The sequence below is a fragment of the Mirounga leonina genome, unplaced genomic scaffold (genome assembly GCF_011800145.1).
Source record: "Mirounga leonina isolate KUSES-001 unplaced genomic scaffold, KU_Mleo_1.0 Mir_178, whole genome shotgun sequence".
NCBI classification, from domain to species: Eukaryota; Metazoa; Chordata; class Mammalia; order Carnivora; family Phocidae; genus Mirounga; species Mirounga leonina.
Window position 1 is genome coordinate 19,412,246 of NW_023270464.1, and position 71,266 is coordinate 19,483,511.

At 51.7% G+C, this 71,266-nt stretch overlaps 1 protein-coding gene across 2 annotated transcripts; it reads right to left on the reverse strand.

Annotated features, from left to right (window-relative positions):
• Window positions 1-8,161: 8,161 nt before the first annotated feature.
• Window positions 8,162-42,045, reverse strand: KLHL25 (kelch like family member 25). 2 transcript variants are annotated; one of them, XM_035024090.1, is made up of 3 exons: window positions 42,006-42,045; window positions 17,115-18,918; window positions 8,162-10,186 (listed from the first exon to the last, which is right to left on the reverse strand). In XM_035024090.1, the coding sequence occupies exon 2, from the start codon at window positions 18,906-18,908 to the stop codon at window positions 17,139-17,141; it is 1,770 nt and encodes a 589-aa protein (XP_034879981.1). In that variant the 5' UTR covers window positions 18,909-18,918; window positions 42,006-42,045; the 3' UTR covers window positions 8,162-10,186; window positions 17,115-17,138. The 2 variants fall into 2 exon arrangements, with proteins under 2 accessions (XP_034879981.1, XP_034879982.1); XM_035024091.1 differs by lacking the exon at window positions 42,006-42,045 and adding an exon at window positions 19,917-21,740.
• Between the last annotated feature and the right edge of the window lie 29,221 nt (window positions 42,046-71,266).

Below are 71,266 nucleotides of genomic sequence, written 5' to 3' on the forward strand. Positions count from 1 at the left end.
TCAGTAATGTAGTTAACGTGTTCCAAACAGGGATATCTACAGTGAGACCACTGAGCCTTCAGGGTGCGGGGCCCCCCTTTCTACCAGAAGTGGTATAGACTTCCAGGCCCGTCCTTCCGCAGCCTGGCCTCCTCTGGAAGGAGCCTTCAGAAGGTCAGGCTTCTGCCCGGCAGGGAGCCCGTGGGAACAAGCCCCTGGCCAGCAGCTCATTCCTGGTAATCCTGCCTCCTCTTACTGGCCCAGGTTGGCACTCGGTGCTGAGTAGGTCTTAGGCGGTGGTGTCCTGCCCCCTCCCCCACAGGGCAGCTTGGGCCTCACACAGGCCCAAACTGACACCCTAGTCCCAGCCCAGTGTTGGCCAGGCCCTGGTAGTGGTCATCAAACTTCTCAGTCATGTGTCCCCTAAAATAATTTTACATGCTCAGCTCTTTGGTTTTTGCTTTTCTTTTTAAGTAAGCTCTACGCCCAACACAGGGCTTGAACTCATGACCCCAAGATCAAGAGTCTTCATACTTCACAGACTGAGCCAGCCAGGTGCTGTCCCCCAGCCACCACCCCCCAGAATAATTTTGAACATTCATCTACCTTTTGCATTTTTTAAAAAAGATTTTATTTTTAAGTCATCTCTGCACCCAACGTGGGGCTCGAACTCACAACCCTGAGATCAAGAGTTGCACGCTCTTCCGACTGAGCCAGCCGGGCACCCCCTACCTCTTGCATTTTTGAACTGATCTCCAAAATGGTATCACAAACTTAATAGGTACGAAGTGTTTGATTTGGGACATATTATTTACATGCCTTAAATAGATTTGGGGATGAGGATTTAAGTTGTTCAATGTATAGAAAATGTCTACTGTGGAACCCAATTAGCCAAGCCAGTCCTTGTTGGCAAACTGGCCAATTCAGAATTCATTTCCATCAGGGAAAAAAAAACAAAAAAACAAAACGATTTTGTTTTTTAATTTAAGTAAAACGGTCGGCCTGGGGACAACTCTTGGTTTTGAATTATGATTCAAGCTAAGAGCTGGACAGAGAAGTAGGCAGGGAGGTAAGTAGGACGGATGGACGGAAGGACAGGTGGACACACAGACACGGAGCCGTGATGCGTGTGTCAGTGGAATTCCTCCTTGGTGGCCTTAGGCTTTGCTGTCAACCTCTCCCTCAGTGCTGCCCGTCCTTAGCACATCCCTCTGTGGCCAGGAAGTGTCTGCACTGTGGGTGGTGGGACAGAATGGGTCTCAGGACAGGACAGGGGTGTCTCTTTTGTGCGGTGCAGGGGCGATCCATCATGGAGGGTGGGGAAGATTGGAGAGAGCGATGCACGGGAGCCGCCCCGTGACTGTCCCAGCGCGGCCACTGCAGGCCTCCCCGGGTTTGAACCCTGTGCAGCGGGCACTGCTCCCAGCGGAGACTTGCGCCCTTCCTCGGTCACCACTAGGCTGCAGAGAGAAAAACCCCTCCTCAGTGGCCTGCCCTGACCCCTGCTCCGACAGGCCTGGAGAGCTTGCTCACACCCAGCGACAGCCTCAGTCTCCTGGGGGAAGGCCTACCCACCCCCCCGCCACCGCCCACCCCCAGCGACCGGCCGGCCCCTCGATGCTTGGCATGCACTGCGCAAAGCGGTGTCAGACCCGAACACACCTCTTCTAGCCAGACACAGGCCTGGACCTGGAGGGGGTCATCCCTGCCATCCCTGGGGTCATCCCCAGCCCAGGAGATCACTCTTCCTGGATGCGGTCAGCTGCCCAGGGAGGAAAGTCTCAAAATCCAGCAGCCCAAGCAAGTCTCTCAGGACTCTGTGCACTTTCTAATTGGAAGCGGAGGTCCTGTGATGGTGCTAAACATTTCCACAGGGGGCTCGTGAACTGGACATCCGGGGGGGAAGGAGGAGGAAGTGTGGGGCCCGGAGGAGAGAGATCGTGGTCTCAGTGCTGGAACGGGCAGTGGGCCCTGGGTTTCCCGGCAGCCAGGGCTGAAAGGGAAATGTGTCTTTCTCATGGACTTTCCCGTGACTCTCCAGGGAATCTGGCGTGCTTTGTCTTTCTAGTGAATTTTTCTTCTGACATGCACACGTTCCTCCGTGGCAACCTTATATGAGCAAAGGAAATGACCACTGTGGAAGGAAGCCCAGCAACCTCTTCATCTACCAGATTCAGTTTAAACCTTACGCCAGCCAATATTATCTGCCCCCGCCCCCTCTAGATGCAGATGAGGAATTGAATTGCAGAAGCAAAGCGACATTCCCCAGGGAGAACACCCCCTACCCCCACCGGGTTCGAGCAGGGCTGGAATCTGGGCCTCAGTGGGCCTGACTCCCAGTGCGTCCGCACCACCCCACCCTGGGCAACCTGCAGGCTCAGCTCGTGGGGACACGGCGTGCGGTCCGAGGCCCATCGCGGCCCGACCTGACCTCGAGCACGGCTCAGACTCCCAGGCAGGGACAGCGAGGGCTAGTCAGAAAAAGCCGCCGCCGCCAGCACACCCAGCTTGGTGAGCAGAAGGGAGCTGGAGCCCCGAGCGGTCCCTACGACAGGGACCTCACAGCCCAACTCAGCAGCTTGGGCTGCAGGGTATCGTCTCAGCTCTCATGTTAAAGTTTCATTTCTTGGGGGGCCTGGGTGACTGGGTCGGTTGAGAGCCTGACTCTTGGTTTTGGCTCAGGTCATGATCTCGGGGTTGTGGGATTAAGTCCCTCACTGGGCCCCGCACTCAGCACAGAGTCTGCTTGTCCCTCTCCCTCTGCTCCTCCCCCTGCTCGCTCGCTCTCTCTAATTAAAACAAAGAAACAAAAAAATCCCAAAACAAACAAAAAAACCTCATTTCTCTCCCTGAGAAGCGGGGAGAGGAGAGCAAGGGAGACCAAACCTAGTGTCCCTAGTGTGTGACAAGGCCTAGCAGGAGCTCAGAGATGTGACACAGAGCACCAGTGTCTGCTCTACAAAGCGGACAGAAGGCAGAGTTATCTTTTTAAAGTTCACAGGCAGTGGGACTGAGCTCCCGCCGGCATGGAATCTCGGAGCGTGCTTTGTCCTCAGAGCTGGCTCTGCGCGAGGCTCACCCCAGGGGACAGGGGCAGCAGAGTGCCTCCCGATCCCACCTCCCCGGTTCCCTGCCCTGGCCCGGGGGGCTGGGGGTGCTTGGGAGGCCGCTGCCGAGCACGGGGGGCCTCGGCACCCACAGGGAGGGCTGGGTCGCTGGACCCTGGGGGGATGGCGGCCACCAGCAAGGAGCTCAGTGCTTGGCACCTAGTTGGCGCTCCAGAAATTAGATGAAGTAATTGGCGGGGAATACAGTCCAGCCCGACCCAGTTCGACTCAATGCAGGGGACCGCCTGCAGACAGCCTGTGTAATGAACCCCACCAGAGGGTGACCAGCCTTCCCGACAGAGGCGAGATCTGAAAGGCTCTGGGGTTTGCCCACAGCACACTGCTGGTAGGGAGTGGGCCCGGCCTGGCGGGGGGGCTAGCCACTGCTCCCTCCCCTGCTGCTCACCTCCAGCTCCAGCCAACCCCAGCGCAAGGCCCCTCGGCTTTGGGGGCTAGCAGAGGGCACGCGGGTGGGGCGAGCCCGCGTCCTGGTCTGCATGACTCTCTCCCCCATCCCGGGAACCGCTCGCTCAGGCCCGGGCCAACCGGGGCGCTGGTCCCTGGGCTCTCTTAACCCACCCCCAGGGCCCGTGGGGGAACTTAGGTCCGGCTCCTCGCTTGGCGCAGAGGCTCTCGGTCCCCGCCCAGGTGGCTCACCACCGATGTGCCCCGCTCCGCTTCCCCCCGAAGGCCACCCTGGCCTCCGCGGGCCAGCGTCCCAGGCCTACCCCAGCAACAAAACATGTCCACCAGAGAGGGCGGGGAGGGCTGTCTGGTCCCAGGGGCCAAGGATGCTCCCTGACGGCTGCGTCCATGGGGCTTCCCAAGTGCCCCTCAGAGCCTGAGGCTGAGACGGCTCTGGACGGGGGGCCCCCGGCTCACGCCACCCTCCTCACCCTCAGAGCTCTCTCATCCTCATTTCAGCCCCTCGACTGCGCTTCCAGGGAGGCGGCCCAGGTGAGCACGCCTCCCTCACTCCAGGCCAGATGGTAACCTGGATCTGCTTGGCTCTGAAACTGCAGTCATCTGGTAAAGACCCTGCCCGTTGACCTTGAGCCCGTGTCTTTTCCAGGACAACTACCCTGCCCTCTGACCTCAACAACCACTTTGGGGTGTAACATGGCTCAAAGCGTTGACCCAAGAAGGAAAACACGACATGAACTAGGACGTTCTGGGTGATGGACCGGTAAGCACAGACAGGCACCGGCCCGCTGGTTCCGCCTGGGGCAGCGGCTGGGCCGGAGTGCGGTCTCTGCACATGGAAGTTTCTCCGGGGGCCACCAAGGAGAACCACGTGGCGATGATATTTGCCGGGTGTTTCCTGAGGGCCAGGGCTGCTCAGCACCTCACACCAGACACTCATGTGTCCTTACCTTGTTCAGTTCTCCTGGGGACCCGCTGACATGGCCCCTTGTGATGTCTCCTTTACACACATGGCCGCTGAAGCATGGATACCCGAGGGGCCTGGCGTCAGGCGGGTAGCTGGAGGGATGAGAAGTGAGCTGGGTGTACACGAGCTTCCCCCACCCCTCCGCTCCACCTACAGATTTTACAACCATTTCTCACAAAGGTAGCCGGGAAGTCCTGGCTTGGGTGCCCACCTGGCAGCCAGGCGCGTGGATACAAAAGGATGGGCCTCAGCGGGTGCAGAACAATGCCCCCCGCTGCTCGGTTCTGGCCACCTGTCGGAGGGAGGGGCTTGTGGCCCTAGTGTCCCCGTTGTCTGGATCCGGGAAATGGGATCCTGGCCTCTGGGGACGTGCATCACAAATGTGTGCCTGGCATTCAGGGCTCTGCCAGGCTCAGGCAGCCCTTCTCCGACCCAGGGCCCTTGGCCAGCCTCCTATCATTGGGGAGGAGAAGGTCGGAAGTGAACCCCAGGGGCAGCTCTCCACAGCCATCCGGGGGCTCTGCGGGGCTTCCGCTGGGGAAGACTCCGTTGGGGAGTGTGGCTCTGAGGCCCGGCCCGAGTGGCTGGTGCCCCGGAGTCATGTGACCGCAGCTGGGGGGCCAGATGGCAACCCCCCTGCCAGTGAGGCCTGGCTGAGAGCTTCCCCAGGGGAGTCCCCCGCCCCTACTCTTGCCCTGACCTGCCCTGGATCGGGACCCCAGGAAGGTGCGGGGTTGCCGTGCTCAGCTAGGGTCCCAGGCCGGGGGTCCCTTGCTGGCCTGCAGCCGCAGGGGGAGCTCCAGAGAGCAGAGAGCCTCGGCACCCTGTCTGCGTGGTGGGTCAGGCCCTCTAACCTTTTCAGGGTTCTGGTCCCTCTGGTCAGCTGGGGAAGGCTGTGGACCCCGCAGGGGAATGGTTTTATTTTATTTATGTCCCCCTCCCCCTTGTTTTCAATACGTAAGCTACAACATGCAGGCTAGCGGAGGAAACCCACTGCATCAGCAGGCAGGGGCTGCCCTACACAGTGCACCACCCGGCTGGAACCCCAGCCCTGGAGGCAAGTCCAAGATGGGCAGGATGCTGCTCTTGTCACACTGGGGCCGGCTCTGTCCCGGGCCTGTCTCCTGATAGAGCCCTGGCCTGTGCAGCAAAGCTCCAGTCTCCACGTGCGTTCCCGGGTGCGTGTCTGCGTCCACATTTCCCCTCTAAGGACACTGGTCAGGTTGGGTTAGGGGCCCAGCCTGCTCTGCTATGACCTCACCTGAACTGACTACATCGGCAAAGGGCCTGTTTCCCAAAAGGCCACACTGGGGCACTGGGGGTTGGTCAGGACTTCAACATAGGAGTTGGGGACAGAGTTCCTGTACACCCACAGAATATTTTAGAAACCGAATTTATGTCTTGTAACGTCCACGCTTCTGTATTAGTGACGTGATTGGTGGCCAGTCTGAGAATGATTGTAATTTGGACACAGTAACGAGTTTGTGGTATTTCAAGATACGGACGACTATAATGCCACGAGAACATCCGGAGTCAGTCACAGAGGCTGATACCAGTGGGGTGGTTGCCTACATTCCCAGTTGAAGAAAATGCTGTCAGAGGTTCTTGAAGAGAAGGGTGCAATGCTTTCCCATTCAAGGGCACAGACCCCTGAATTCAATCCTGAATCCCAGGTTAAGTACACCTGCCCAAGCCCAAGCCCAAGGTGGCGGCAAAACAGGTGAGGACAGCTGTGCGTCCCTGCTGGAAAGGGACCCCAACCACACCTGCCTACAGGCAGGGCCCGACGCTGACAGGTGCTGCGAGCCCGGAGGCTGGGAGGTCAGGTGGGGCCCGTTCTGGCCCAGATGCCTGACGGGCAGGGAAGCAGGGGGAGGCCGGCCACCTCTAAGTGGCAGAACGTTCGTTCCCCCCTCCCATAGGCAAGAGGCTCGTGGAGACACTGGGGCTGGGATGAGGCAGTTCGTTTCTCACTGCACGAAATACCCACCCACCGATGACCCAGAAGAACCAAAGGCTCTTTCTGAGCCGCCTCCTTAAAGACAATTAATGGCTGCTTACAAGGCTCCTTCTCTCCCCCGGCCCCAGGATTTATAGCCTTGGGTGCTGAGCAGGGATGGTGACCACAGGCCACTGGGGTGGATGGTCTGGGCTGGCCCCTCACCACCTCCTACACCAGGGAAGGGCCTTTGGACACAGGCAGACCTGGCTGAGGAGCAGTGAGGAGGGACGATCGGACCCCCTTCCTGGCCTTGGGAAATGCAGGCCCCCAGGTGGGCTCACGGGGGTGCTGAAGGCTCCAAGTGGCCCGAGCTTCGGGAGCTATAACCCATGAGAGCTCTGTGGGCCCCCTTGGGACAAGGTCCCCAGGGATTTCTTACCCCAGCGCTTCCGGGGCTCCCTTCCCAAAGCCCCACCCCAGACACGGCCTGGCCCCTGGGGGTCCAGGAAGCGTGGAAGTGGGCGTGCTGGCCAGTGACTGGGCATGCACCCCTCCCTCCCTCCTCCAGCTCCGCAATGATGGCGGCCCTTCTCGTCACCGCAAGGCTCTCTGGGTGCCCGGCCTGGCGTTCAGCACTGCACAGAACCCAACCTCACTTCCTCGTGAACCCTGCTGCCCCTGAGTCAGACGCACACCAGCCCCAGTTCCTTCTGGCCGGTGTGACCAGTGCGGGGCGGGTGGGGCAGAGCTTTATCCTCCAGGCCTGTTTCCTCAGCAGCAGGGGGAGGACGAGAAGGCCCACCTCCTGGGGTCACCGTGCAGACCACGGGGGCAACCAGGCAAAGCGCTGGTCGGTGGCAGCACGGGCGGGCCTCCCCAATGTTGGCGCGCACACAGGGCCAGGCTCTTGAAGAGGCCTGAGGCTCTCTGCGCGCCCCACTTGACCAGCTCCAGAGAAGGGGAGGCAGGCCAGGGTGGACAGGCTCCTTTCGACTCCAGGTCAGGCGGGCCGGTGCCGAGGTTGCTCCTTGTCCTCCAATACCCACCTCCCCTTTATTCAGTGATCGGCTGGAGCTGTGGCTGCCATGCCCAGCCTCGCATGGGAGTGTGCCCAAGTGATGTGTGCAAGTTGGGGGGCATGCCCTTAAAGAGGTTTGCTGGTCGTGTCCTTTCCTCTTCCCAACGGCTGGGATGCAGACGAGATGGCAGGAACGGGGTGGCCACATTGGGCCAGGAGACAGAAGCCTTGCATGGAAGCTGCCAGAGTAACAAGATAGGAGGCTGGGGCCCAATCCTACTCCGGCCTTGGCTCGCTTACACTCACATCCAGGCTGCATAAGGAGAAACACGCCTCTGCTTACCATCTGTGCTGCTTCTACTGCAGCCTAGTAGGAGGCCGCCCCCACTTCTGGTGGCCAGTGTCCAGGCCTGCGAGGGGGGTGCTTGCCTGTCACTCCCAGCACCAGGGGCAGAACAAGCAGCGCGAGGGGCTGTGCCTGGCGGTTTGTGGAGGGAGCTGGGAGGGCGTCCCTGCTTGGCAGTTCTGAGCGCATCACACTTTCGAGATCGACTCACTCGTTCAGATGATGCTCCTTCGAGGTGTTGAGAAATGAGCCGTATCACGCCGTCAGCATCTGAACCACTTGTTCACATGGTTCAAGGCCAGTTTGGGTTCGGGGGGCCTGCGCACCGTGGAGCTTCAGAGCACACGGGCGGCGGGGGCCACGCTGGGCCGCCCGCTCTGAGGGGCGCCCTGAGCCCACGCTCCCGAATTGGGAGTTGCTTTGGCTGTGGAGGGCGTGAAGGGACAGCAGGGGACACGAGCATCTGAGGCCACACGGTGCTAATGCTGGCCCCTGGGGGCGACTGCGCCACCTGGCCCGCCTCCCTCTGGTCACACAAATGAGTGTCAGCCGGGGCTCCCGCACAGACGAGCACATTGAACTTCGAGCTTCCCCAGCAGGGGCTTTTCAGGAAAGCCATCTGGATTCTACGAGGGTCAAGGGTCAATTTCAAGGCTTCGCTGCTGGGACAGTCTGAGGAAAGGAAGCCATCTCATCTGGGTGCCGGGGGGTCCTTGGGGAGGAGGTCTCCCCGCCCCCCAACTCAGCGGAGGGGCAGAGGTCAGGGGGCAGACCCCGGCCCTGGCTGGTGGCGCGAACTCCAAGGCTGCCCAACACGGGTCCCCAGCCCCAAGGGAAGCACGGTTTTTCTCAGCTCTTTATTAAGTTAGAAACAGAAGGAACACAACTCGTGGGGGAAGCACCACTGCGAGGCCCGTGATGCTGCGTGACAATTGTGTGTGCCCCACCTCGGCCGTCCAGAAGCCTGGGCCTCGGGGTGAGCGGCTTCCTCCGCCGCCCCCGCCGCCCCCTCCCCCGGGACCAGAGCCCACCCCAAGAGACGCCCACGGGGCCAGCGGCAGCACGAGGTCCTGCGAGGGGGCGCCGCGGAAGGATGACAGCGGCGGGTCTGTGACGCGGCCCCACCACAGGGCAGCCCACAGGGGCGCCCCAGCCCCGGACCAGCCGAGCAGCATCAAGCAAATGGCAGGTAGCTGGCAGGCGGCCAGGGAAGCCACCGGTTTGGCCCCGGCCCCGTCCCCCACAGCGGTGCCCGCAGGTGGCAAGGGCTGCACTGCAAACCCGAAAACTAGGTGTGAGCTGACCCCTCCAGAACCCCAGACACTGGGGATACACTGATGAGGGACCCACTGACTTCGGGGGTGGAGAAAATGAGCCAAGAACTGGCAGTTCTGGGGACTATTCTTGCTTCTGGGGCCCAGGGAGCGACCGGGCCAGCTGGAAGGCCCAGGTGCCAGAGGACAGCTGGTGCTGGTTGGGGGCCGGGGTCACAGGCCTTGTTGCTGTCCTCCATGCTGAGGCGGCCAGGCCTGCTGGGATCTCGATGGGTGCCCGGAGTAACCCTGCGGTCGTCAGCTCTTACCTGCCCCTAGGCTTGGGGGGCAGGGCCACATCCCGAGGGCCAGTATGGTCCTGTCAGGAGATGGGATCACTGCCACCTCTTGGGGTGTGGGCCCTGAGGAGATGGGCAGCCCCCAAGTCCTGCTGTGACAGGGCATGAGTGTCCGTGTGCACCCGGGCCCAGCGGGCCTGACTCTGGGGAGGGGCCCACAAGAGTTTCCTCTTTAACCCCGGGGGTCTTGGTGTCATTTGCTAATGAAGTTTTGTGGGTGCCACTGAGGTCACCCGATGGGTTTCTGCCCGTGACGCAACGTGTCCTCGATTTCCTCCCAGGCAACTTGTGCTCTCAGGCCCGGTGGACCCCGTTTCCCTGAGGCCCGGGACACCCTCTGGTGGGTGACATCACAATGACAACAGGGAGGGGCGAGGCCAAGGCGGTGCTGTCGGCGTTGCGTGACCCGAAGGCCTCCCAGTACCGCCCACCCCAACCCACGGGGGCTCCTCCCTGCCCCCAAACAGGACTTGCTGCAACAGGCCACCTCAAGGCTCTGCAATGTGTCTTCTCCCCGAGGCTGAGGGACTCCTGAGGTCGGTCTGTGCGCCTCCGGAAGGTCTTCTCCCCTACAAACCACCGCAAAGCGGAAAAGGCCTCGGGCGGACACACAGGGCACTCCAGACAGCTTCTCTCCTCTTGTCTGAAGCTCAGGACAGCCCCCGAGACCGCTGCTCCCACCGCGAGTGCTGCCCTGGGGCCGGGCTGAGCTTCCTGCGGCGGCCGGCGGGGTCAGGGCCACTCTGGGACAGTGAGGGCTGCAGCCGCAGGGGTGGGAGAGACACACAGAGTCTGCAGGGGAAGAGAGAGGGAGGGGGAGAGAGCATGAGTCACATCCACATGGCTCTGTCCTAACCTGGAGGGAAGCGAGAATCAGGAGGCCACACTAAGGGGCTGGAAGTCAGGCCCCGAGAGCAGAAGCCCGGGGCGTGAGAAGGTGGCTTGTCCATTTACCAGCAGTGCAGCCGCTTCCCTGGGCCCTGCTTCCCTCACCCGGAACGCGGCAACCCCCCCGTCCCTCCAGCCACTCCAGCTACATGGCCTGAGGCCCCGCAACCCAGCAGGCGCCGCGCTAGGCGCTCGGGAGACAGGAGGGCAAACAGACACAGCGACTGTCCCCTGGATCGTCCCCCGGTGGGAGACCCCAAATGCTCGTACCAGTAACTGCATACAGCAATCACCTGCTGTCAGAGGTGCTATGCGTGAAAAATAAAAAAGTAGAAGAACCAGGACTTTTTATTTTGGTGGAGGGTGTGGGAAGATGGTAATATTTAACCTGAGACCTGAAGGAGGGACAGGAGTTTGCTAGAGGGGCCAAGAGCAGTGCAGGCAGGAGGAACAGCATGTGCAAAGGTCCGGAGGTGGGAAGCTGGTGCGTCTGAAAATCGAAAATGAGGCCGGTGAGGTGGAAACAGGACAGGCGTAGACACAGAGAGCAGGGAGGCAGGGGGGGACGCCAGCCAGCCATTCGTCCGTATCCTCCACAGATATTTGCTGGGCCCTGACACAGGCTCTGGGGGCTGACGGTGGTGAAGGAGGGAGCACAAGCCCGCGGTCAGCGAGCTCACACTCCAGCCTGGCTTCTCCATCACTGCAGCGTCCGCCCTCTCTGAGCTTCCTGCTGTCCGGGGAAGAGGAGGGAAGGATCTCAGCCTCCCAGCGGAGGACGGAGTGGTCCACCGCATGGGAGAGGTTTCGCGCAGGATGTCCCTGAAGCACCTGACCTAACCCAACTGGGCCAGCACGGTCGATTTTAAAGCCTGACCCACCGCGACAGCTCAGCATAGCGCTGCCTGAGTCCACGTGGAGATGTGGCTGTGGACGTGTGTCAGGGTCAGGGGGCGACAGCCATGGCTGGAACCACGGGGACAAAGGACCTGGGACGGGGGTGGTGCGCAGGAAGGGCCTGGCTGGGCAGGAAAGAGGAAGCACTCAGGACAGCATGGCAGGGACTGAGCACTTGGCCTCCACATGGAGCCGAACCCTGGGGGCGGGGGCAGCGCTGTAAGAATTCTCGGGAGTTCTCCCAGAGGATTTCCAGGTACCCGGCTCGTGGGGCACACTCTGGCCAGCACTGGAAGCGCCGTGGGCTCCGGGGTGGCCTTAACCATGGAGACGCTTGTGTGCCAGGGGACACGGAGGATGTCCTCCCAGCACGCTGAGCTGCCCGAAGGAGTCTCCCGGTGGCTGCAGAGGGGCAGGGAAGTGGGCCCTCGGCACGGGCGGGCAGAGCGCTCCAGGAAACCTGCGGGTCCGCCAAGATGCCAACAGGCCAGACCGTCTCCGCAGGACAATTAATGACGATGCCGTTCTTGGGGTCCCAGCTTTGGTTAGAGTCCCCCTGAGTGCTCGTGTCCGCGTACAACACCTCCACACGTGGTGGCTTAGAACCACTTGTAGGTCTGCACGTATTCAAGTAACATTTAAAAATTCAAGCCAGCACTGCAATCTGTGGGACTTTCTTCCTTCAAGTCGGGTACGCCCCTCACTCCCTCACTGCCAGGGCTTCTGGAAGGTTGGCTTGAACACAGGGGGAAGTTCCCAGGGGGTCAGCAGCCCCCAGATGCAAGGCAGGGCAGCCACTTTGTCCTCAGGGGGGTCGGTGAAGGCCCCTCACAAGGTAGAAGCTGGGTCACAAAGCCCCGAACATCCTGAGACGCTCCAAGGTAGCCAACCCAAACCTCCGGGGCCCATCTCTGCTCACACCCTCCCACCACACTAGGCAGACAAGGGGCTCCCCCCCGAGACAAGGCCCCGCCGCTGCCCCAAACCAAACCTCAAAGCCACCCATGGCAGCGGTGAGGGGCTGTGGGACCCTGACCTGTCCCGAGTCACTGAAGGCACTCTTAAGACGGAGAAACTGGGGAGCCCACTGCCCGGCTCCTGAACTCCCTCCCAGCTCACAGCCACCCTCAGGCTCAGCCCACGGCTGTCCCGGTCTGGGCCACCGCAATTTGGGGCAGGTGCCTGTCTGAGGCCCAGGCTCCCCATCTGTGAGATGGGACACCCCTCCACCTTGCAGAGTGGTGTGGGGCCTGCGGTCACCCCACGCTGCCCGCGTGCAGCTGGCCCTGGCAAGCCCCTTACTGCTCTCACAGTCCTGTGGGTTGGGTGAGGGGTCTGCCCCGCAGGACTGCCGCAAGGGAAGGCAGCTGGCACCTGATCCCCGGCCTGGCACGTGGCCAACCCTGGTGAACACCGCCGAGCACAAGACTGTGGGTGCACGACGGATGGACAGAGCTGGGGTGTTCCAAGAGGCCTGAACTCCCGCCTGGGCACCTTTCTCATGACACCAGGCCCATCGTGTAGATCTGTGCTCTGGGATTTCCTCTCGGTGGCAATGTCTTTTAAGGCAGGATAGGATGTGCTGAGTCGCCCGTCCTGCGGCAGTGACTGAACCCCTTGCAGGGCCCCGCGGGGGAATAACGGGCTCAGCCTTTCCCAGAGCTGGGACTGGAGGCCCCTCCACCCCCACATCCCAAGTGGCTGGGTCCCAACAATGACTGTGGAGAGATGAGCTCCTGGTGGCCTGGATGCTTGCCCAGCATGCTGGGTGGGGGTCCAGGGAGGAGAGGCGAGGGCGCTGGGCCTTTACAGAGCTTGATGGGGGGCAGGGGGGCTCAGTGGGAGAGAAAAAGAGAAAAGAACATTCATGGCTAGTCTGCACTTCGCGGGTAACCCAGGGTAACCCAGCTCCAATGGCCTCCCAGCTGCCGCTGGCTGCCATCACCCAGCTACGTGGGTCTGGCTGTGACACTGGGGCTCAGGGGCTGGTCCTGGAGCTCCTGCTGGCCTTGAGCTTCCGACACAGCAATCAGCCCTACCACTCGTGCCCATCCCATGCTCGGTGCCAGGGTACAGACAGAGGAGACCCGGGGCCTGGCTCCCCAGATGCCCACAGGCGTGGGGCACGGCTGGGGCTCGAACCCCGCTCCAACCCTTCCTAGCTGTTTATCTGATGCCAACGACGTAGCCTCTGTCTCAGCTGCCCCCTTTGCAACAGTGGGACCTAGGACAACTTGTTCTGAGGAGTCAATGAGATCCGATCACTCTGCTGTAGACACAGGCACCCACCAAGAGCTCAAGGCTGGGGGCCGAGACAGGACGTCACCTGGCGTGATGCTGAGGGGCTGCAGAGGGCAGGTGACCTCTGGTTGCTGGCTCCTGGAGTCGGAGTCTCATAGGCCGGACAGAGGGGCACTCCAGGCACGGGGCAGGAAGGTCCCCGAGCCAGCAGGGACAGCGAGGTGAACGTGGGAATCCGGAAGCCATGCTCTGGCCCCGGCACCGGGCTGGAGATTCCCAGCTGGCAGCCAGGCTCAGTGGAAAGCGCCACAGTCCACTGCGGATGCCCACGCAGGTGGAAGGGGAGGCAGCCGGCATGGACACCTCTGCTCTTCCCGTCCTCCCTCCCTGTGGACGGTGCTCGGCCTGGGCTCCTTTTGCGCCTCGTTCGGGTGCCATGGCTCAGCTCCCCCTACTCCCCCACACTGCTGCTGTCCCAGCCCCGCTCCCACCGCCCCCATCTGCTGCCCCTGACTCAGGGCCACCCCTCCAGCCCGGGGCCTGCAGCACTGCGGGGGGGCCGGCAGCCAGCAGCCACCCCGGAGGGCCACCTGCCTGCCGCTGCAGCCCCATTTCCTACACGATGCCGGGTCACGGGCCCCTCCCCAGAGAGCCCCGTTTACGCCCCGGCCTTTGAAGAGATCTGGAGAACTCCAAGCCGTCCTGGGCCGGCAAAGCTGGAGGGAAGCAGGGCTGTGCAGAGCGTGGGAACAACCCCGGGTCAACCTGTGGGACGGAGCCACGGGAGCGCCGGTTTCCCAGGCGGAATGGGGGCCGCAGGGAGGGGGCTGCTTGGCTGCGGGGGCCTGCGAGAAGGAAATGGCTGGGATACAGGGCAACAGCTGAAGGACCCTCTGCCTCTGCTGCAGGTGGTGCTGGTGCTGGTGCAGGAGCTGGGGAAACCCGCGCTGGGGACGCTCACACTCACGTGCGGGCATGGCTCTGGGACGGCGGGGCCCAGGCATGGCTTTCCCTGGGGATGCGGGACTGGCTCCATCTTGCGTCCCTTTGCACCTGCTTCCTCCTCCCTGAGATGGGGCTGACAACGGCACCCCCACCATGGACTGGGCCCGGCTGGAGGGCCAAGGCCCCGGCAGCACTCAGACGGGCACACCCCACTGCCTCCTGTGGGTGATGGACCCTTCTAGAAGGAGGGGCTGGCCCAGGGACGTGGAGCGGCCCCCACCGCCCAAAGCAACCCGAAGCCATTACTGCCACCATCCTTCCGCATCACCACCTCATATAAAAACCTACCCTGAACCCGCTCCTCACTTGACCTATACAAGCACTAGGGATCATACAATCTTCACTCCTGTATTCGAGATGTCAACGCTGGGCTCAGGGGAGCGCCATAAGAGGGTCAAGCAGCCAGTGAGAGCCAGAATCAAAGAGTGACGCATGCTCCACCTCCCCGTCCCTGGAATGGGGGAAAATTCCTGAAAAAGTACAGGGCTCATGAGGTCCGCTGGCCTGCCCCCACCCCTCCCACGTGGGGTTGAACTACTGTCCAGGGTCATGGGGAGGGGCGAGCACCAGCGAAGGAGCCCTCAGGCCCCACATGTGACCACCCCTGAGTGCAGGAAGAGGCCATGAGGAGGTGCGACTATCTCTTAAAGCTTATGCCCCAGGGGACCAACAACTTGGGCTACACAGACTTTTCTCCCAAAGAGGGAAAGAGCAGATTAAAACAAAACAGGGCAACCTCAGAAAGGGACAAAGCCCCCTCCTACCTAGATTGGCCTTTAGGAGCCTGAACACCCTGGACGTAGGAGGGGCTGCGGCCTGGATGGCCTCACGGGCCGGCCCAGCCGACCGGATCATCGGTCGGAGCACGTGCTTGCCTGGAGGGGCAGTCCCAGCAGCCACCACGTCAGCGAGGAAATCAGGTTTTCAACCCAGGCTGGCTCCTGAGGGGGCTTCTGTGACCTGAAGGGCCTGGCCTGAGGGCCGGTTTCTCAGAGCTGGGGCTGGTCACCAGCCCTCCCGGGTGGGAAGGTTAGCTGCATGGCCTCTTCTTGTGCTGGAGACAGAGCCTGGGATCTCTCGCCCCATGCCGCAGCTTCTCAGAGTCCCTGGGACCCATGCCTCCCTCCCTCCCACCCACCCTGGCATCCCCAGAACTCAGTCCTAATGGCTGAGGACTTGCTGCCCCTGCCCCAGGTGTGATGGGCCCAGGAGGAGGGCTAAGGGTGGGGACACACAGCCTGGCTTCCCCAGGGCCTGACCAAGGAGGGTGGGACCAGAACACAAACCCTTCCCTGGTGCCTACAGATCTACCATCCCTTTTTCCAGCCCCTACTCCTGAGCTCCCTGCTGGGCCGGCTCAGGACACCCTGATCCAACCGCAGTTCTGGCGCTGTTCCTGCCCCAGAGGGGCTGCAGGAGAGACCCCACCCCACCCTCAGAAGAGGCCTGTCTGGATAAGCTGGTTTTTCCCTCCAGCTGACTCTGCACCTGCCCTCAGGCCTTGGGCAAGTCCCTCCTCTGCCTCCCCATCCCTCCATCACCCCAAAGAGCACCTAACGGTGTCCCTTAACTCCCTGCATCCACTGTCACCTTCCCCTTCTGGGTAAGGACCTCACATCATAACGGCCCCAAGAACAATGAGCAGGAGCAGTAACTTGGGCAGTCCTCTGCCGCAGTCCCTGCCCGGCCCGGGGGCCCCCCGTTCACCAGGACGCCCGCTCTGAGGAAGGCCTGCTCGCCACCTGGCGGGACGGGAGCAGCACCCCGCTGCCTCCACAGGGTGCCTACCCTGCGGCTCCAGCAGCCCGCTTGCCCCTTGAGCTCTCCCATCCACCGTCCCTGTTTCTCATCCAGATGCACCCTGGACTCACCTGGTCCTGGGTGTGGTGTGGGCTTTAGCACAAGTGTCGTAAAGAAGTCTGGCCTTTGCCCTTGGCTTCTGGGAGATGATCGGTCCTTCCCAATAGACTGTCCTTGTTTAGGGCGGGGGTGGGCACATCCGTGTGACTTGGGGTAGGGGCTTTGGCTCACGCTGTACCAGCTGACCTGGACTTGCAGAGGAACCCCGTGGGTAATCCATCGAGCCTGCGTGATGGGGCCCCGAGAGAAACTCCGGCCCCCAGAGCTTGTGTGAGCGTCCCCCCGGTCACTCACTGACGGAGGGACAGTAACACTGTCTGGACTGCACGGGCAGAGGGCTCTGCCCCAGTCATCTGTACTTGGCTGATCTTAACCTGTATCCCTTCCTCTAACAGACCATGACCGTGACCACAGCAGCCTGCAGTGCATTCTGTGAGTCCCTCCAGTGAATACTCGCATCTGAGAGTAACTTGGGGAAGCCCTAACTTGCCGCGGCGTCAGACGTGAGGATACTCTTGTGGGCAGACTGCTGCTCGACTTGGCCGGCAGGCCTAACCCCCACGTAGTGCTGTCAGAAGACCCTCAGTGATTCTGCTGGGCAGCTGCGTCTGGGACACACTGCACCCATCAGGTGGTTGTTCCCATTTGGCAGAGGGCTTACACTCTGCTCAAGGTCAACTGCAAGTAACGGGCAGAGCCAGGCTTTAGCGTCAGATCTGGAAAAGGCTCCCAGAGCACCCAGCCACCTGCTGCCCCATCCAACCCTCCCTGGAGGACACAGTGACCCTGACCCTGAGTGGGAACAGGCCCCGGGCTGCTGGGGACTCACCTGGCTGGGCTCTGCTGGTGCTCCTCACGAGGGCAGGTGCTTCCAGGTGCTGACAAAGGCAGTGGGGATGAGCGAGTAGGGCACGGTGGTGATGCAGTTCCACGTGTCCGAGGTGGGGTCATAGCAGTCCAGGGTCTTACACCTCTGGGTCCCGAAGTAGCCCCCCACCACATAGAGCTTGTTGCCCGAGGCCAGGGCGTGGCAGGACATGCGTTTGGCGGTCATGTCCCCGATCCGCGTCCACTGGTTGGTCTCACAGTCGAAGCGGTAGGCTGAGGCGGCCGTGAACTCCGTGTCACCTCCCATGATGAAGATCTGGCTGCCCAGCACGGCAGCTGCCGTGTACCGCCAAGGCTGGGGGCACTCAGCCTTGATGGTCCACCGGTTCTCCGAGGGGTCGTAGCACTGGACCTTGGACACCATGTCTCGGTGGATGCTGGTCCCTCCGAAAACAAAGAGCTTCAGCTTGGCGCTCACCACTGCGGCATTGCTGACGCCGTCCCTCAACGGGGCCACCATTGTCCACTTGTTAGCCCCGGGGTCGTACTTCTCCACCTGCTTCAGGGAGACCGAAGGGGAGGCAGGGAAGACACCTGCCAGGGACGTGTGCCCCCCGACCACATAGAGACAGTTCTCCAGCTCCGCTGAGCCGTGACCGAAGCGGGCGATCAGCATGGGCGCCGCCTTGGACCACTCCTCGTGGACGGTGTCATACACCCACACGTCCTTAGAGACCCCGTTCTCAGAGCCCCGGCCCCCGGTCACGTAGACCTTGCAGCCGATGGCCGAGGCGCTGAACTCCTTCCGGGGGCTGGGCAGGTCCGCCTTGGGGATGATCTCCTTGGCCTTGTGGTCCACCTGGTAGATCTTGTCGCACATGAAGGTCTGGCCCCCCAGGATGAGCAGCGTGTGGCCCGCCTTGCGCGGCCGGGCGCAGGGGCTGGTGACCACCCCGTCGTTCTGCAGGATCTTGGTCTTGCAACGGAGCGCCTCGTCTATGATGAGCCTGGTGCGCTCGTCGGCCATGAGGAGGGCCTCGCCGGAGACGGCCTCCTTCAAGCAGTCCGCCGGCAGCAGGGCCAGCCGCACGCTCCGGAGGAGCTCGGGCAGGTGGGCCTTTCTCTGCTCCAGGTCATGCTTCACCCACTGGAGGATGGCCTCGAAGACCACGCGCTCGTCCTCCGTCTCCAGCTCGTCGCTGGATATGAGGTCCAGCAGGGTGTCCTTGGACAGGCTGTTGAAGTCCTCGCTCTGCCGCACGGTCTCGAAGTGCACGAGGCACATGCGCCAGGAGAACTCGTACAGCCGGCGGCACTGGTGCGCGTCTGACAGCAGCATCATGCCCAGGCAGTTGGACGGGAAGAGGTTCTTCTCCAGGAACTCGGCGGCGGCGTCGCGCACGTCGTGGAACTGCAGCATGTCGCCGGCCTCCAGCAGCGACTCGGCGTTCTCCTCGTTGATGACGATGCGGGACGAGTAGGCGAAGTCCAGCAGCAGCTCCAGCACCTCGGGATGCAGGTTGTCCTGGAAGTTGACCGTGTCGTCCCGGCTCTCCCGCAGGCCGTGGCTGAACATGGCCTCGAAGTAGCAGCTGGACGCGGCCAGCACGGCGCGGTGGCAGGGGAAGGCGCGGTCGCCCGCCCACAGCGTGACGTCCGTGAACATGCGGTGCTTGCGCAGCGTGTTGAGGTGCGCCAGCACGCAGTCGGGGTGGGAGGCCTTGTGGAAGAGGCTGATGTTCATGGACCCCGTGCTGCTCCGCGACTTCCGGGTCTCATGGACGCTGACCGACATGCTGAGCCACCTGCGGGAGGCAGGGCAAGGCCACAGGTGAGAGGGGCCAGGCCCTGGCTCCCGCACGCGGCCCCGCGGCAGCTCCCCTTCACCCCGCCCCTCCCCTCGGCCACGTGGTCAGGGACGGTGTGGGCGGTAGTGGCTGGTTTTTTACCTCCGCCCTTCAGAAACTGGCTTTTTTTAAATTTCAGGCCAGCTTTGGAAGCAAACGTCTTTGGCCTGGAAATGAGCCCCCTCGGAGTGAGTCTGAGCTGCAGCTGCCTCCCACGGTCAAGGGAACACGTATATGGTGGCCTCGGGACACTAAGCGCACTTCAGGTCACAGCAGGGCTAAGTAGCATGTGCCCTGGGCCACATCCCGTTCTCAAGCTGTCCTCTGGGGACACGGCTCAGGTGGCCTGATTCTACAGCTGGGGAAGCTCAGAGAAGCAAAGCGGCTGCCCCAAAGTGCCGGAGCCAGGATTCCCACATGGGCTCTCCAGTTCCAGGCCCAATTTCTATTCTCCACGGGCCCAACGAGACTGATTCTTTCAGGGTTTTCTGTGGCAGGCTGGATACACAATGAGCCCAAGGAGCCACAGACCCCAAGCAGAGCCTTACGCCCTCCCCGTGCTCCCAGTGGGACCTGTCCTGAGCTGGGCTCCAAGCAGCACTGGCCGAAGTCCCTCATCTCCCGTGCCCTTGGAAAATTCCCAAGAGCTGCCGCTACAACCCAAGGGCTCAGTGTAGACATGTTCTCCAAAATCCAGGGTCTTCCGAGGCTTCCTGACCCAGCGGGGATGAGCAAAGGTTTGGAGGCAAAGCTGGCTGATCAATGAGTGGCTCACCTACAAGACACCTGCTTGATTCTGAGGTCCCAAACAAGAGAGCCACAAGAAGAGCCGGGTACAGACCACTAAAGCAGTCCAGATTTGCCTCGGCCGAAGCAACTGGAAAACCCGCAACCAAAGGAGCCTCCTTAGTCCCTACAGGCGACTCCAGGATCTTGGGCCACAGCGAGAACCTTACCTGCCTCCCCTCTGTGCCCTTCAATGCCAGGCCAGGACTCAGGGCTCAGAGGGCTGCTCTGCATTAGCATCCTGACCCCCCAAAGCCTGTGCTAAGTTCTTCCTGCTGGTAATGAGCCCTCCCTCAAAAAACCCCACACCTCTTCTTCTTCCTTTTTAATTTTCAAAAGTATGTAACTCCCCCAACCCCAACTCCAAGTCAATTTTCTGCTTAAGTAATAATCTGGTAAAGGAAGGAAACGATTTCATGCTTCAGTGACACTGTAAATTAGCATCCAAGTGCTCTGCTCTTTCACTTACTCCTCCCCTGGCAAAGAACCAGAGAAACCACAAACTGACGTGATCTGAGCTGCCTGGGCAAGGCCCCTGCTCCCGGGCCCGGGCAGGAAAGGCACAGGGGCTGGGGCTGGCCCTGCTGCTCCTGGCCCCCAAGCCCCAGGCGGCTGACCCACCAGGGACGTGGCTATGCACACGTACTACTGTAGGCCACCAGGCTCTCGGTTATGAGGTTAGCCCACGGGAGTGGGAGGTGCAGCCGGCATGAGGGTAAGAGACTTGGGCCCAGGTCCAGGCTGGACCGGGTGGTGCCCGTTCAACCACCACCCTGGGCACCTCTTCCCCGAACCCCCATTTTCTCTTCTGGAGAAACAAAGTCCCTGTCCTGCTGGGACCTCAGAGTTACTCAGTTGTTGGCAGTTATTTACCGAGCACGACCTCTGAGCCTGGCCCTGGGACCAAGAGGCCCAGAGGTCGAGAAGCTCCAGTGGCCTAGCCCACAGAGGCTTTCCTGGCAGCTCCGTACTTGGCCCAGATCCGAATTCCAGACACTGCAACACGTTTCCCCAAATCTTGCTCACAGACACTTTCCCAAATGTGGCCATTCATCGAGTGACTCCATCCATCCCGTCCCCACTGTGCCTGGGCTGAAGAGGAGCTATGGCCTTTGACCTATGCTCCAAGGACTCCGATTCAGGGAACCGGGTGGAGACTCCCTATGGAGGGGGCTAAGGGCGGGACCAAGCAGGACTCAAAGAATAAGAAAGCGTCAAAAAGCAGGGCAAACCCAAGCGGAGCAGCCGAGTCTGCCCTGAGAATGAGGTCAAGTGGTGACCTCTCCAAGGCCAATGCTGAGTGAGCAGCCCAGGGCTCCAGAGCTGGCTGACGTCTTGCTCAGCACCAAGATGCCTGCCCACTGACGCAAATCCCCTGCACAGGCGAAGAGCCAGGCATGGGCGCACACACCCAAGCAGGTTCCCGCCCCGGAGAGCCGCCTGTCCGGGCATCTCCGTGCCGAGGGCAGAGGCACCTGCCTGGCTGTTTCCCCAGATTGTACCACCTCCTTTTGGACAGTGCCTGTTCTGAGCCAGTCTGCCGGTGACAGCAACCACCAGGCATGCATTGACTTGCCCTGGACCCTGGGGCAAGGTGATCTTGTCCCAGAAGCATCATGACTCCAGGAGGTGGAGGGTCTCGTTACCCCAGTTTACAGATGAGGATGCTGAGGCCCAGACACAAGAAGGGAATCACAAGAGCTGCAAGTCTCCGGCCGGGCCCACAGGTCCCCAGGGCTGTGCTTCTGCTCTGGGCTGGCCGGCACAGGAGGACAGGCCTCAGAGCCTGGGGGGGGTGAGGGGGGGGGGCGTGCTACATGCCCTGTGGCAGGCTCCTCACCTCAACCACAAAACATCTGGAAGCTGGTCGCCTCCACCATAACATGTCCAGGACAGTGCTCAGCGTTTCCTCCGAACCTGCTGCCCCCAGCCCGGGAAAAGGGGCAATGGCACCAACATGCTCCTTCTTATCTGGGCCCAATCTCCAGGCTCCCCCCATCCCTCCCACCAGCAACATCTAGCCCTCACAAGTCCTGTGGTTCTGCCTCCTAAGTGAGTCCTGAGTCTGACCCTTCTCCCCGCCTCCATCCCTCCCCTGGACTACTGGAACCCCCCCACCCGGTTCTGCTTCTGCCCTCGGTGATCTGGGCTCCCTCCAAAGGGCTCCAAAAGTATCACCTGGACCCCATCACCCCCAGTCACAACCCACCAGGGGGTGGTCCCAGCACCCTCAGTGAAATCCCAAGTTGTCACTGTGGCTGCCAGGCCCCACGTGAGTTGACCCTTCCTCACTGGCTGCCTTCTGTCCTCATATCCTGCCACTTCCCACCCTGCTTGCCCCCTCAGGCCACACTGGACTTCTTACTGGCCGCAGGACCTTTTCACACACTGGTCCTCTGGCTGGAAGGCTCCCCTGCCTGTCACTTTTTTTTTCTGCATGGCTCACTCTGTCACCTCCTCAGAGGGTGACCTGACCACCTTGTGGAGATCAGCTCCTCCCCACCCCTCACCCACTTCTGCCCTCATCACAGCACCCGCCGCTATGTAACATGCGTTTGTCTCCTGTCTCCCCAACCTGCTGAAGGTGGGGACCACGTGTGGGGCTGAGGTGACCCCAACATGCAGTGGAACCTGGCACAGAGCAGCCGCTCGATTTGACTGAATGACGAAGACTGGAGACATGTACAATGCACAAAACTCACTCCACTTGACGTCTCATGAAGTGCTCGTTCAGCTTGCTCAGCCCAGACGCAGAGAAGCTGGAGGCTGGGACGGTGAAGGCTGTGCCTCTCCCCTTCCTTTTTGTCTGACAGGGGTTTCTGTCACTGGCCACCTAGAGTCCCCACCAGGACAAGCGCTAACATCAGTTCCCTGGATCGGTGACAAGGCGCTGTGCTCCTTGCTCGGGCGTCTCCACTGTGTGGGTCCCTCAGCCCTTTCCACCTACAGGGAGGCCACCCCAGACACCGAGCATGGGTTTTAGGAGACGGTTTTCTGTGTTCACTAGCAGTTACACACGCAGCCCTATGCGGGGCGGGGGATACAGAGAGTGCGGGACACAGGCTCCCGTCCAGTGGCAGGAGGGGCCAGCGTTCGAGAGGGTGTGTTCAAGGGCCGTCTCCTCAGCTCCCTGCCTTGGGGGCCATAATAAATCAGATGCTCTCATGCTGTGTGTATCACAGAACTATTTTGATTACCTAAGCGCCATCCTGGGCTTTGATGGATTTAAGGCACATGAAGTAACAGCCATGCTCCGGACTAGCAATTTATCATCCTGCTAAGAGGTATTGATCCACCTCCGCTCCCCACACTGCAATCCTCACCTGCACAGAAGCATTTAAAATGCACCAAATAACAATGTGCCCAGCTCATTTCTCCCATCATCCTTGGAGAGTTAACTAAAGTAGCCAAGGCAGTAAGATCTCCAGAAGAACCTCGCCATGCTCTCTAAAGATCCCAGCCCCAGAAAACTAAAGGTCTCCGTTCTCCAAGAAAAAATGCACCACAGACGATCAAAGCTACTGTCAGGAGGCGCCTGGGTGGCTCAGTCAGTTAAGTGTCTGGCTTCTGATTTTGGCTCAGGTCATGATCTCAGGGTCATGGGATGGAGTTCTGTGTCGGGCTCTGTGCTCAGCACGGGGTCTGCTGGAGATTCTCTCTCCCTCTGCCTCTGCCCCTGCCCCTCCCCACATGCTCTCTCTCGCTCTAAAATATATAAATAAATCTTAAAAAACAACAAACAAACAAAAACAACAACCAGCTGTTGGTACCCCTGCCCAGAAGGCCTGACTGCATCTGGCTGCAGCACTAACCCCCTCCCCACCTCCCTCCACCAGCCAGCAGTCTGCGCTCCTCAAAATGAGGATGTCAACGCTACTGATCTTCACCGGAGGCCAGAGGGAGTGGGAAAGCCCAGGGCCCTGCTGCTGGGTTGCAGGTAATGTGGCTCTGACTCACTCATCAACCATAAGCTTCCTGAGCAATTTCCATGTGCCACGTACTGGGCGTGGGAGGAGGTGATGGACAGAGACAGGTTCCTGCCCCCACGGGGCTGCAGCTCTGGGGTCAGTGGTGTGTGTGTGTGGGGGGGGCAGACCAGCAATGAGGAAATAGGTCAGTGAATGAGGAAAATAGGAGTGGGCCACGGTGACAAGACGGTGGGGTCACTTAGGCCCCTGTGAAGAGGGGACATGTGAGTTGAAGCTTCACTGATGAGCCAGAGCCAGGGTGTGATGACAGGAAAAGGAAGGTTCTAGGTGTAGGAACTGCAAACACAAAGGTTGGGCAGAAACAAGGCTGGCCCCACTCAGGGAAGAGAAAGGCCAGGGGCACAGTCACGTGGGGCTGGTGGGGACCAAAGATGCCCACGAACTGTGACACAGCTCCCACCGACAGGTGGGGTCCATGTCCCCTTCCTTTCTGTCTGAGCGGGTTCTGTGGCTGCCTGTGACGGACCAAACGGAGCCAAAGGGAGCCTGGGCCCAGCGAGGCTTCCGCTCCCTGTCTCTCGCGGTGCTCACTCGAGGGGAAGCCAGATGACGTGAGCAGCCCGGCCACTCCCCGTCCATCTGGCCGCCATCTGAACGCCAGTGCCAGACACGTGAGTGAGGCATTCACCTCGCACAGCCCAGCAAGTCCGAACTGGGGCGACAGACACAGGACCTCAGTGACTGCAAAGGTCACACATCACCCAATCTCAAAACCCGAGACAAATCCTGACTGAGCACCTGCTGGATCCCAGGCGATGCCGAAGGCCCAAAACCAAGATGGCGAGGTCTTAGCTCTTGGGCCACGCAACACACGCCACACAAAGGCAATCATGCGAGCAGGATGGGAGAGGGCCAGGGTGGGCAGAGGCAGCAAGGACTCTGAAGACGCTTCTCCGGTGGGATTCTGCCTCAGCCATACTGAGAACTGTGACAAAGAGGAGGAGGGACCAAAGCTCATCCAGGCCACTGGTTAGACCATGCAGCCCTTACTGTGTGCCTTTGGGAAAGTTAATTCGTCTCTCTGGGTGCTTTTTTTTTTCAACCACAGATGAGAACAAGTGAGAGACAAACGAGACAGTAAATGATGCGCACTTCGAGTGGCCTGGTCCGCTCTCTCCGTGGGCTGTTTCAGTATCGTTGCTCCATTACCACGGTCACCAAACAAAGAACAGAGCAGACACCCCTGCGCCTTACTCCATCCCTACCATTTTTCTGCTTTTCTTTTAAGTAAGCTCTATGCCCAACATGGGACTTGAACTCACGACCCCGAGATCAAGAGTCGCACACTCCACCTACAGGGCCAGCCAGGTGCCCCTGCCCTCTGCTTTGATTAAGGCAATTTTCACTGTCTATTCATTTATAAGTTGTTTGATTTTTTTAATGATTATGCCATATTTTTGCGATCAGAAAAAACACCGAAGGTGTATGTCATCTGGGTGTCTCCGGGAACCGTAAAAACGAAGGAGTTAAATGCTATTAAACACCACATATGTGCTGGGATGTATGATGCAATACACTTCCCAGGCCAGGATCTCGGGGTGGCCACGTGATGCAGCAGCTCAAGTGCCTGCCCTGCCCCGTCCCACCCCCACGTCTGGGGACCCAAGCACCTCAGGGAGCCCGCAGGGCGCAGGGCTATCCGTTCTTCCATCTTCAAGTGGAAAGCAAACTAAGCACCTTACAAAGCACACAGATCTAATTGTTAATTGAAAGCAAAATCACTATGACCACAGTAACTGAATCAGAGGCAAAGATCATTTCTAGATACAAGTGCATCATCAGACAAAGGGTCCTTTCCCTAAATGCCTCCGCCTTTCGAGAGCCCTTTAAAAAAATAAAACTTTATACACATTCAAAAACTTGTACGTATCCTGTTTTTAATTTAAAACGCAAAGGACTAGAACTATTTGTATTTTTTGCTGTCTCTATTTTGATTTTGCTTTCCATCTCTATTGTGAAAGATCTCAAACCTGCAGTAAAGTCACAAGAATTGTGTAATACACACCTTCTGCTCAATGTGGTTAGTCGGCTGGATGCAACTTTGCCCCACCCCAGGCCACAGCCTCACTCCCGTCCCTCCTACAGGGGAATGGCTTGGCTACAAGGACAGTTCTAGAACGGAGCATGGCCCAGGGAAGGGGTGAGGGTGTTGCTTCATACAGCGCTGGGTTACAAATGAAGTTCCTCTTTAGGCAGTACCAACATGACCCTGCATCCGATGGCTCCCCATGAAAGGGAGACAGCAGGTCAGCCTGCCCCTGAGCTCATCTCCCCACAGGGCAGAATCCCAGCCACCCTGGAGATCTCCGGCAGACCACACTATGAGACAAACTGGTTCTCTCGTCTGTGGTTCCGAGATCATGATCACCACTGCCACTGTACCCTCTCAAACGTGCCCAGCTCCCCCCTACAGTGTGTGCCCTGCTGGGTAGTGAGTCCTCAGGCTTCCCTACACATGGCCCACCTGTCCCCCTGCAGCCAAAGCCTGGAAGGGGAAGGGAGGTCCTGGTAGGCCAAGAGGGGTGGGCAAAGGCTTCAGTGCCTTCTCCACCTGTTACAGCCTTTTTACTTAATGCCCGCAAATGTTAAGCACACTTGAGGAAGGCCAGCCTTTTTGGCCTCCATGACTGATAGCCAAGTTCCAGGCTGTTGCAGCCTCTGCTGGCCAGGAAGCCAGGGGGCTATTATTACTAGTTGATAGATGCATTTGAAATGGACGCCAACTCCACTGGTGTGGAAACACTGCCTGGGGAAGGGCTCGGGGGTTGTGCTGTGTTGGCTTACCCAGGGCCAAGGCTCTGCTTTCCCAGAGGAGGCACAGGACAGGCGGTAAGGGGTCAAGGCTGTGCAGCCCTGCTGAGAGATGAAGCAACACTTGTTGCAAAGCCTCAGCAGGGAATTCTGGCCAGGAGGGGAGCCAGACCAGACGCAAGGCTACGGTGGGCCTCTGCTGTGCTGGGCATCTCACACAGAAGGTGCGATCCCCACAACCAAGCCTGACACGATCAGGACCATCCGCTTTAATCAGGACGGGCTAGGTTACACTGCATCAACAAATAGCCCCAAATGTAAGCAGCTTCGGAGGACGGAGGTTTCTCTCTTGCTCATACTACATGCATCGTGGTTCAGTGGTGGTGGGGAGGGGAGTGTGGGAGTGTTCTTGTCATCACCGTCAGCCCCAGGGACCCCCGAGGACAGAGCAGCACCATGTCATCAGTCGGTAGTGCCAATGGGAAGAGGGAGAGCGCTCTGGACCGTGAGCACCGACCACCCTGTGCTTGGCCTGGAAGACACACAGCACTTCTGCTCCCATCTCACTGGCCAAAACCAGGCCCACAGCTTCACTCACCCACGAGTACCAGAAGTACAGTCCCGCCATATGCCCCACTAGTTCTGTCATCTGGACGTAAGAACAGGAGCTCTGGGATTCAGGGCAGGAACAGTACTATGAGTACTGAACCGCAGTCCTCGAGTACTTGCTACGTAGTAGGCACTGTTCCGCGTGCTTTCTGTGCTAACTCATCCACCTCCCCGCAGCCTTGGGTACCTCCCCTGCTGGACACTGGGCGATGAGCTCCCACCACTGTCCTCTGTGCGCCCGACGTCACAAGGCTGCTGGGGTGCAGATCCCTGTCACTCTTTCCCATGCACCAAAGGACAGAAGAGATCTAGGGGCCACAGCCCGGGTTCCAGCCACCGGGCACTCTCGTCTCCGTCTACCCCTTGTCAACCAGCTTCCGTGCGCCTGGGGCAGTGCCATCGTGAGGAGAACGAAGCCTCCGTGCCCCAAGATATCCAATGTGGGCAACGAACTAACTTCTCTGCTATGTGCTGCAAAGGGTCCAAGTGAGAAAACAGCCTCTAGGGTCATTTTGTGGGTCCTGTTCAGGTGAGGACACCCAGCTGAGCAAGGCTGCCTCAGGGAAAGGATCCAGGAGTCTCCCATGCCTTGCCCAGCTACTCCAAGACAATGTAAGGATTTTGCCAGCTCCGCACCAGCAAGGGTCTGCATTTTAGGAGAAGCCATCTTGCTCAGGAGAGCAGCAGACCCTCAGGAGAGACCGTCTGGGTGACATGTGCAGCCCACAGAAGCTACCGCCCTGGGCAGTCGGCACCCAGTTCTCTGCCCAGAGCCCTGTCTTCCCACGGTGTGAGCTCCACGGACCAAGTGAGACAGGCCAAGAGGCACACCCAGGAGCTCAGTCATTTTTACTGAAAAGACAAGGTAAGAGTGAAGCACAAGATACAAAAGATGTAAATCCCCCGGAATTACAACCCTGAACACTGGCGTTTTCCTGAGGGTGGGAGATAGGGAGGTTGTGGCTGAGGACACTGCCCTAAGGGGCAAAAATTGGTTCTTGGATAAAAATCTCGTGTTGTTGTTGTTAAGATTTTATTTATTTGAGGGGCGCCTGGGTGGCTCAGTTGGTTAAGCGACTGCCTTCGGCTCAGGTCATGATCCTGGAGTCCCGGGATCGAGTCCCACATCGGGCTCCCTGCTCAGCAGGGAGTCTGCTTCTCCCTCTGACCCTCTTCCCTCTCATGCTCTCTGTCTCTCATTCTCTCTCTCACAAATAAATAAAATCTTAAAAAAAAAAAAAAGATTTTGAGAGAGAGAGAGAGAGAACGAGCAGGGGGAGGGGCAGAGGAAGAAGCAGACTCCCACTGAGCAGGGGGCCCAACGTAGGGCTTGATCTCAGGACCCCAGGATCATGACCTAAGCTGAGGTTAGACACTCAGCCGACTGAGCCACCCAGGCGCCCCTCTTGTTCTTTTTATATACAAGGCACAGATACACACACAGTACATTGACTTACAGTACATCTGGTATTAACATTTATGGGAGGGGGTAAGCACAATTGGGGAAAAAAGGTCTAAAAAGGTTTTGAGGGAAGGCCATAAGGTTAAGAAACACTGGGAACTATTTTCACTTTGGCTTATTTTCCCCTTTTATCCCCAAACAGTTTACATTGTTGCAGTTATGGAATCCTATTTTACACTGTTTTTACCTATTTACATAGTTTCCAAATTCCTATCCTTCACTCACTATTGAGCAAAGGTTAATTAAGTGCCTGCTCCCTACAGGCACTGGGACCCACAGCCTTCTGGCATCCTCATCAAATAGCCCAGGGTCTCTCTGTGGTTGCCAAATGTAACTTTCAATGTCTGTGAAACATACAAGGACTGTCTAGGTCATTCATCCAGTTTTAAAAATTTTTACCCAAAGAATAACATTTTTGCTTATGTTGAATTACTGTATCCTCTAGGGATAAAATCTATGGAGAAGAATCACAGATGTTTGATGTCCTATTGTCCTAAAAGTTCTGTTTACCACGCTTAAACTGCCTCTGCAACAAAGCGCCTTCTTACAGCTAAGGGGGGTAGTGGTGCAGAGAGCACCAAATTCATCAGGGCCGGACAGACAGAAGTTACCACATCCTGCTCCCCCTCAGCTCACTGGGGGCCGCCTGGACCGTCTCTGGCCCCCGAAGCTGGGAGTCTGCAAGCCCAGCTGTTGCTGCAGCTGGGAGCAGGGCCAATGAAATGGACACCACTGCTCTAATCAGACAAGGGCCAGAGAACAGCGCACTCAGGCTCACCCATCTGTTGAAATAACTTGTTTCCTTTCACTGATGCAGAGTGAGACAGAGAGAAACAAAGAGGGGCAGAGAGAACAGTCCCCTCCAAAGCAAACATTGCATCATGGTCTTGGGTTCCTCCCTCTTCAGAAGGACTGGCCTGGCCTTTGGCAAACAGAGGGGGGCTGGGGACCCGGAGCAAGGCGGTCTCTTTTCCTGTCTGGTCCCTTAAAAGATTCGCAGAGCCCCATAGATGGAGCCATTAAAAGCACTCTGGCCTAGATCTCACTTTCAATGAGCCACCTGGAGCAACAGTCTTGGAGGAAAATGAATATGCAGAATAGAAGGGGGGGGGGGGGAACCAACAAAACACCAAGAGTAAAGCACTGGCCATTTCCTCGTAGTGGGTCTTTCTCCCTGTTCATTTTTCTCCAGGCTGTCAGCGTGAGTGTTGAACTGGAATCAGAATGCTCCTCAATTCCTAAAGCCCAAGATATAAGCTGTCTTTTCTCTTCCCACTGAGGGCCGAGAGCAGGGGAGTGTAGATGGAGAGCAACTCAGAGTATCTTTCAAAATGACAAATGCAGGTGCCCTCTGCCCCAGCATTTCCACGCCTGGGAACCTTGCCCTCAGTCCCATTTGCACATGAGCTTTTGGCTGCAAGCAAAAGGCTGGAAAACAACCTCAATGTTCATAACTAAGAGTCCTAGTCAAATAAACCTTGGTTCATTCACAGTGCAATGCGATGCAGCCAAATATATATATATATACGCGTATATATAAAGCCAAATATATATATATACACGTATATATAAAGCAGGTGGCTTTCCATGCTGCCATAAGAAATGCTGTGAATTGGAGGCTTTTATGTCTGCTGGAAACCAGACTACCTATGCACACGCCCGTGGGTATGTGCACAGACTTCCTCTGGGAGGCTGTGTTGAAACTGGTTGACAGCAGTACCACTGACAACAGGGGAGACCCCCACCCCTCTGAACTGAATTCTGTGCCAGATACAGTATCACTTTTTCAAAACCCTGCACGAACCTTTGTGCCAGGTGCTTTTAAATGCATTCTCTCAGTTAATCCTTCAGACACCTCTTCAAGGTCCCAATTGTACAGATGGGCCAACTGAGGCTCAGAGAAGATTAAGAAACTATGTGCAGGGCGCCTGGGTGGCTCAGTCGTTAAGCGTCTGCCTTTGGCTCAGGTCATGATCCCAGCGTCCTGGGATCGAGCCCCGCATTGGGCTCCCTGCTCTGAGGGAAGCCTGCTTCTCCCTCTCCCACTCCCCCTGCTTGTGTTCCCTCTCTCGCTGTGTCTCTCTCTGTCAAATAAATAAATAAAATAAAATAAAAAAAGAAACTATGTGCACACATCTTCAGTATTCAAAGCTGTTTTGCTCCCAAGTCCCTGCTCAAATAGCACAAGGTGGGTTATTTATGAAGACAAAGAACCTTCCTGGCCACAAATACTGTGTGCAGCTGAACAGGAGATGGTATTTTAAATGAAAACCCTTGATTTCTCGAGCACCCCCCGTTCCACTTAGCAAACCTGCATCTTCCCTCCTGGGCATCAGGAAAGGAGGAAGCGTGCGCAGGTGTGTCTCCCTGCCAGGCTTAGTACTGCCAGGAAGAGTGCCTGCTACAGAGGACAGCGGATGACCTGGGGACAGACCAGACCTGCGATACAGGCCTTCTGTCAGGCACCTGCTTCCCCCCTGCCTGGAGAACAGCCACCATCAGTCTGCGACCTCCCCTCTGGCTGCTACTGCCTTGTCTGTGATGTGAGACCCGTGCTGGTATTCAAATGCTCGGTGCCCTTGTTTCCACATTTGTCAAATGGGCGTGCAAATCATCACACCCACCTCACCTGCCTGCTGAGGGACTAAAGGGGGAATTAATGTAGAGAGCTAGGCTCAGGTTCCAGGTTCCCAGGTTCTCTGGGCAGCACCGTGCACTCAAAATGTTTGTTGTAAAATGTTTTCATTGAAGAATGTGAAGAAAATCCAGCCTCACAGGGATGACCTGTCGGAAAAGGAAGGAAACTGTAAGAGCCTTTTCAGATAATTTAGGGTATTCTTCTTTGATATCTCACCGAGACCTGACAAGCAGGAGCCTGTTAAAGATTAACTGCACTGTGGAACCTGAGCCTGAATCTGTGAACTTTTGTACACTGTGACATTCCGATCAGTCCTGGTCTATCTCGCACTCTGAATGGAGTTTTCACCCATGCATGCTTTGGTAACACCGTGCAATGGTCATTTGGAAAACATCAGCTCACTAAGCCATGCACTTGGAGAGATTAGTGAAAAAGGCAAATAACACCTTGGTATTGTCATGAAAACAGTTTTGACCTTGGGGACCCCTAAAAGAAACTCAGGGATCCTCCTAACCACACTTTGAGAACACCAGGTTAGCAGAAGAACTCCCTTACCCTCCACATTAGCCATGTTTTTGTTAAGAAGTCAGAGGAAAACTTCTATGGGAAGCACAGGGTGGGTGACGGCAGGATCACCTGACCCTGCGGGTCTAGGTCCCCTCCCCAGCTTGCAGTCACGGTGGGCAGTGATGGAGGTGCGGTCACAGGGGCCAGCACCTTCTACCCTGCGGCTGGCTGGCCTCCCCACCTGCCCTGGCACCTCCCTTCTGGCCTGCCCTGCCCCTCCCCTCATTACTAGCCACTTTCTTCTTCCCACAGGACCCCCTCATTCTCCCCCAAAATAACAGATCTGGGTACTTTGTACTGGGCAGGGCCTCAGACAGCAAACTACAGGGGCCATGCATGGGCTGCTGCCTTTGGGCTTTGCAGCTGATAATTCTTGGTCTCTTGAAATTACATATGTGTGTATATTTATAGCCAAATACATCGGTGCCCAGAAATTGTGATTCATTCATATATACATTTTTAGCACATCGCTTGGCCACCAAGTTCCATTAAATCTTCCTTCCTCTGGGTTCCTTGTGTCACCAGTCCTATGCTGGAGACAAGGTGAGGCCTTCCCCACTGCACGCTGGACTGTGAGGGGCCCCTGTCCCCAGTGTGTCCCCCCCAACAATCTGAGGCCAAATGCTTTGCTCCGGACCACCAGTCTCTCCTGCTCAGAAAGCCTTCAATGAGGCTTGGCCATCCAAGCCTTATTTAGTCTGTCCCCGGCTCCAGCTTCATGGCCCACCCCAGCCCCTCTCCCCGCCACCAAGCGCACAGACACAGCCTGGCCTTTCCAGCTCTCCCTTCTCCCCTTTCTGCCCTCAAGTCTCAACTCCTCCATGAGACCTTCACCTCACCATCACACCCCCTCTGGACTTGGCAGCTGGTGTGCAGAGGGCCCTGCACACACAAGATACTCAAAAAATTACCCAGATAAGGAATCTGAGCATCTACTATGTGCAGGGCTCTGTGCTATGTACCAGGGACACGGCAGTGAGTAAATGCACATTTTTGTGTTGTTTCCTGAAGTTAACATTCTGATACCCGTTGATTCTTTGCTATAGCATTCTGGTGTTTCTTGTCTGGCACTCTTTATTCCTTCAGGTCATTGTATATCGTGCCCTTATTTTAATTTCCAACTCCTAGAGGACAGTAATCTGTGTCACTTTTGTTGCCTAGAGTATATGCAAAGCTAGTAAATATGGCCGAAGGGGAATGGATTAACCACAACATCCACTGGAATAAGAATCAGAAAGATCCAGACATCTGTCAAACCCACGTGAGAGGTTCCTGCTGTCTGCTGAATTAACTTGCAATATGACTGACATGTTTCATATTTAAATATTTCAAGTGCTAGATGGGAAAGAGCAACCCTCAACCCTGCCCTGGACGGTGTTCCATAAATCGCAGGAATCAAACTGGAGATGCCAACGAACGAGGCGGCTAGGCTCTAAGCCCCTGGTTCCAAATCCCAGTACTGCTGTTTGTACCTGTATGACTGGCCCCAGATACATCCATTCCCTGAGCCTCAGTCTTCTCATCTCGAAAAGGGGGGCGAAAATAACTGTCCCGACGTCAAAGGACTATCGTGGGAATGAAAGGAGAGAATCCAGGTAAAGAGCTTAGCACAACGGGGCACACAAAATTCACTCTGTTCGTGAGAGCTGCTGTTCTTCATACTGTTGGTGCAGCCCCTGGAGGCATAAGCCCCGTGGTGGGAACATGCAGATAGCCGGTCCCCTGAGCTCCACCCTGGCCTTACTCCTGTGACCCACATGGTATGCTTGCCACGTTACCCACGTGGCAAAGGAATCTGCAGATATAAGTAATGATGTTGCAGACTCCTCAGGTGACCTAGAAACAGAGAGGTTATCTGGGTGGGCCTGACCTAATCACAGGAACTCTTTACAGCAGAGTTTTCTCCATCGGATCATAGAAGTGGATGCCAGAGATTTCTAGCAGGAGAGGATTTGATATCCCCACTTCGGGTCTGGAGATGGAGGGGGCCATGTGGTACAAAATGTGGCAGCTTCTAGGAGCCAAGATCAGCATCCAGATGACAGCCAGAGAGGACAGGGGGACTTGAGTCCTACAACCACCAGGAACTCAACTCTGCCAACAACCTGAATGGCCAGGAAGCAGACTCTCCCCCAAGGGCCTCAGGGTAAGAACTCAGTCAATACACTGACCTTGGACTTCTGGTCCAAGACCCTAAGCAGAGAACCCAGTCCAGCCAGCTCATGCTTCTGCCCTACAGCACTATGAGCTAATAAATAGGTACAGCTTAAGCCACTAAGTTTGTGGTGATTTGTTACGCAGCAACAGGATCTAATATAAGCCCTGCCTGGCCTCAAACCATAATGCATATGGAGGAAAAACATACCAGGTGCTTGTCCAAAGGGTCTGGGGACCATCTTACCCATGTCTACTCCTAGCACTTAGTAGTGCAGGTATCATATAGAAGGTTCACCGAAAATACGTTCACCGAAAATAATGTCAACTTCCGGGACACTCAGGAACGGAATGGCTTAGCTGGTTAGCTTCAGTCCCATGACCAGCCAGTTACAAGGTGTTCAGGTGCAATTATCTGGGCAAAACCGAGCACAGGCCTCTTCTTGGCCTAGAGGAGAACTCCAGACACTGCAATGGGTCAGAGGAAGCCACTCAGCAACCAGGGGAGGTAGGCGTCCACGTGTAAAGGGTCTTGCTTTACACACCACCCGACCGTGCCGTGGCCCCTGCCTCAGCCTGTGGCAGCCTCCCACAGCCTGACTGGCCAACCAAACCTTGACATTTTGCTTGTAATTGTACCTTCCAGTAAAAAGTCCTGGTTGGAGTGGTAAAAATAGCAGTGGAGACTTCCTACAGCACAGATACACCAGTCTGTCTCAGGGCCTGAAAGGAAACCTGGTGATCTGGTCTCACGCTAGCTCCGGGAAATGCCTGCGAGCTGGGCTCAGGCTGACAGCAGGTGGCACCCAGCGAGGGCAGCCCACTCGTGCTGCTGCCCCCGGTGGACCACCCTCAAATCAGCTCCCAAGATGCTCCCCTCACTCCCTTCATGAAAATCCCAACCTTCAGCATCAGGGGATGTCTGAGAAATGTACAAACTTGCCAGCAGCCAGGCTCCCCAGCCTCCTTCCCTCCTGCTCACTAGCTGCAGAAGTACAGAGAGGGGAGGCCCCCTACCAAGGCCCTTTGGGGGGTCCCACGGTCCCCTTGTGCATCTGCTCTTTATTACCCTCTCCCATGTCTGTCTACCTCCCTCTCTGTGGCCTCCTGTCCCCTACAGCTGCCCTAACCAGGTCGAGTACTGGGGGGATAGTCGAAGTCTCCACCAGGGCTTATGTCATCCCTGGGGCAGCAGGGCTCAGGCCAGCCTGGATGCTGCCCCTTGAGCAGAGGAGGTGAGGTATTACAGCCCACTTGGGGAATGACAGGAGAGCCTGGCTAAAGTGTCCCCAGGTACCGGAATCCCGGCAGTCATGAATTCCTCCAGGGGCCCAGGATATAGGGCTGCCAGCCTCCTGGGTCCCCCAACATAGGGCCTGATGCCACCCAGGAACCACATGGGAGTGGTTTTCCCTGGCCCCAGACTCCTCCTTTCCTTTTCTACCAATCTCCAGAGCTTCCCCATCCTTCTGTCTCCGAATCAAGTACAAGGGCCCTTTTGTCGATCTTTTGCTTGTTTTAAAGCCTCCTGTTAAAGGAAAACAGACAAGGACCCCCAAAGTAATAAACGTGGGAATCCATAAAGTTCTAAGAGCTCTAGCTTTTGGTCTAACCAGCAGCTAAATAGAGGGATAGCCTGTGGTGACCAATGCCCCTCTCAGAGCCTTTTTATGGATGGGGTAGAGATCTTTCTCTACCCTCCTGGCTCACTCCTTCATTCCTGCAGGTGAGACAGGGAGGAACATACCTACTCGGCTAGCCCTCTGACTTCTCTCTCAGGCCAGGTGAGGGATGCCAGGCAGACATCCCACCTAATGCCACCCCAGCCCCTTCCCTAGACACACTGGCCGTTCAGAAATACTCGGATTCACTCACATGTTCTGAGCTTCAAATATCGGGCTCTCACTAGTAAAACCCATGATGTTTGCAGAACTTTTCAGCATCAAATGAACTTTCAGGAATGTTTTCCCATGCACCACAAGCAATGCACAGCAGCCTGGCAGGGGGCAGGGCAGGGATTAAAAGGGCCTCATTTTACAGATGAAGCTTCGCTGGAGGTCAGGAGACCAGTTAGAGACAGAGCCAGCAACTGCTAAACCTCGATATTCTGGAAAAAAAACAAAGATGAATGAAAACAAAAAGAGGAAGCCTGGATCACTTTTTTTGTTTGTTTGTTTGCTTGTTTTAAAGGAATAATGAGATCTTTACCCCCTTCCCCCCCATCACATGAGCTAAGAGTGACAATGTGGAAAATATCAAGTATTATCATTATGGGTGAGGGTGTGGGCAAATGAGCTCCCAGACACCATCGGTGCGTGAGTGAGCTGCCTGTCTTTGGGAAAGGCATTCGGCTTTGACAGTGAACATTTAAAAATCAGAAAGATGCACAATCCAGCACATACACGACTTTTTGGATTGTATGAAGGGGGATGGATCAGATAGGACCTAACGGTCTCCCCCAGGGGGCTGAGATGAAAGCTGGTGACCGGGCCACACGGGAGTGTCATGCAGCTGTAAGATGGGCAGGAGCGCCACCACACATTGGGCCACAAACCCAGAAAGAGGGCGGCCAGAGGGTATGCACCAAACCATCGACAGATACCAAGGACGAGGGGGACTTCCAGGCCATGTTGCATTTTCTCTCACGTTGTCTGTTTATAAAGGAATCTACTGATGTGTTATTGAAGTTAAAGGAAACAATTAAACAACTTAAAGGAACGTGTTTTCCTTGGCCTCCCTGGGAACCAGAAGATTACAGCGGGTGATGGCTGCCGCTATCTCTGGCTAGATCCCCCTCCGCGGCCCATGCTGTTCCCAGACTGTCCACTTGCTTGCTCCCTGCCCTGCATGCCCTTCCTCAGATCTTCCCATGGGAGCCCCAGTCCAGTCTTGCAGGTCTTGGCTCAAAGGTCACCAGCCCAGAGAGGCCTTCTTTAGGCCCCCTCAGTCCCCCACCTTGACCTTTTCCTCCTCATCCACTAATGGCAGTTGTATTTATTTTGTCTATCTGGCCCCCGTGGAATAGGGGCTCCAGGAGGGTGGGGACCTTGCCTCGTTTTCTGCTTCATCCCAGAGCCTGGTAGAGAACAGATGGCAAAAAATATTCATTGGGCTCATTTGGAATGGAGATGCTAGAAACGGTCTACTTCCTCATCCCTCCAATGGGGAAACTGAGGCAGACTCTTGACATGCCACTCACTCTTTAGCAGTGTGCCACAATGACCCAACTACCTGTCTGCCTCACACATCAGAGGCCAAACTTCCAAGAAAGGACTCTCTTTGAACGTGACTTCTTTTTCCCAGTTTCTAGTCCAGGATGAGCCATTCAGAAGGTGCTAAATAAAAGCTTGCTGCATGAATGGAGCTGTGCTGCTCTCTCCCTTGGATTTTCAAAGCTGTGAACAAGAAGAGGCATTCACAGGTTAAGGGACTCGCGGCCCAGGGTCTCACAAACCTGGCTAGCATGCAGCAGAACTTGAACTCTGGATGCTGGATTTAATGGCTTTCTAGAAAAAGAGCTCCTGTGTCTCTTGGCCCTCGCTCCTGCCCACACAAATCTGGCCTGGCCAACTGTAAACCTGGCAGGCAGCTCATCCTGGAACTGAGTGAGCAAAGCTCCTCTTATCGTAATTAGGGAATTAATTACATTCACCCTAGATTGATCTGTGGTCAGCCTCTCCTTGGGGGCCCAACGAGAACAGGCAGAAAATAAGCAAGGCTTTTTGTTTCTATCCTATCCCTGCATCCTACTCTGATGGACTGGCTGACAGAAGGTATCTTCTTGGCAGGCAGAGGTGGGTGGGAAGTGACACCCAAGGCGAACGTGATCCTCCCTCTGGCAACAAAGACACGGTTCTCCCACGGCCCTGCTCAGCCCCCGCCTTCTTGCGGGAGGAGCGATCCAACTGGTCTTGCAGGCACCTCCTTGGCAAAGTCTGGTGTGTAGGAGGCTCGCGTCCTCCTGTCTCCCTGGGCTCCCTCACGATCCCTACCAATCTTGGCAGATTTGTGCCCATCTCTCTTCTTGGAAGTGGCCCTGGGGACACCTGTGGGCTAGGTCCCACCCTATCCATTTTGGGATTGGGGCGGGGGTGTCAGCTTAGGCTGCCTCGGACCAACCAGAGCAACCTTGGGAAGTAAGTCATCCACATGCCACCTTCCTTTGGGCCCAGCTTTGTTCTTCTTTGACCCAGTCCTCTGCCGTCACTAGCCCCTCATCCATGGGCACCAGTGCCTGCAGGCCCTTTACACCTGGGCCCTGGACTCCAAGGCAGTGGGCGGAGGCAGGGAGCCGAGGGAGGCCTGAGAAACTGGAAAGTCTGACTCAGTTTCCACTCACCAAGAAAGGAAAGAAAATTTGGAGCTTGCCTACTGTATACTTTTCTCGTTCTACAGGAGGGAAAATCAGGGCCAAGAGAGGGAAAGCGACCTACCCAGAGCCCCACAGCACACATCAGAGGCAGAGCAGGAAGTCTAGACTCCTCACTTCCAATTTGCCCCTCCACACTCCACTGGCTGCTCTCTCTCTCTTCCTGCCCAAGAGGGCTAGGCAAATAACTCAAGCCTATAAGACTACATGACATCAGAGGCTGCAAGGACTTCTGGGATTTTATAGCAAAACATCTACTAGAAGCATAGTACAGAAGAGCATCCACACATGTTAGAGAAGAGCAAGTTGAGGCCCATAAAGGTAAGGGGACCTACATGGCATCGCACACACAGAGGCACAGCAGGACTTTCAGACCCCCTACTTAAGCGCTCTTTCTGCCAACAGGTTCCAGATGTGAGCGCTCCACCTGTTGTAGGATGGTGAAGAGGTGGAGTTGGCCTTGGGCCTCAGTCACATTGTAACAAAGTATGGCCCGGAGAGCCGCTTCCAGACTCCGTATGCATCGCAGGGTGCAAGAGACCATTGTGAGGAAATATGGTGAAATCTGCCAACTAAACTGGATTTCTCAGGTCGCAGAGCCAGCACTTCAAAGAACAGGTCAATGAGCCACACATGCCTACCTCTGTTCCTCCAAAGGGCAAGGACAGGGCTTAGAAGGAAAGGTCCAGCAATGAGAAAGAACAGAGTCTCCTGGCACCAGAGGGAGGGGAAAGGGGTGGATGGAGGTGGCTGAGGCCCAAGAGATCACAGACACACGAGCAGCATCTGAATTCAAGTCTGGTTCCCGAGGCCATGCTCTTTTCCCCAATCTTGTGCTTGAAGAGACTTAATAGGAAGCCCTCCCATCTTTGAGCTCTCTCTCTGCTCCCACCATCCCCATCCTCACAGCCTAGGGACCTGGAGTCAGTCTCGCAAGGCAAGTGCCTGCAGGTGACAGGTATCGGCTTTCGCGAATTTTCGATGCTCAGGGGCCAGGTGGTCCAGGAACAAGGCTGGAACCTGCTGTGGAGGCTGGGCTGGATTCAATCACCTGGGGAAAGACCCAGATTACTAAGGGGGAAAGCCCTACTGGGATGAGGTGAGTAAAAGCTGTGGATGCACATGTGGCGCCCCCCCCCCCCAAGCTGTCCCAACTAAGTGTTTTCTGGCTGGGAAAATGCTTCAATAGCTCTGGTTGCCTGAGGCAATTCAATTACGAAATTTACCACATCAGATGAAAACCATCAGCTCAATCAGCCAATTCATTTTCGTCTGGCCACTCTGTTTCCTCCTCCCAGTTCTGTCTGCCCCTCCCTGGCCAGGCCACATGCACACTGCAGGCTGCTCCAGATGGATGAGGGCTTAGACGATGGGTTGGTCTTCGGGGCCGGTGGGGTGGCTTTTCCCAGGACCCCCTGAGCAGAGAGGCTGCAACCAGAAGCTATCCCTCTTCCTGGAGACTCGGGGGCTGCTGACTCCACAGTCTCAGATGAACCCTTCCATCACCTCCCATCTGCATGCTCCCTGACCTCAACCTGCACCTGGCTTCTGGGAGAAGTGCAGGTGGGTGGTGGGAGAAGGCCGCTGCCTGGGGCTCGGAATCAGTGCTCCGCCATGCCACTCTCATCTTTACTTTGTCAAGGCATCATGGCTCCAAAAAGCCTTTGCCACCCGTTCCCCTCAGCTCCCCTTGCTGCCTCTATCACTGGGGTTCTGTGTACACACCTGTGTGTCCATGTGGCAGGGCCCCTATCCACGTGCCAGCACACCCCTGGCTAGGAGCTCCCAGAAGACAGGGCCCTGATCAAGACCCTTCAAAGACTCAGTTAGTCAACTAACAAATGAATGAACAGACCACTCACTAAATAACACTCCTTCCCCAGCCCCCCTGTGCATCAGAGCGGCAGAAGGGAAGAAGCCAGCCGGCTTTTGCTGCAGGCCACCAAGTCCCAGGCCTGGGTAATCTTCCTCGTCTTCCTGCTCTCCTCTGCCCACACTGGGTGCCCAGAGGTTTGAGAGGCTTTTAAGGAGCATCAGGCTGCAGAAGCTGCCTCGGATGCTGAGTGTGCAGCTCACCCACAGCTCCTCTCTCTGCACCACAAACATAAATCCAGCTGCAGCCCCAGCCCCAGGATGAAGGTTTCTACCATTTCTCTCTCTACCTTCCTTTTAACAACCTCCCTGGAGTCACTTCCTGACAAATGGAATGACTCAAACCAAGAGAGCTGCCAGACCCAGAGGTCTGACTCCATCACCCTCCTCAGGCACAGCATGGGGACCCCAGGACCCCTGGTCTCAGAAGGATACCAAATCGGCCCCCGGTCGGGTGGACCTTATGTCCTACTCCCCACTCGCCCCCAGCCGCCAAATGCAAGTCTTTACCAACAGCCCCTAGGAACCCTAAGAGCACACCCGGGCCCACTGAGCATCAGTCCCACCGATGCAGGGGGAGACACAGGTCCAGGGTCCCAAAGGGCCTGACCCCACATCACTGTCGCCATAGCCTGGTCTATGATAAGAACGGGGGGTTCCTGCCTCCTCCCCCAGTGCCACCCGCAACTTCACTCTTCACATGGCCAGAGTGAAACCAAAAGGCCCAGACACCTGGTGTTCTCCGCCCTGACTCACCAGGAAGGGCCAAAGCTCAGGGAGCCTTTCCCCTGCTCAAAGCAAGTGGGCAGGAACCAAGAGTGCCCAGCTTAAACCTGCAGGGGCCTGGGTTGCCCTCCACCCCAATCCCTTTGATCAGGTCTCTAGAAAGACTTGTCTTCGCACAAAGAGAGTGATCCTGCCCCCTGGGGACTTGGAAGCGGCGGTACAAAAAAATGTACGTTGCCCCTGGGGGTACAGTCTCTCAAAGGAAAAGCTTCTCAAGCAACAGAGGAGGACAAGAAGGAGGGGAGGGCGTGCCCAAATGCGGTCGAGGAGCCAGGGCAGGATGTGCGGAAGGGGACTGTGGGGCTGGAGAAGGCTCGCTCGGGACCTGCTGCGGTGGGCGGGGCCTAACAGCGTGTGACCACTGCTCCGCTGCTCCACAGCTTTCTCAGCAGAGACGAGGGGCCCGGCCAGGCGGGACGTGGACGGCCGGGGGCACCGGGGCGGCGGACGCGGGCCGGGCTCGCGGGGACGACACCGCCCCGGTGAACCCCCGGCCCTCGCTCCGCACGAGACAGGCGGCCATCTGGCCCTCGGCGTCAAGGGCGCGGGGACTTCGCCCAACCCGGGCGCAGAGCCCGGCCGCTCACATCCTCCAACCCAGCAGCTCCTCTTTCCAGGATCGATAGCGATTTTTTAAAGAGAGTCTGCGGACTCCATGAATCAACCACTCCCGAGGGAAAAGAGTTGTAGCTCCGCGCGCAACATCCATTTGCAAAAGCAATTCATTCCCTCGCCCGGAGCTCTCTGCAAATACCCTCGCCGGGTCCCCAGGCACGCGCGGGGCGGGAGCAGGCGCGCGGACTGCAGAGGAGGTGGCCGACTCCAGTCCCCTCCCTCCGCACCATTGTCCCCGACTCCAGCCCCCAAGACCCCGCGGCGGTCGGGGCGGTCCGGGGACCCGCGCACCGCGGCGCTGCTCCCGGGACACGCGCCCCCGCGGGGGCTCTCTCGGCCGTGGGCTCCCACGGCGGGGCGCGCAGGTCCCCCCCCGGGGGGGTGACAAGTGCCAGCCCAGAGGTCGGGGCGCGCGCGCGGCCAGCCCGGCCCGGCTTCACCACTCACCGCTCGGGGCGCCGCCGCCCGCCGCGCCAGTCGCCCCGCGTCCGCCGCCGCGCTCAGAGGCCCCGCGCAAGGCTCCACAGCCCGGGCCGCCGCCGCCCCTGCCGCCGCTCCCCTCCCCCGGCTCGCCACAGCCGGAGCGCGCTGCCGCTGCGGTACAGCCCGGGCGCCACCGACAAACTAGTTTCTCAGGCCTTCCCGCCCCGCCTCCCGGCGCGACGCCAATCAGAAGCGGCGCCTCTGTGACGGATGGGCGGCCGAACCCGTAGTTCAGCCCGCAGCGGGAGAAGGGGGTGGGCGCCCAGGCGCGCCGGCTCCGCGAGGGGGCGGGGCGGGAGAGGGAAAAGACTTTGACCAGATTCTTAAAGGGACAGGCGCCTGCCCGCCCTACCCCCCCCCCCCCCACCCCGCGGCCGAAGTTTAGGAACAAAACCCTCCGGGGTTCTAGAGCTTTCCGAGGGAGGGAACTTTGTAGATCGCAAATGCCTCTTCTCTACCGAGTGTGCGGAGCTACACTTTTCCTTGTGGAAGTGTTAGGGAAACTCTTTCGTTTTACTCTGGGCTTATTTCAATGTTTGGGATTTTCTGCAGCCACTAAACCCCATTGGGTACTTGGAATATGTATTTCTCAGGGACTTCAGCTCTCCAACCCATACCATTTCTCACTAAGTTCTTTATGCAAGCCAGGCTTCAAATACATTCATTCATTCATTCATTCATCCACCCATTTATTAATTCATTCCACAAACGTTTGCTTCACGCCTGTTCGATATGCTTGTTTCTGAACGGGAGAAATGACCTATAATTTCTATGTCTTGTCTTTTAGTTTTGCATTTCATTCCACGACTTCAGGTTGCTGTGCGTCTAATTTCTTCATCTGTAACGCGGTGGGTAAAAAAGTCCTATTTCCGGAATTAAAGAACACGAACTCCTATGACAAGGTAAGTGTGCAATAAATGTCATTTCTCTCTTCTACTGAAAATTGATAATAAGATAGGTTACTTAAGGATACGAAAAGCCCCGGTAAAGTGGAAGTCCCAACTGCTGTAGGAGCCCATTATGGGGCGGGGAGAATTCCCAGGAGGCTGAGGTCACACCTGACGGGAGGTCTGAGGAAGGTTTATAGAGGGGGAGGGGAGCACACGGAAGATTTGGAAGAGGGGTGGGATTTTGACTGGCGGAAGCTGGGAAGGAGAGCCCCTGCCTAGAGAGCTGTTTGGACAAAAGAGATTTCGGGGTGCAAGGTAGCACCAGGGAAGACATCTGGGGGAAACTATATGTTGCAGACAGAGAGGACAGCAGAGGAAACCTGATCTGGATTTGGATCCTGACTCTACCCTCAGGAGCTGGAGAGGGCTGGAGGCAGATTGCTCAGGCTCCGATTCTTACTGGTGAAAGGGGGATTCTAGAACTTATGACAGGGTTACTGTAAAGATTAAATAAGAGGGCGCCTGGGTGGCTCAGATGGTTAAGCGTCTGCCTTCGGCTCAGGTCATGATCTCAGGGTCCTGGGATCGAGTCCCGCATCGGGCTCCCTGCTCCTTGGAAGCCTGCTTCTCCCTCTGCCTCTCTCTCTCTCTGTCTCTAATGAATAAATAAATGAAATCTTTAAAAAAAAAAAAAAAGATTAAATAAGAGAGCATATGTAATGGGTCTGGCATCTAGTCAGTGCTCAGTAGAGGTTTGTGTCTCTGTTTGGCCTAGATCTGGAGAGGGTTAAGACAGGAGGGTTCTGGTATTTAAGAGCAGTGTTGGCCAGAGGTAAGAAGTTGGCCAAGTGTACTGTTAAGGTGCCTCCAAGGGAAAAAGGAGGCATCAAAATAATTGGCCCATTAGAGAAATGACACAGATCACATTTGTAGTTTTAGCATCCCACCAATTTTCTAGAGCTAGAGTATTTATATAATTGTTGGTTGGATGAAGCTCCACATACAAAATGGATTCCTAGCAAGCTCATAACCATTGTTTATTATTCCGTTCGCGTTCTCTGAGAGTTTATAAGTGCCAAGCATCTAAAATCGAGTCTGCTGACGTGGGTGGAACTAGAGGGTATTATGCTAAGCGAAATAAGTCAATCAGAGAAAGACAATTATCATATGATCTCACTGATATAGAGGAATTTGAGAAACAAGACAGAGGATCATAAGGGAAAGGGAGGGAAAAATGAAACAAGATGAAACCAGAGAGGGAGACAAACAATAAGAAACTCTTAATCTCAGGAAACAAACTGAGGGTTGCTGGAGTGGAGGGGGGTAGGAGGGATAGGGTGGCTGGGTGATGGACATTGGGGAGGGTATGTGCTATGATGAGCGCTGTGAATTGTGTAAGACTGATGAATCACAGACCTGTACCCTTGAAACAGATAATACACTATATGTTAATTAAAAAGAAAAAGAAATACAAAAAATAAAATTGAATTTGCATTATCATTCGCCCCCTCCTCAACTCCACAGCTTAAATTAGGTACTGGAATATATTAAAATCAAATGCCGGCATTGGAACAAAATCAGACCAAGAACACGTGTTGAGTTATTGAATTTAGATATGATTTGAGAGGAAAAGAGGAGATGAAGCTTGCTTTGCCATCTGTCTCAGTCCTCACTCTGGACCCAGGAGCATAACCACCTTCAAGCACCACCATCAGTGAGGTGGGGAGGGGGGCCTGGTTCTGATGTCCAGCCGGTGTGTGGCTGCTGACGTATTTATTCCGGATAGCCATCTTTGAAGTGGATGTCTCTGCCTTCAAAGCGAGAAAAGAGAAAACCCAACTGTCAGGGCTGACACTACAGCTGACCCTACCCCCGTGTTGTAATGACCCACTTATGACCTGTTAGTCCACCCCACCGCACAGGGAGTTCTGGGAGAGCAGGGAGCATGACTTCTCTGAATCCTTGCTTCCTCTCACAAGTTGTCTACACAGTTTTGAAATCCTATGAACAAATCTCATATCAGTTAGAATTAGCTTTTGGTACATGTGGCAGAAAACCCAAAATAACTGTGAATTTTAAAAAGACGGAAATTTGTTTCTTGCTCATGCAAAATAAATCTGAAGTTAAGTAATCCGGAACTGGTAGGCAACTCCACATTATCAAGCACATGAGTTATATTTCCACCCCGCCAACCTTAATGCTTCATTTTCCAGTTGCCTCATGTTCCAAGATGGATGCTGGAAATCCAGCCATAACATCCACATTTCAGAGGCAAGAGGGGATAGAGTAGAAGAGCAGATGTGTACCTCCCAACCATGTTAGCTCCATTTAAGCAGAAGTCCCACAAGCACTTCCATTTACATTTGAGCGTATTGCCTCTCAAAACAGAGTCAGGGGTCTTTTACCAAGAAAGAAAAGAGGGAATAGGTTCTTCGTGTCAAGGGACAGTTCCAGCCAACACCTTTTTCTTTTTCTCCTGTCGTTGTCATCTGTCCAGTCTTCTGGTGGCTCAGAATCTAAAGTCTTAGAAATTCTGAGATGATGTGCAGAATGCAATGCAAACTTGTTAATAGGCAATTGAACTCTTGGTTCTTCTGTCTTTGGGATGTTCCTTTTCAGTTTCCTCTGCTGACTCCCCCTTACTTCCCAGATGACTAGGTATTGGAGTCACCTCCAGAAGATAAGACCTCTTCTCTACCTACATTCACACTCTAGGTGATTTCATGTGCCTTCTGTTCGTGTGAACTCTGGGATCTTCCAAATCTGTACTCCCTCCCCAACTTCTCCATAACTCCTGGCCCACAGGTACAACTGCTTACTCGATGTCTCGGCTTGGATGTCTAGGGGCACCTCACCCTAACATGCCCCCGCTGAGCTCCCACTACACTACCTTGCAAAACATACCCTGCTCCTCCTGTCAATTTCCAATGTTATGGTTGGAATGGCCCTTGTGGCAAGATACCCTTCAGCCACAACCATCAGGAAACTTTGAAAACCTAAGTTTATTACTTGCAAAACATGGAAATTACACAGCACCCTTGGGGCCACACAGAGAGGTTGCAGGTAGAGAGTGTGAGTGCAAGCAAGCATAGGGGTTCTGTGTTTATTGGGGTCCAGGGTGGCGGCCTGGGGTTTCATGGGCTCGCTCTTTATTGGTAAGTTCCAAACATAAAAGCTGGAATTTAAAGAGCGGGAAGAGAAAAAAGAAGTGGCCCAAATGGTCAGTTACTGAAACCAACCAAGATCTCCAAAACAAAGGAGCCTCAGTGAGGTGGGGAGGGGGGCCTGGTTCTGATGTCCAGCCGGTGTGTGGCTGCTGACGTATTTATTCCGGATAGCCATCTTTGAAGTGGATGTCTCTGCCTTCAAAGCGAGAAAAGAGAAAACCCAACTGTCAGGGCTGACAGTACAGCAACTCAGTCTTTTGCTCAAATAAAAAGTCTTGGCACCATCCTCCCTTACCCACCTCCAATCCTTGTCCAGTTTGGGCGAGACGGTCTCACCACGTTCACGGCCACCACCAGGCTGCTCCGAACTGTTATCTCTTCCCTGGATCGTCAGAACCACCACCTGGCTCTCTGCTTCCCTTCTGGCCTCCTAGAGTCCATTCTCAGCACCGCAGCCAGAGGGAGCTTAACGACAGGGTGGATGTGTTGTGATTGTCCTCCCCTCACCATCCTCGTGTCTCAGAGTGAAGGCCAGAGTCCTTATGTTGGCCTGACCTGATCTGGCCTGGACCACCTCTCCCACGTCATCTTCCACCTCCCTGTCCTCACTTGCTCTGCCCTGGAACCCCTGACCCCATGACCAGGCCTCAGACAAGCCAAACCCATTCCCACTGCGGGGCCACTGCCTTTGCTGGCTCTACCCGGAAAGCTCTCCCCCACCCCGATGGCCACACGGTTCACCCCCTTGTTTCTTTAAGTTTCTGCTCAGATTAGTTACCTGACCGCATAGGCCGCCCTGGCCACCTCTATAACGTCACCATATTCCCCACCCTGGGGATCCCTGGCCTTACTCCCCAGTACTTATTTCTACCTGAAATTTTATTTATATATTTATATATTTAGGAGGGTAGGGGAAAAGCAGGAAGCATCCCTGACATCTAGAAGCTGACCCTGCAGGTACAGTTAGGCCTCGGTGTTCTCCTGTTGAACATAAAGAATTTCACAGAACATCGGCATCAGACAAGGGCCACTCTTGACCATGGTCGGTCAAGACAAAAGCAAGACCACTCCATAATCATGTCTGAACACAGCAAATAATAAGCATTGTCCCAAGTCACAAAATCCCAACCATCCACCTGTCCTAGCTAATATGAGTGCTGTTTATTAATTACAGCTTTGACCTTGATCTGGTCTCCTTTTTTTGGATACGATTTATGGAGATACCCTATCATAACATACTCATCCCTGCTTTCTCCAGCACCCAATCTAGAGCAAACCCCCACTTCCTTGGGCCCTTTCCCAAACCACCCGCCCAATGTCTAAATCCTCTGCAGGTTCTTCTAACACCCTTGTACCAGGGTGTGTGGTCTGTTTCCTTACGACAAATAATAAACCCAACTTGTTCGTCTCCAGGTGTTCCCAGATGACAGTACAAACCCACACACACTGAAAGTACAAATACATACACATCCATTTTATTTGGCCTGGCGATTGGCTGTTTGCTCTCCCAGAGTATAAGTTCCATGCGGGCAGGGGCCTTGGCTTGCTGTTCCATGTATAGACCTAGAACAGTGTCTGGCACATGGTGGGCTCTCCACGAATATTCATTCCATGAATTGGGAATGAATTGCATGTAGCTTCAGGTGCAGCATCAGCCACCATTCAGTCGGTGGTTTCTGATCTCAGTGTTGGATATATTCGACCAGGTCTTCAATTTGGGGTCAAGCTCCCTATAGAGGGAACTCCTGGTGTGATGGGGCTGCCCAGGGCAGGGCTGTGGCAAGATATGGCTTTGTCAGCTTCGGCTCCCAAGGGAGGGGCTGGGTGTCGATGATTGCCCTTCTTGGGGAGCAGCTGGGATCAAGGTCACTGATGAGTCACCGCTTGGACTCTGGGTGCATAAATGAGCAGGGCAGGGCTGGGTCTGGCAGAGACAGAGGCTGTGGAAGGCGGACGGTGTCCTGCCTTCACCTGGTGGCAGTGTGGGGACTGTATGAGGAAGAAGTCCTTCTGAGCTGTCTGCTCCTTCCACCCCCAGGAGTGGGAGCCACTTGGTGGCGATCTCCCTTCAGCAGTCCCCATGAAGCCCCTTCCCCCAAATGTACTCTCCCCGTACGATCAAAAAGGCCACAATTTAGACCTTTACTTGCTATCAAAAGCATACTCACGCTTCCATGCCTTACAGGGCATACTGGTGCTATGGGAAGGCCAAAGGGGTGACCGTGTCCGTCTGCGGGTCACAGAGACACCAGGGAGGAGCCTGCAATGTCCAGGGCCCAGCCTGTGATGTCAGCAGCCGCTGAGGAGCTGGACCCAGGGGGCGGGAGTGAGCTGCAGGAAGGAAGATAAGAGAACATCACAGAACAAATGCCTCCTTTTAGAAATGTGGGCTGGGGCCTGTCCCACTCCCTTCCTTCCCAGGAACCAGAAAGCAAAACACAGTATGGAACAATGGTCAATAAACAACCGTTGAAACGCAAAGCAGTGGGTATCGTGGGCTATCTTTGGAGCCCCGAGTGGGAAAAAAATCAGAAAGTATGCTTGTAGAAGCATGTATGTAGATGAAGACACCGTGTGAGGACATTCAGAAAAGGGACTCAGTGGTCCTCCCGGGGGGGGACAGGTGGTGGGGCCCGTGAGGGACAGAGGTGGAAACAGCACTGGATAGTTGGACTGTTTGATTTCTGAGCTGTGGGCATCTATTGCTTCACCAAAAAAGAATTTAAAAACAAAGTCAGAAGCTTAAAAAATGAAATCCTATGCAGACTAGGGTGGGAAAAAGGGAAGGTTAAAGGAGATTTGTACTCTGTCTACGTGGTCTGGAGTTTTAGAAAAAATATAATCCGATTTTCTCTGTATAATTAAAAAATCATGTTTAATACAGGAAGGGAGTCAGGGAGGGAAGAGAGAATGGCATTTGGAGACAGCCAGAACAACCTGTGTTTACATTCTGGCTTTGCCACTTACTGGGTGACTATGAGCAGGTTATTCTGCCTCTCTGAGCCTCCATTTCTCCATCAGCAAAATAGGAAGGATAGTAAGAGTAATATCGTAGTTTCAACTTTATAGGATTCTTGAGACGGTTAAATTAAGACAAAATAATCTGTATAGAGCACTTAGCCCAGAGACTTGGACCTAATAAACCCTAAAAATATTAGCAGCACTAGCCACAGCTGCAAGTAAATGTCTGTAAAGGGCCAGGGAATGTCCCTGGGTTACTTAGCATCAGTGCTCAATTAATTAAAATTATTATTTGGGAATATCATCATAACTTTGGAGATGTGCTCTGGTAACTCCCCAGCAGTGTGGGGGCAGGAGCCTTGTACCTCTCACTTACCACCCCAAAAAATCTGTCCCATTAGGGGTCTGATCCCTCCAGTTGGTTGTGGGGGAGTGGCCTCCAGCCCTGAGGCCCTCTCCCTGTCATCCATGAAAGCTGCGAGGAACATAGGAACGTAGCCAGGACAGGACTGCAGGATTCCTGGGCCTGGCTCCAGAAGAGCTTCTCCAGGGAAATCCACAGTGTGCCCCGTGCAATTTTGTTGCATGCTCAAATGGCTCCATGCATAACTGAGTGGGAGTGACACCTAGTAGTTGTTTAAAGGCCAGAGGCTTTGTTCATTGATGTGTTGTTTTCAAAATGTTTATCAAATGCTCAGCATGTTCTAGGCACAATGCTGCGAGATGAGTTAGTTCCTGAGGGAGATGGGGCTCAGAGGTGAATAAATTGTCATCCTATTCTTGAAAAGAAAACAAATCATGCCCAATAGGGCAGAATATACAGGAACTGCAAAATGACACTAAGAATGCTGTAGAGATTTGGATATAATGTTGTGACAGAGCAGGGGAAAGATGAGTTTTGGAGGCGTTTGCCCTGGGCCCCTGCTGGGTGAGTTGAGTTTAACGGGGCAGAGAAAGCATTCCACGGTGAAAACAAAGAGCTGGCATGGGAAAATTGCAGGGATAGCTAGCAGAAAAGAAGAGATGCTCTTGGGAGGACTATGGGGGTATAGGGAGTGGGGAGTGGGGGGTGATGGGAGAGGTGAGAAGACTAGAAAGATAATAAATGACTGACTCCTGGTTATTGTCCAGCTGCAGACCCTACCCAGGCCCATAATATAACAGGCCTTCCCATCACATGAAGAACCACTTGAGCAGATAAACTGTTAATGTTTATTCACACAAAGGGTTACAGCACAGCAATGAGGTATCTTTATGTGTTAACATGGACACATCTTGAAAACAGTGGTGTTGAGTGAGAAAAGCAACTTGCAAATGGATACAAAGAGTACCATCACATTTATGTACATTGTAAAATCTTACAAAGCAATGCTATGAAGTACATGCTGTTTGTAGATCGTTGTTTATATTGTATAAATGTAAAAACACAATGTATGCATACACATGATATGCTGCAGTATAACAAAATACTTTGGGAACTTCAATGGTATTGAAGATTTTCTGGGAAAATACAGGTTGTCAAAGCTACATCAAAGATACGTGAAAGACAAGAAGGGCTCAATGACCTATTTTACAAGTTATTGATAAAAGGGTCAATCCACCGGGAAGACATAGTGATTCTAAATATGCGTGTACCGAACAATAGAGCCTCAAAATACATGATGGAAAAACCGAGAGATCTGAAAGGAGAAATAGATAAATCTACCATCTTGGTTAGGGACCTCAACGCTCCCCTCTCTCAGAGAGCAACTGATAGAACTACCAGACATGACCTCAGCAAGGATGTAGAAGATCCTAACGGCACAATCCACCAACAGCCTCTCGTTCACATTTATAAAACACTCCATCTGACAACAGAATAGATATTCTCTTTCAGGTGCCCACGAGACATTCACTAGCATGGATAATGTCTTGGACTGTAAAACAAATGTCAACTAAAAAGAGAAATTGAAATCATACAGAGTGTGTTCTCTGACCATAATGGAATCAAAGTAGAAATCAATAACAGAAAGACAAATAAAATCTCTAAACATGTAGGAATTAAACAACACACTTTTAAATAATCCATGGGTCGAGAGGGAAGTCTCAAAAGAAATTAAACAAAACAAAACAACACAACACAATCAAGCTCCACAAGATATCTGCCAACCTGATACAATATTAAAAGCCACAGAAGTTCAATTCCCTGCAAAACCTGTTGTAAACAGAGAACCCAAGGTCTTCACAAGATCCTGTTTGGCATACTTAAAAGAGGACTGATTTGTGATGTGCCAGCAAGAAAGTGACCCCAATTTTCTCCCTCACAGAAGAAAAACAGGAAACATACATTTAGCTGGCGGATGACGTTCCCTACACCCCCTTCTTCCAACATAATTTCTTATTGACTTTCCTCCACAATTGGCAGGATGTCTGAGCATGATGTCTTGGATGTACACCTGAGTTTGGAAGCATTTCTCTGTGTTTTCTTTTTTTATACAGGGCGTGGTTGAGAACCATCTGCCACTGAAGTTGTTCATCATTTGTATAAGGGTGGGTCATGGGGGCGCCTGGGTGGGCTCAGTCGTTGGGCGTCTGCCTTCGGCTCGGGTCGTGATCATGGGGTCCTGGGATTAAGCCCCGCATCGGGCTCCCTGCTCCACGGGAAGCCTGCTTCTCCCACTCCCACTCCCCCTGCTTGTGTTCCCTCTCGCTTTCTCTCTCTCTGTCAAATAAATAAAATCTTTAAAAAATAATAATAATAATAAGAGTGGGTCATGGGCAATGAATCATGTACACTTCTGATATTAAAAATGACACAGAACAGAATGTCAACAAAAAGACAACATATCCCAGTATGTGGGATGCAGTGAGAGCAGAGTTGAGGGGGGAGACTGCTGACATTCAACATGAGAAAGAGTCTCAGGTTAATAACCCAAGTTCCTGCCTGAAGGGATTAAGAGAAGAAGAGCAGAAAAAAATTCACAGCAAGGAGGAGGAAGGAAGGAATACAGACAAGAGAAGAAATCAATAAAATGGAAAATAGGGAAACAATAGAGAAAATTGGTGGAACAAAAATCTGGTTCTTGAAAAAAAAAATCAGTAAAATTGATAAGCCTCTAGTAAGACTGACAAACAAAAAGAGAGAAGACACATGGGGCGCCTGGGTGGCTCGGTTAAGCAGCTGCCTTCTGCTCAGGTCATGATCCCAGGGTCCTGGGATCGAGCCCCACGTCAGGCTCCCTGCTCAGCGGAGAGCATGCTTCTTCTTCTCCCTCTCCTTGCTGTTCTGCCTACTTGTGCTGTCTCTCTCTCTGTCAAATAAATAAATAAAATCTTAAAAAAAAAAAGAGAGAGAGAGAGAGAAGACACAAACTATCAATAGCAAGAATGAAATAGGGGACATTGCCACAGATTCTGTTGATCTTTTAACATACAAGAGAGTAAAAAACTCATTTCTTTCTTTCTTTTTAATAACAAAGATCAGTGTGGCATGTTCCAGAAATAATTAAAGGAAGGAAATAATAATCACAGAATTACAATGCTTGTTTGCCAGGCTCCAGAATTATAATTTTTTAAAAAATCACTGATACCGTGTTTACAGGGTACACATCTGGATGTGTCCTGTGAACACAAATTAAAAAACATTTTTTAAAAGATATTATTTTTAAGTAATCTCTACACCCAATGTGGGACTTGAACTTAGAACCCTGAGATCAAGCATCACATGCTTGTCCAACTGAGTTAGCCAGGTGTCCCTACACATTTTATTTTATTTTTTTAAAGATTTTATTTATTTATTTTAGAGAGAGAGAGCAGAGAGAGAGGGAGAGAGAGAATCTCAAGCAGATTCCGCGCTGAGCATGGAGCCTGATGTGGGGCTCGATCCCAGGACCCTGAGCTGAAACCAAGAGTTGGATGCCTAACTGACTGAGCCACCCAGGCACCCCTACATGTTTTAATTTTTAATATTAAACAACTCCAAAATAAAAACAAATTTGAATAATGGCAGTGCCATATAGTACAAGACTTTTTTTTGGCTACATTTTAAACTGCATTCCATGGGGCACCTGGGTGGCTCAGTTGGTTGGGCATCTGCCTTCAGCTCAGGTCATGATCCCAGGGTCCTGGGATTGAGCCCTGTATCGGGCTCCCTGCTCTGTAGGGAGTCTGCTTCTCCCTCTCCCTCTGCCATCCCCCTGTTGTGCCCTCTCTCACTTTCTCTCTCAAATAAATAAATAAAATCTTAAAAAAACCCACTGCATTCCAGTCTATGATTCTTTTGTAACATACAATAGAGTAACAAAATCTTTCTCTTTTTTAAAAATTGGGGGGGCTGTAGATCTTTTACTACAAAGATAATAGGGGGTATACTATGAACAACTATACAGTGATAAATTTGACAACTTAGAAGAAATGGACCATTTCCTCAAATACCACAGACTACCAAACTCAACCAAGGTGAAATAGTCAATCCGAGTCATCCTATAGCCATGAGAGAAACTGAATTAGTAATTTTATAACTTCCAGAAAAAAAGTCTCTAATCTCATATAGTTTCACTGGAGAATTCTACCAAACATTTAAAGAAGAATTAATGCCAATTCCACATAATTTCTTCAGAAAACAGAAGAGACGGGATCACCTCCCAATTTATTTTATGAAGTTATTATTACCCTGATGCCAAAAGCAGTACAAAAAAAAAAAAACCAAAAAACGGAAATTGTAGACCAATATCTCATGAACTCAGAAACAAAACTCTCCAGGGGAGCCTGGGGTGGCTCAGTCATTAAGCATCTGCCTTCGGCTCGGGTCATGATCCCAGGGTCCTGGGATCGAGCCCCGCATCAGTCTCCCTGCTCCGTGGGAAGCCTGCTTCTCCCTCTCCCACTCCCCCTGCTTGTGTTCCCTCTCTTGCGGTCTCTCTCTCTCTCTCTGTCAAATAAATAAATAAAATATTAAAAAAAACCCAACTCTCCAACAAAATATTAGCAACTAGAATTTAACAGTGTATACAAAGAATTAATTACATACCATGACCAAGCAGGATTTATTCCAGGTATGCAAGGCTTATTCAACATTCAAAAATCAATCAATGAAATTTACCATATAACAAGCTAAAAAACAAAAATCATATAATGATATCAATTGATACATAAAAAGTATTTGACAAAACCCAACACCCATTTGTAATCAAAACTTCCAGCAAGTTTGGAATCAAGGAGAACTACTACAGCTTGATAAGGAGCATCTACAAAAATCCAACACTTCACATTAAACTTAATGGTGACTGATATGAGGAATTCTTAATCTCAGGAAACAAACTGAGGGTTGCTGGAGTGGTGGGGGGTGGGAGGGATGGGGTGGCTGGGTGATACACTGGGGAGGGTATGTGCTATGGTGAGAGCTGTGAATTGTGCAAGACTGACAAATCACAGAGCTGTACCCCTGAAACAAATACATTATATGTTTAAAAAAAAAAAAAGAGGAAGAAGATAGCAGGAGGGGAAGAATGAAGGGGGGGAATCGGAGGGGGAGATGAACCATGAGAGGCTATGGACTCTGAGAAACAAACTGAGGGTTCTAGAGGGGACGGGGGTGGGGGGATGGGTTAGCCTAGTGATGGGTATTAAGGAGGGCATCTACTGAATGGAGCACTGGGTGTTATATGCAAACAATGAATCATGGAACACTACATCAAAAACTAATGATGTAATAATGTATGGTGACTAACATAACAGAATAATAAAAAAAATAAAATAAAATAAACTGAATGGTGAAAGACTGCTTTCCCTCTCAAATAGGGAAAGAGGCAAGGATGTCCATTCTCATTGCTCTTACTCAGCATAGTATTGGAAGTTCTAGCCACTGCATAAATGTAAGAAAAAAATAAATTAAAGGCATATGGATTAAGGAGGAAGAAATAAAACTATCTTTATCTGTGGATGACGTGATTGTTTACATAGAAAATTCCAAAGAATCCATACATAAACCCCTCCAAGACCAATACATATGTTTTGCAAGGTTACAGGATACAGGATCAACACATAACAATCAATTGCATTTCCATACAATAACAATGAACATGCAAAAAGGGAAAATAGGAGCACAGTGTCATTTGCCATTGCTCCAGTACAGATGAAATAGCCTCATTATATATGTAACAAAACAGGTACTGGATCTGTATGCTGGAAATTGCAAAATGCTGATGAAAGATATCAAAGAAGAACTACATAAATGGAGAGATACACTGTGTTTTTATTTATTTTTTATTTTTTTAATTTTTTTAAGATTTTATTTATTTGACAGAGAGAGCCACAGTGAGAGAGGGAACACAAGCAGGGGGAGTGGGAGAGGGAGAAGCAGGCTTCCCGCCGAGCAGGGAGCCCAATGTGGGGCTCGATCCCAGGACCCTGGGATCATGACCTGAGCTGAAGGCAGATGCTTAAAGACTGAGCCACCCAGGTGCCCCAAGATTTTATTATTTTTTTAAAAGATTTTATTTATTTATTTGAGAGAGAGAGCACGATCTGGGTGAGGGGCAGAGGGAGAAGCAGGCTCCCCGCTGAGCAGGGAGCCCCACGTGGGGCTTGATCCTAGGACCCTGAGATCACGACCTGAGCCAAAGACAGACGCCCAACCGACTGAGCCACCCAGGCGCTCCACTAGGGACTTAGGCTGAGTAAAAAAAAGCCAATCCCTAAAGGTCACACACTGTATGGTTCCATTCATATAACATTTTTTAAATGAAAAAATTTAGAAATGGAGGACATAGTAGTGATTTTCAGGGATGAGAAATGGGTAGGGAGAAGGGGTGCCAGAGGGGCATGGGTCTGACTGTAAAAGGGCAGCATGAAGGATCCTTGTGGTTTAGGGACTGTTGAGCGTTGAGTAGCTTGACTGTGGTCATGAATCCCTGAACCCACACAGGTGCTAAAACTGTATAGACTAACACACACACGCACACACATAAACACACATGCACGCACAAGTAAAACTGGGGAAATCTGAATAAGACCAGTAAGTTATATCAATGTCAATATCTTGGTTCTGATATTATACCATAGTTCTGAAAATGTTAGCATTGGGGAAAATTGGGCAAAGTGTATAAAGAACCTCTCGGTATTATTTCTTACCATTGCATGTGCATCTACAATTATCTCAAATAAATTCCAGTTTGAAAGGTCTTTAAAGTTATTGACCATCTTACTACCCCCCCCCCATTAAAAGGATCCAAGCCCAAATGATTTTAAGGAACAGATCCTTTTCTGTGCTATTTAAAGCGTTTCGGCATATATGAAGAGATGGAAAACCACCCCATTCATTTTGACTCAAAGAACGTGAACGCTAAAGTCACATGTGGAACCTCCATGTGTGAAAGAGATTTTAAAAAATGAAGCATCTCTGGTGGAGGCAGAGCAGAGAGTGTGGAGTGACCTACTGGCTCTCACTACCCTCCCCCATGCCTTCCTCCCGCCCCCAACTACACTTAGGGCTTCCATGGAAACTAAGGGCCATGCAGCTCACTGTTGGAAAATCACTGCCTTGCAAACCCCTAATTATTGAAAATCATAGCTGTGAAAATCCCAAACAAAACACTAGCAAACTGAATTCAATTGAAAACAATTATCTGCTATCACAAGGAAGTAGCGTTTATCTCAGGAGGGTTAAAATGACATAAAAATAGAAAATATATTACTATGATACAGCATATCCATGGATCCAACAAGAATTCACATGCTGAGTTTAAGAGATGCAAAAAAAGAAATTCAGTAAGATTAATACTTCTCGCTAAAAAAACACACACCCAATTTGCTAATAATAGAAGGAAATTTCTTTAACCTGATAGACTACCTACCTGGTAGGGAAATATCCCTGGCTCTGAGTGACATGCTCTGCAGTGTAGGAAGCCTCATCTTTTGGAATGTATGTGGGTAGAGGCTCCAGGTGGGGAGACCAAGCTTATGCCAATTGGGTAGTCCGGGCAAAAGGCTAATAGGTTGGAACAGCAGTGCTTGCCAGGTAGAGACGGTTCACTGATGAGGCGGGCACCTGACATTGGAACAATGAAGGTAAAAGAGAAATCGAAAGTGACTCCAAGGTCAGAGGGTGAATCAAGGAGCAATGCAGTCTCAGAAATGGAGCAGAGGAGAAGGAGCGGTTTTGGTGGGTAGCAAATAGAATCCCTGTTTCTTTCTTTTTTTTTCCCACTTTTTAAAAATTATTATGTTAATCACCATACATTACATCATTAGTTTTTGATGTAGTGTTCCATGATTCATTGTTTGCATATAACACCCAGTGCTCCATGCAGAATGTGCCCTCTTTAATACCCATCACCAGGCTAACCCATCCTCCCATCCCCCTCCCCTCTATAGAAACCCTATTTCTGTCCATACTTCCATAACTCCATAGAAGGGGATGTGAAGTGTGGGGAAATACCCCCTCCTCCAAGAGCACCCATTGCTTTCTTCCTGACTCAAGGTCTTCTAACACTTCAGGGAAATATATATATTTTTTTATTATAAGCAAAACTTTGATTAATCACATTGTTCTCTAATGAATGCTAGAGATTAGGAATATGGATTCTAAAGTCCAATATGGATTCTAGACCACTGGAAAAATCCCAGATATAAAGTGTGGTCTTGTGTTGCTTTCAAACAGCTCTTCTACTCTTGGCTGCACTACTAGCAGACCCGAGTTTATTTCGGTCAATAATTAGTATCATGATCTTCATTACCATCCTCTGCCCGGGAGTTAACAGTAATGAGAGAGTATCCTGCTTTGGGTGAAAGGAGCTTTCCAACTAAAAAGATAGGGAAGAAGACAGCAAGAAAAACCCCCTTTCCTCAATCATGGAGAATACTGAGAGCTAAATATTCCAGGAACATTTTAGGGGGTATAGGGGAAGGGTTCCAGTGGGACAGATTACAATGGAGGGAAGGGCATTGATCCTTAATCAATTGCTCCTACTCTTGGCAAGTGGTGTGAGCCTTAGAAACATCAAGTTTCCGTGGGGCATGAGAAATGACAGAAAATTTTCCCTTGCTTGAGTTTTGTCTGGACCCTGGTGGCAGATTTAGAGTGGGCTTGGTGAGCAGAGAAACCAGAGTAGGAGGGGGGGGGGTGGATGTGTCTCCAGGGAACCGTGACTTGTTCTCTGAGAGTGAAAAAGGAGAGGATAAAGAATGACAGAAGAGGTCCTCAAAGAACCTTAAAAAAATTTATTGGCATTTGTGTGCAGATACTTCTTGTTCTTTCCAAGTACGTTAATTTCTATGGTCTCATTTAATCATCCACCTTTGAAACTCTCAGAAGGTGTCCTAATCTGTAGGCCCATACTGGGAATTCTGGAGGGCCATAGAAGACCTCAGAAGAGCACGAGCGCTCCTCATTTTAGAGACCGCACCACCCCGAAACACACATTGAAATGTACCCACGAGCCATCCTCAGTGTAATTCATACCAAACCAAGGGTGAGTTGACTGCAGTTATATTTTATGGACGTTTAAATATGTATTTGTATTGATTTTTTAATATTTAGAGTCCGTGTGTTTCTCCTGGTTTGTAAGATCACAGTAGATCCCTTAAATCTTGTCAACTTTAGTCACCGAAACCAGAGTGCCCTGTGGGTAAAGGCCCTGGAGTCTAACAAGCCAACCAAGACAGGTTTCTGAAGTCCCCAAGAAGGTCCTGGCAGAGCATGAGAAAAATGTGCGAGGTATGGTTGGAATACCAAACTGAGAAGACTTATTTTATTTTATTTTATTTATTTTTAAAGATTTTATTTGTGTATTTGAGAGCGAACACAAGTTGGAGGGGGGTAGCGGGCAGTGGGAGAAGAGGTAGACTCTCTGCTGAGCAGAGAGCCCAACTTGGGGCTCGATCCCAGGACCTCAGGATCATGACCTGAGCCGAAGGCAGACGCTTAATTGACCAAGCCACCCAGGCTCCCAGAGAAGACTTATTTTATTTTTTTTAATTATTATTATTTTTTAAAGATTTTATTTATTTTTTAGAGAGCGAGCGAGAGAGAAACAGCATGAGAGGGGAGAGGGTCAGAGGGAGAAGCAGGCTCCCCGCTGAGCCGGGAGCCCGATGTGGGACTCGATCCCAGGACCCTGGGATCATGACCCGAGCCGAAGGCAGACGCTTAACCATCTGAGCCACCCAGGCACCCGAAAAGACTTATTTTAGACAAAATGGCGCAGTTGGCAAAATGAGTGGAGAGGGGAGGCAAGGTGCAGGGGCTTTGGGTATGAGGGTGGGTGATGATACTCAAATAGCTTCCAACCAACCCCCCAGGAAGTTCTCCCAAATTCTTCCGAAGATACACAGCTTTCTTCTCCCCAAGGTGAGCAAAAGTCTTCTCCCTTTTGACTTTGAAGCTGTAGGGCAGATTTGATTACCACCAAGTCGACATTGAAGGAAAGGGGAACCAAAACTCTCAGTCTCCAGCAGCACCATTCAGTTTGTAAATTTTTCTTTTTTCTTTTTTTTTAAGATTTTATTTATTTATTTGACAGAGAGAGACACAGCAAAAGAGCGAACACAAGCAGGGGGAGTGGGAGAGGGAGAAGCAGGCTTCCTGCCGAGCAGGGAGCCCAATGCGGGGCTCGATCCTAGGACCCTGGGATCATGACCTGAGCCGAAGGCTGACGCCTAATGACTGAGCCACCTAGGCGCCCCCAGTTTGTAAAATTTCTTAACTGTTCTTTCAGATTCTGGTTTCCATGTGTAGTGTGTCCAATCCCACTCATGGAGCGTGCGTGGCTTTTCCCCAGGAGGCCTTCAGAAGCAGTCTTGTGGCATTATTTCTACCATTAATTATTTTTCTTTCCATCAACGGGACAGGTCTTATCACCTTTGTGATCACACCTCCCAGGGAGAGACACTAAGGTAGATGGGATCTGGACCTGGAGGGGGAGAAATTTACAACATGAACAAAGTGAAAAGGAAATGGAAATTCACAGCTCCAGAGCCTTGAGTATTTCTGTTTGGTTTTGTTTTGGCTTTTTTTTTGTTTGTTTTAAAGATTTTATTTATTTATTTATTAGAGAGAGAATGAGAGACAGAGAGCACGAGAGGGAAGAGGGCAGAGGGAGAAGCAGACTCCCCGCCGAGCAGGGAGCCCGATGCGGGACTCGATCTGGGGACTCCAGGATCATGACCTGGGCCGAAGGCAGTTGCTCAACCAACTGAGCCACCCAGGCGCCCTTGTTTTGGCTTTTTAAAATAATCATCCTTGAGTTGTTTTTCATAGATCCATGGGCTTCAGAGCCAGGCAATGTTGGATGATTTTAATGCTGTCATAAATGGCATTTATTTTAAGATTTCGTTTTTTTGTCAATGTGTTGCTCCTATGTGGAAATACAATTGATTTTTTTTTTTTTTTAGTACAAACCGTCTTTTACCTTTATTGCCTGTATACACAGGAATACATTATAAAACTTAGTGGGAGGAGGGAAAAAATAACAGAAGAAAAAGTTACCCGCTTTAGCATTTTTAAGAATAGTTTTGGTAACTTTTTTTTTTTTAATTTTTATTTATTTTTTGATAGAGAGCGAGACAGCGAGAGAGGGAACATAAGCAGGGGGAGTGGGAGAGGGAGAAGCAGGCTTCCCGCGGAGCAGGGAGCCCGATGTGGGGCTCGATCCCAGGACCCTGGGATCATGACCTGAGCCGAAGGCAGACGCTTAACGACTGAGCCACCCAGGCGCCCCAGTTTTGGTAACTTCTTAGATCAACTTGCTTATCTGAAACAGAGCAAAACTACAATACAATCATGATATAATTCTAATAATCATAGCAATTATGCTTTCATTTTTAATTTTCTCTTCATAAAACATCAATGCTATAAAAAATAAGGTTGATGACATCCTTGTTTAAAAGACACCTTGTACTGGTATCAAAATGTGATTTATTTTAATACCAGCTGAAAAAATAGAGCTTATATAGTCTATTAACACAATTGATTTTTTTTTTTAAGATTTTATTTATTTATTTGACAGAGAGAGAGAGAGAGACAGCGAGAGAGGGAACACAAGCAGGGGGAGTGGGAAAGGGAGAAGCAGGCTTCCTGCAGAGCAGGGAGCCCGATGTGGGGCTCAATCCCAGGACCCTGGGATCATGACCTGAGCTGAAAGATGCTTAACAACTGAGCCATCCAGGCGCCCCTAACACAATTGATTTTTAAACTGATTTTTTTCTCATAGTTCCCAATAAATTCATTTATTAATTCTAATAGTGTATAGATTCTTTTGAATTTTCTAAGCACTCAATCATATTCTCCATGAATAATAACAGCATTATTTCTTCCTTTCCAATCCTTGTAGCTCCTATTTCCTTCTCTTCCTTTACTGAACTTCTTTGACCCCAGGTACATTGTTGATAGAAATGGTGTTCATAGGCAACTTTGTTTTCTTTCCAACTTGAGGGAAAAGCATTCAACATTTCATATTTAAATGTACCGTTTGGTGTAGGTTTTGTACATATTCTGTATCAGGTCCCTCCTCTGTACCATCTGGATTCTTTCCCTCAGATGTCCCGTTCTAGCTGTTGCTGCTAGAAGCATCTTTTCATGGACTCTGACCACCATCACACACGCTTTGACAGCATCTTCCTTTGTGTCCATGCTCTGTGATTCTTCCCCCATGCCCAGGGCGCTTCCTGCTGATGCTGAAGTGGCGGACATCATGGGTCCCCACTGGGTGCAACCTCCGGGGCTAAGCTTTGACAGTGGACATGGGAGCCAGTTGATCAAATTTTCCCCCTTTCTCCCCTCCTAGACAGACCGTGCTGAGAAACAGATGGTCCCACAGGACCGTGCACTTTAAGGCGATGGCCAGCTAGCCCTGCACCCTCCTAATGGTTCTCCCCCCTTCCCTGTCTCACTCCCTCTTCCCCTCCCCCAAAAAACCCTCTAGTTCCTTGGGATGGCCTCAGGCTTGGCTGTCTCGGAGGCTCAGACTGAGATAGTTGAGAACAGTTGTGACCCCCGAAAGCGGACAGAATTTCAGAGCTGGATTACTCACCAACTGAAGCCTTAAGGGCCCCATTATTAGTGATAAGGGGTGTGATAACACCTGGCATGCAGCGACATCATGATTATGAAGCTTTTTACCTGCGGTTAATTTGGATAAGGTGCGGGGGTGGGGGGGGAGAGGAGGGGGGAGGGGAAAACCAGGCATTTGCTGATGCAGTGGCTGGGGGACTTGGATGCTAGGGGACAATGATAAGCCTGAGGCTGCGGATCGTGCTGGCTATTGGCAATGGCATGAGGGGCCTTAAAAAGTAACTCAGGGCAGCCAGTTGTCAACTGTAGGCACGCTCTGAAAGTGACAAAGTGAGAGACGTAGCCTCCTCTAATTGCAGAGAACGCTTCCGAAAATCAGTTCTGTCAAATTTTGTTTGTGTATCTGGGAAGCATGTTATGAGGTGCACACAAGGTTGTTATGTTTTCTTGATGAATTGACCTTCTTACGGTAATGAAATGCCCTGCTCAATCTCCTGGAATACTCTGTCTCTTGAAGTTTCCTTTGCCTGTTATTTTTAGGGTCACACCAGCTTGCTTATGCTCAGTGTTTGTATTATAGGTCTTTCCTCAACCTTTTTCTTTCAACTTTTCTTCATTTTTATGTTTACGGAGTGTTTTTTGTAAAGAATATATCGTTAGGTCTTGCTTTTTTATTGAGTCTGCTAATCTCTGTTTTTTAAGTGAGCATTTTAAAGATTTGGTTTTATGTAAACATTTAGGCAAGGGTTTTTAGAAATTGGTTTTGTTTTGGGACACCTGGGTGGCTCAGTCGGTTAAGCATCTGACTTCAGTTCAGGCCATGATCTCAGTGTCCTGGGATCAAGCCCTGCGTCAGGGTCTGCACTCAGTGGGGAGTCGGGTTCTCCCTTTCTCTCTCCCTCTGCCTCTGCTCCTGCTCTCTCTTTCTCAAATAAATAAATAAAATCTTTTTAAAAAATTGGTTTTGTCTTATTCTTCCATTATGTAAAAAGTATAAATATATGTTTTTATATTCATATTTCCTCCCTTCTTACACAAAATGTAACATACTCTAAACATTGTTCTGTGCTTTGCTTTTTCCTCCCCTGTTAACAATGTATCATGGAGACAGACTTAGCAGTCTATAGGTGCCTTTCACGTTTCCACAAAGTTGCAGAGCTTTGCTTTGTTTTGATGTCCCAGTGTTTATTCAGCCCGTTCCTACTGATGACATTTGGGTCCTGTCTCTCACTATTACAAATACAGTTGCAAAACCCCGAAAGACTATAGCAAGAAGCTGCTATAACTGATAAATGAATTCAGTGAAGTGGCAGGATACAAAATCAACGTACAGAAATCTGTTACATTTCTATACACCAACAATGAAGCAGCAGGAAGAGAAATTAAGGAATCAATCCCATTTACAATTGCACCCAAAACAAGAGGATACCTAGGAATAAACCTAACCTAAGAGGTGGAAGACCTGTACTCTGAAAACTATAAAACTCTGATGAAAGAAATTGAAGAATGCACAAACAAATGGAAAGACATTCTAAGCTCATGGACTGGAAGGACAAATATTGTTAAAATGTCAATACTACCCAAAGGAATCTACACATTTAATGCAATCCCTATCAAAATATCAACAGCCTTTTTCACAGACCTAGAAACAAACAGTCCTAAAATTTGTATGGAACCACAAAAGACCCTGAATAGCTAAAGCAATCTTGAAAAAGAAAAGCAAAGCTGGACTTTAAGCTATATTACAATGCTATATTCATCAGGACAGTATGGTACTGGCACAAGAATAGACCCATGGATCAATAGAACAGAAGAGAAAACCCAGAAATAAATGCACAATTATATGGTCAATTAATCTTTGAGAAGGCAGGAAAGACTATCCAATGGGAAAAGATAGTCTCTTCAACAAATGATGTTGGGAAAATTGACAGCTCCATGCAAAAGAATGAAACTGGACCATTTTCTTACACCACACACAAAAATAAATTCAAAATGGATTAAAGACCTAAATATGAGAGCTGCAACCATAAAAATTTAGAAGAGAGCAGAGGCAGTAACTTCTTTGACATTGGCCATAGCAACTTCTTTCTAGTTATGTCTCCGGAGGCAAGGGAAACAAAAGCAAAAAAAACAGATAAAAACAAAACAAAAAAACTATTGGGACTTCATCAAAATAAAAAGATTCTGCACAGCAAAGGAAACAACCAACAAAACTAAAAGGTAACCTACTGATGGGAGAAGATATTTGCAAGTGACATTTCCAATAAAGGGTTAGTATTCAAAATAAATAAAGAACTGATACAACTTATCACCCCCAAAATGAATAATTCAATTAAAAATGGGCAGAAGACATGAATAGACTTTTTTTTCAAAGAGGACATACAGATGGCCAACAGACACATGAAAAGATGCTCAACATCACTTATCATCAGGGAAATACAAATCAAAACTACAATGACATCTCACCTCACACCTGTCAGAATGGCTAAAATAAACAACACAAGAAAAACAGGTGTTGGTGAGGATGCAGAGGAAGGGGAACTCTCTTGCAGTGTTGGTGGGAATGCAAACTGGTGCAGCCACTCTGGAAAACAGTGTGGAGGTTCCTCAAAAAGTTAAAAATAGGAGGGCAGAGCAAGATGGCGGAGGAGTAGGAGACCTGGATTTCGTCTCCTCTCAGGAATTCAGCTGGATAGGGATCAAACCATTCTGAACACCTACAAACCCAACAGGAGATCGAAGAAAAGAAGAGCAACAACTCTCTCATCAGAAAAGCGACCACTTTCTGGAAGGTAGGACGTGCGGAGAAGTGAATCCGAGGCGATATTCGGGAGGATAGACGGCGGGGGAGGGGCCTCCGTCGGCCGTTTCTGGCAAGTGATAGAACCACGGAGCACAAAATCAGAACTTTTAAAAGTCTGCTCCGCTGAGGGACGTCACTCTCGAGGCTAAGCGGGGGGTGGAACCCTCCAGGACAGTGTGGTCTCAGGACCCCCGGGGTCACAGAAAGATGGGGGTGCCTGAGTGTGGCAGAGCTCCCAGGTATCGGAGCTGGGAAGCCGGCTGCAGAGGCGGAGCCCAGGCGCCGGCTCTAAGCTCGGGGTCGCCATTGACCGTGATCCGCGGCCCAGTCGGGCCCCTGCTCCTCCAGCAGGGACCCAACAAGCGGCAGATCCGGGGAGACTCACCTTCCTCCCCCGGGAGGAGCCGCGCGGGAGGGCACCGCAGGGATCTGCTGGGTTTGGAGACTCCACCCGGGGTCGGGTGCCAGAGATAGAAACGCGCGGTCACAGGCCGGGCGAGCACGGAGTGCGGCCGGAGACCGGGGAGACGGGAGTGACTGCCGGCTTTTCTCTGGGGGCTCACTGAGGAGCGGGGCCCCGAGTTCTCGGCTCCTCCGGGCCGGAGATTGGGAGGCTGCCATTTTCACTCTCCGCCTCCAAAGCTGTACGGAAAGCTCGTGGGGAACAAAAGCCCTGGAGAGCAAACCCGAGCAGATGACTTAGCCGGGAGGGGGCAAGGGCGGGGCTATTCCGCCTCCGGCAGAGACATTTGGAAACCACGGCAACAGGCCCCTCCCCAGAAGATCAGCGAGAACAGCCGGCCAAGACCAAGTTTACCGATCAATGAGAATGGCAGAACTCCAGCGCTAGGGAAATACTGCACATAGAATTCATGGCTTTTTCACCATGATTCTTTAGTCTTTCAAAGTTAATTGTTTTTAACTGTCTTTTTTTCTTTTTTTTTTAATTTTTCTTTTTCCCTTTTTCAACCAACATCTTATCAATCCCTTTTTTTAAAAAAACATTTTTATTTTTCATTTTTAGAGTCATATTCTATCCCTTCATAGTAGTTACCCGTATTTTTGGCATATATATATAAGTTGTTCTCTCTTTAAAATTTTGAGATAGTTTCTTCTAACAGATCAAAATATACCCTAAATCTCTAGTATATGGTGTTTTCTATTCCCCTGCCTGATCACATTCTCTCCCTTTTTTTTCTTTTTTCTTTTTTTAAATCATCTTCTTTCTTTTTTCAAACAACTTCATATCAATTCCTTTTATAACATTTTTTATAATTTCCATCTTTGCAGTCATTCCATCCCTTCATCATATCAACCCTTATTTTTGTACATATATAAGTTTTTCTTTCTTTAAAATTTTGGGAGGCACTTTCTCCTAAAAGACCAAACTACACCCCAAATCTAGTGTGTGGCACTGATCTATATACCAGCCTGATCATATTTGATCACATTCTGGTTTTTGTTGTTGTTATTGTTTTGTTTTGTTTGTTTTAGTTTGTTTTTATCTTTATCTTTTTCTTTTTCTTTTTTCTCTTTTTCTTTTTTCTCTCTTTCCATTTCTTTTTCCACTGCTTCAGGTCTTTTCTGATTTGTTTAGAGTATATTTTCTGGGGACGTTGTTACTCTGCTAGCATTTTGTTCTTTCATTAATCTCTTCTCCTCTGCACAAAATGACAAGACGGAAAAAATCACCTCAACAAAAAGAACAAGAGGTAGTACCGACTGCCAGGGACCTACTCAATATGGACATTAGTACGATGTCAGATCTAGAGTTCAGAATCATCACTTAAAGATACTAGCTGGGCTTGAAAAAAATATGGAAGTTATTAGAGAAACCCTTTCTGGAGAAGTAAAAGAACTAAAATCCAACCAAGTTGAAATCAAAAAGGCTATTAATGAGGTGCAATAAAAAATGGGGGCGCTAACTGCTAGGATAAATGAGACAGAAGACAGAATCAGTGATATAGAAGACCAAATGATGGAAAATAAAGAAGCTGAGAAAAAGAGAGATAAACAACTACTGGATCACGAGGGCAGAATTCGAGAGATAAGTGATACCATAAGATGAAACAACATTAGAATAATTGGGATCCCAGAAGAAGAAGAAAGAGAGAGAGGGGCAGAAGGTATAATGGAGCAAATTATAGTAGAGAACTTCCCTAATTTGGGGAAGGAAACAGGCATGAAAATCCAGGAAGCACAGAGAACCCCTCTCAAAATCAATAAAAATAGGTCAACACCCCGACATCTAATAGTAAAACTTACGAGTCTCATAGACAAAGAGGAAATCCTGAGAGCAGCTCGGGAGAAGAGATATGTAACCTACAATGGTAGAAACATTAGATTGGCAACAGACCTATCCACAGAGACCTGGCAGGCCAGAAAGGACTGGCAGGATATATTCAGAGCACTAAATGAGAAAAATATGCAGCCAAGAATACTATATCCAGCTAGGCTGTCATTGAAAATGGAAGGAGAGATAAAAAGCTTCCAGGACAAACAAAAACTAAAGGAATTTGCAAACACAAAACCAGCCCTACAGGAAATCTTGAAAGGGGTCCTCTAAGCAAAGAGAGAGCCTAAAAGCAACATAGACCAGAAAGGAACACAGACAGTATACGGTAACAGTCACCTTACAGGCAATACAATGGCACTAAATTCCTATCTGTCAATAGTTACCCTGAATGTAAGTGGGCTAAATGGCTCAATCAAAAGACACAGGCTATCAGACTGGATTAAAAAACAAGACCCATCGATATGCTGTCTGCAAGAGACTCATTTTAGAACCAAAGACACCCCCAGATTGAAAGTGAGGGGGTGGAAAACCATTTACCATGCTAATGGACACCAAAAGAAAGCTGGGGTGGCAATCCTTATATCAGACAAATTAGATTTTAAACCAAAGATTGTAATAAGAGATGAGGAAGAACATTATATCCTACTTAAAGGATCTATCCAACAAGAAGATCTAACAATTGTAAATATCTATGCCCCTAACATGGGAGCAGCCAATTATATAAGGCAATTAATAACAAAAGCAAAGAAACATATCAACAACAATACAATAATAGTGGGGGACTTTAACACCCCCCTCACTGAAATGGACAGATCGTCTGAGCAAAAGATCAACAAGGAAATAAAGACTTTAAATGACACACTGGACCAAATGGACTTCACAGACATATTCAGAACATTCCACCCCAAAGCAACAGAATGCACAATCTTCTCTAGTGCCCATGGAACATTCTCCAGAATAGATCACATCCTAGGTCATAAATCAGGTCTCAACCGGTACCAAAAGATTGGAATCATTCCCTGCCTATCTTCAGACCACAATGCTTTGAAACTAGAACTCAATCACAAGAGGAAAGTCGGAAAGAACTCAAATACATGGAGGCTAAGAGCATCCTACTGAAGAATGAATGGGTCAACCAGGAAATTAAAGAAGAATTAAAAAAATACATGGAAACCAATGAAAATGAAAACACAACTGTTCAAAATCTTTGGGATGCAGCAAAGGCAGTCCTAAGAGGAAAGTATATAGCAATACAAGCCTTTCTCAAGAAACAAGAAAGGTCTCAAGTACACAACCTAACCCTACACCTAAAGGAGCTGGAGAAAGAAGAGCAAATCAAGCCTAAACCCAGCAGGAGAAGAGAAATAATAAAGATCAGAGCAGAAATCAATGAAATAGAAACTAAAAGAGCAGTAGAACAGATCAACGAAACTAGGAGCTGGTTCTTTGAAAGAATTAACAAGATTGATAAACCCCTGGCCAGACTTATCAAAAAGAAAAGAGAAATGACCCAAATCAACAAAATCATGAATGAAAGAGGAGAGATCACAACCAACACCAAAGAAATACAAACAATTATAAGAACATATTATGAGCAACTCTATGCCAGCAAATTAGATAACCTGGAAGAAATGGATGCATTCCTAGAGATGTATCAACTACCAAAACTGAACCAGGAAGAAATACAAAACCTGAACAGACCTATAACCACTAAGGAAATTGAAGCAGTCATCAAAAATCTCCCAAAAAATAAAAGCCCAGGGCCAGATGGCTTCCCAGGGGAATTCTACCAAACATTTCAAGAAGAATTAATACCTATTCTTCTGAAACTGTTCCAAAAAATAAAAACAGAAGGAAAACTTCCAAACTCATTTTATGAGGCCAGCATTACCTTGATCCCAAAACCAGACAAAGACCCAATCAAAAAGGAGAATTACAGACCAATATCCCTGATGAACATGGATGCAAAAATTCTCACCAAAATACTAGCCAATAGGATCCAACAGTACATTAAAAGGATTATTCACCATGACCAAGTGGGATTTATCCCTGGGCTGCAAGGTTGGTTCAACATCCGCAAATCAATCAGTGTGATAAAATACATTAACAAAAGAAAGAACAAGAATCATATGATCCTCTCAATAGATGCAGAAAAAGCTTTTCACAAAGTACAGCATCCTTTCTTGATCAAAACTCTTCAGAGTATAGGCATAGAGGGTACATACCTCAATATCATAAAAGCCATCTATGAAAAACCTACAGCGAATATCATTCTCATTGGGGAAAAACTGAGAGCTTTCCCCCTAAGGTCAGGAACGCGGCAGGGATGTCCACTATCACCACCGTTATTCAACATAATATTGGAAGTCCTAGCCACAGCAATCAGATAACAAAAAGAAATAAAAGGCATCCAAATTGGCAAAGAAGAAGTCAAACTCTCACTCTTTGCAGATGATATGATACTTTATGTGGAAAACCCCAAAGACTCCACCCCAAAACTGCTAGAACTCATACAGGAATTCAGTCAAGTGGCAGGATATAAAATCAATGCACAGAAGTCAGTGGCATTCCTATACACCAACAACAAGACAGAAGAAAGAGAAATTAAAGAGTCGATCCCATTTACAATTGCACCCAAAACCATAAGATACCTAGGAATAAATCTAACCAAAGAGACAAAGGATCTGTACTCAGAAAACTATAAAATACTCATGAAAGAAATTGAGGAAGACACAAAGAAATGGAAAAACGTTCCATGCTCATGCATTGGAAGAACAAATATTGTGAAGATGTCAATGCTACCTAGAGCAATCTACACATTCAATGCAATCTCCATCAAAATACCATCCACTTTTTTCAAAGAAATGGAACAAATAATCCTAAAATTTGTATGGAACCAGAAAAGACCCCGCATAGCCAGAGGAATATTGAAAAAGAAAAGCAAAGCTGGCGGCATCACAATTCCGGACTTCCAGCTCTATTACAAAGCTGTCTTCATCAAGACAGCATGGTACTGGCACAAAAACAGACACATAGATCAATGGAACAGAATAAAGAGCCCAGAAATGGACCCTCAACTCTATGGTCAACTCATCTTCGACAAAGCAGGAAAGAATGTCCAATGGAAAAAAGACAGTCTCTTCAACAAATGGTGTTGGGAAAATTGGACAGCCACATGCAGAAGAATGAAACTGGACCATTTCCTTACACCACACACAAAAATAGACTCCAAATGGTTGAAAGACCTCAATGTGAGACAGGAGTCCATCAAAATCCTAAAGGAGAACACAGGCAGCAACCTCTTCGACCTGAGCTGAAGCAACTTTTTCCTAGAAACATCGCCAAAGGCAAGGGAAGCAAGGGCAAAAATGAACTATTGGGACTTCATCAAGATAAAAAGCTTTTGCAAAGCAAAGGAAACAGGCAACAAAACCAAAAGACAACCGACAGAAGGGGAGAAGATATTTGCAAATGACATATCAGATAAAGGGCTAGTATCCAAAATCTATAAAGAACTCATCAAATTCAACACCCAAAGAACAAAGAATCCAATCAAGAAATGGTCAGAAGACATGAACAGACATTTTTCCAAAGAAGACATCCAAATGGCCAACAGACACATGAAAAAGTGCTCAATATCGCTCGGCATCAGGGAAATCCATACCAAAACCTCAATGAGATACCACCTCACACCAGTCAGAAGGGCTAAAATTAACAAGTCAGGAAATGACAGATGTTGGAGGGGATGCAGAGAAAGGGGAACCCTGCTACACTGTTGGTGGGAATGCAAGCTGGTGCAGCCACTCTGGAAAACAGTATGGAGGTTCCTCAAAAAGTTGAAAATAGAGCTACCATATGATCCAGCAATTGCACTACTGGGTATTTACCCCAAAGATACAAAAGTAGGGATCCGAAGGGGTACGTGTACCCTGATGTTTATAGCAGCAATGTCCACAATAGCCAAACTGTGTAAAGAGCCAAGATGTCCATGGACAGATGACTGGATAAAGAAGAGGTGGTATATATATACAATGGAATATTATGCAGCCATCAAAAAGAATGAGATCTTGCCATTTGCAACGACGTGGATGGAACTGGAGGGTATTATGTTGAGTGAAAT

Bases quoted from the DNA above. Each gene is read 5' to 3' on its own strand.
- KLHL25 (XM_035024090.1), bottom strand. From the start codon at position 18,908: ATGTCGGTCAGCGTCCATGAGACCCGGAAGTCGCGGAGCAGCACGGGG.